This window comes from Vigna angularis, chromosome 5 (genome assembly GCF_016808095.1).
Source record: "Vigna angularis cultivar LongXiaoDou No.4 chromosome 5, ASM1680809v1, whole genome shotgun sequence".
Taxonomy (NCBI): domain Eukaryota; kingdom Viridiplantae; phylum Streptophyta; class Magnoliopsida; order Fabales; family Fabaceae; genus Vigna; species Vigna angularis.
Window position 1 is genome coordinate 2,843,277 of NC_068974.1, and position 72,089 is coordinate 2,915,365.

A 72,089-nucleotide genomic window follows, 5' to 3' on the forward strand; every position below is an offset into this window, starting at 1 on the left:
GGTATGATTAAACTGAAATATGAGATATATGATAAGATGAGTATTTGAAAGTATATGCTGAGAAATGTATAATGTAAATGAAACTGTGATTATGAATTTTTCTTATGATATTGAACGTTCGTCATCGAACGGTCTTTGACCGTTCGGTGTTGTTACCAAATTCAATTGAAAAGGAATTCTTTCATTTGGAAAGAATTCTATTTGAGGACGAACGCCCTCTTGTATTAGAGCGACGTCTGAGCGATCGGCAGAACGTCGATATCCTGAGTATTTTGTGAGAATTGAGAAACCTATAAAAGTAACTTTGAACTTAGTCATTATGCGACGCTCGTCCCAAAGCGTACGTTATAAGTAGCGCTCGGTCTTATACCGAATGCCAGTTCTCTCCGTAATTACCAAATGATTAGAAATAACGTTCGTCCTGAACGTTCATAGCGTTCATCAAAAAACTTAAATAGCGTTCGTCCTAAATTTCAGTGAATTCACGTACCGCGTTCGGGCATTTACTGGCAGTCGGTTTACTCTAACTAAATTGTCCTTGGTACATTTAATACTCATCTTTTGTATCTCCATCCAGTTGGATTTGACTCTGAATCTTGGTACTTAATTTATTCTAAGTATAAATCGCATCGTTCTGGAGTCAGTTCATATAACTGATTCAAATTGTAATGACGTTCTTCATGTAAAATGTGTCAGCTTTATCCTTTCGGAAAAGAAAACCTTTCGGTCTTGATGAGGCCCAACTTAACTTGTTAGCCGTTGCTAGGACTCGGGTTCAATCCCCAAATCCCCGGCAACGGCGCTAAAAACTTGTTAGCTCAAAAAGACTTGTTGGGCTCGATTTCGGCAAGTGCACCGAATCGTTCAAGTAATAAACCGGTAAGACCGGGTATCGTTTTCCCAAGAGACTCGTAATACTAGAGAATTGTGCGATTAACAACTCATATAGACTCAATAACATAACATCAATATACAGAACAAGTGCAGGAATGTAAATTCACACATAATTACAAGGTTGGACTTTGGTATTGAAGGCACTTGGAAATGGAAAAGACTAGAAATGGTATGAAATGACATTGTTAAGGCTAGTTTCCACCAATGCACTCTTGTGTATAACCAATTTTATCTCCTCTCTATCAATTTACTAAAGTCAATCCACTAAAGCACTCTAGCCCTAATTCCTTAGGTGAAAGAGCCTAGGTTTTTCCTAATCAAATCCCAATTCCTTGGCAATCTAACAAGCAAAACCCGCATTAAAGAGCTGGGATCTAAGACAACATGTGAATCATCTTCCATTCCTAGAATCAATGACCCACAAGGACTCCTATTTCAGTTCCGGGTTTCATCTTACGTTCCCATAATCCATAAAACCCCAAAATCAAGCCATGAACGTTCCCATTACATGCAAGCTTTAAGATTGGAAACAAGAATACTAGCAATTGATAGAAAAGGCATATATATAATCAAATCATTCAACAATTACACAAGAATTCGAAGGCTACAAATAATCCCAACAAGATGGGTTTGGTTCTCCATTTCCATGGAGAACCCTAAAGCTTACAACATGGAAGATGGAAGAAGAAGGAGAACCCAAGAGGAAGAAGGGAGTGTTCCCACGAACCCTAGCAGCCCTCCAAGCTCTCCTCTCAGTGAAATCGCGCCTCCAAATGACCAAAGACCGTTTCCCCTTCGCGTTTTAGGGTTAAATAAGCTGTCTGCCACATCAGTAAAAGTCGCGCCCGGGCGCCCTCTGTCAGTCGCGCCCGGGCGCGAGACTCTCTGGAAAAATTGAAAACTGGCGAAAAGTCGCGCCCGGGCGCCCCTTTTCTCACGCCCGGGCGTGAAACTCTCTGGACGCTGAAAGTGGACGAACGTCCACTTCTGCTGGACGAACGTCCTCCTGCATGGACGAGCGTCCCTCGTGTCTGGCTGGACGAGCGTCCTATCCTCTGGACGAGCGTTCTGGACGAACGTCCTCTGCCTGGCTGGACGAGCGTCCACTTCTGCCTGGCTGGACGAGCGTCTGCTTCTTCTGGACGAGCGTCCCCCTCTCTTGGACGAGCGCCCGCTTCTGGGACGAGCGTCCTCGGACGAGCGTCCTCCTGGACGAACGTCCGCTCTCTTGGACGAGCGCCCACCTGGCTGGACGAGCGTCCTCTGGCTGGGACGAGCGTCCTCTCTGCATGGAAGACGAGCGTCCGCTTGTTTCTGGACGAACGTCCACTTCTCTGGCGAGCGTTCTCTCTTCTGTTTTGGACGAGCGTCCTTTCTTGTCTTTTTCTGGACGAGCGTCCCCTCTAAACGTCCTGGACGGGCGTACTCTTGCTGGCGACGAGCTTTTCTGCATGTGCTTGCTTTGGTTTGCTCTATAATTTGTTGGAGACTCTTCCAAGCTCATTTTTAGCTACAAAATAAGGGATTATTGATGAAAGTACATCAAAGTAGCCAAAAACACAAATATATAGAAAACAAGACAAAGCAAGAGGATTAAGCAAGTTATAAGTTAGAAAGGAGTTGATTTTGCCATTAAAATGATGCTTAAAATATAGTATAATTTAGCATTATCAAAATATCCCCAAACTTACAACTTTGCTTGTCCTCAAGCAAAAGTACTTCTCCTAGCAAACAATTCAATCACAATGGTCTAACAACTCAAGCATAGTTTCAATCAAATAAACAATATCAATCATGCTTGCTCAACTTATAAATCACATTCAAGAGACAATATAGTCTTAGCAAGCTAAACTTCAATCATGGTGCTCACAAATTCAAAATCACATGACAGATGCAAATGATAGATCAACAAACATGGCAAGTTGTTTTCAATGAGTGCATGGAACCAATCCTCACCAAAGAAAGTGTTTCACTCAAGCACAATGGTGTATAAGGATGTGTGTCTAACTCTCAAATATCACAATGTTACACAAATCAACTTTGCCTTTCATTTCAACAATTTCAAACACATTTACAAGCAAGTTACATCACAAGGACTTTGATTGGCTTGTATTGTGGCTGGGCTAAGAAGACAAATTGGTTTTTCTGGACAACAAAGCACCTTGAGATAAGAGACCAAACAATTTAATTCATGATATAGCATAGTATCTCTTTTTCTCCAAAATTGAATAAACTACTCTCAACTTATTTCCCAACTCTTTTTCATTGAATTCATGTTTTTGTTTTTCTTCTTCTTCTTTCTTCTTTTTCTTTCTTTTTAACTCAACTTATTGTTTTCTCAATGCTCCCTTTTTTACAAGAAGAACTCCCCCAAACTTAAACCATTCTCCTCATTCAAACATATATGTTCATCTCTACTCAAGGTAAGGAGGTTAATGATTTTTCAATAGGCTTAAGGTTTCGGGAATGAGAAAGTTTTCTTTAAGGTTCAAAGGTTATACATTGGCTTTTAGGCTCAAAATGTAGAAGAGGTGGAAGAACAAGATGGCCTTGATCATTTGTAACATGCAAGTAACTAGTTCAAATAGAGAAACTTAGGCAAAATCAACTGTGATTCCAAAGTAATAACATTCAGCAATAAACTCTGAGGCACAACATCTCACAGGTTCACTCAAGGTTCCAAAATTTGATAAACATCATGCCAAGAATATTGATCACAATTAAAACCAAGCATCTATCTAAACAGATACAAGCAACCATAATCTCTGTTCAACAAGCTCAACCACATAATCTCAATCAGATTTTCAAAACAATTCTCATGGATAAAGAGCAAGCACAACAGATTTGTATTCAATTCAAGCATAACTAATGATTCACTCAAATCACCAGACCAATTGCACAAGAACTATCCACTAGGCAAGTCAAAAAGAAATCCAAAAAAACAAAAAAAAACTGAAAGCAAATAAGAACTGGAAATTAAAACTGAAAAACCGATTTAAAATGGACTCTTTGCAGCTCCAGCAGTGTAGGAGACTAGCTTCACTTTCATCTGCAACATCTTCCTCCAACAGTAGCTTATACTCCGCAACTGCTCCACCTCCCCCATCAGTAGGGGCCTGGCCCCCAGGCCATGCTACACGAGCAGCAAAATCTTCAAGTCACAGGTTGCTCTGCTCTAGCTTGGCTCATAGGTTGGCCAATGGTGGTTTCAAACTTGTTAAGTCCTTAGGAAGATCTTATCCTGTAACAAGAAAGCTCAAAGCAAAATTAGTATCCCATAGTCAACAACTGAAGAGAAGAATCCATAAAACAAACTAAAAGAAAGCAAAGAAACAAAACAATGAAAGCCAAAACAAACAAAGACAAAAGTACAAGAACAAAGAGGGAAGTCTTAAAATTAAGCTTCCCAAAGGTACACAAACACAAAAAGGTATAAAAACACATCAAAAGGAGTGTGTTAAAGAGTGCAAAAGAATGGGAAACTCATCATAAATCAAGAAAAACAAAAGTGCAGAACCAGAATTTTTGGTGCTGGACGCCCCTGGTGCAGCTCGCGCTCGGGCGCCCCTCAGCAGGGGGCGCTTGGGCGCCACTGGTGCATCGCGCGCTCGGGCGCCCCTCAGTAGGGGGCGCTTGGGCGCCACTCGGTCAAGTTGGTGCAGGATGGCCCTCGTGCAGCTCGCGCTCGGGCGCCCCTCAGCAGGGGGCGCTTGGGCGCCATATCAGTTTTCTGCATAATGCAGATTTCTGCGAAATTGGCCACTCACCATGTGATTTTTGGTTCTAGACCTTCATTCAATGCACTCACACACCAAACAAGCTAAAACTAACCTAATACACTTATACAAACCACAAAAACAACATCAAAACTCAAAAATCACAACAATGCAAAACTACACAAACATGCAAAACATAAGCTACTAATGCACACAACATAAAAACCACACAAACACAAGTAAAATAGGTAATAAAACTGGGTTGCCTCCCAAAAGCGCTTGTTTAACGTCATTAGCTTGACGGATTACTCAATGAAGTGCAAATGTTGATGTTGGTGTGCTCCTTCCACCAACTCTTCTTGAACCATTTTCTAGCCACCAAATCAACTCTCATAGCTTGAATTCTTCATTTTTGCCCTTCCACTACCTTGACATCTTCAAACACTCAATCCTCTTGATCAAATTTTGCTTGCTAGGTTTGAGTTCTTTGTCTCTCATCCAAGGGTGGTGGTGACTAGTCTTTCTCTTTTCCTTCTCCCTTTCTTCATCTTTCACTTAGCACTTGGAGCATCTTCAATGAAGGGAGAATTTGGGGCAGCTTGTGATGCTCAACCTAGTTGTCTCCTTGTGTCCTATAATTCCATCAATCTCAAGGTCTTCATGATGCATTTGAGGCTGCAGTCCTCCTTGTATGAACATCCCCTGCATACACTTAGACACAACTAGGCTAAAGCCACAAATTAGCCCAAGCAAAACAGAAAATCTATTTACAACAAAAGAGTTAGTTCTATATACAAAATCAAGTCTACATAAGTTAGAAACCTCACAAAAGTCTAGTATTGACACGAGTCCCCGGCAACGGCGCCAAAAACTTGATGGGCGCTGTCGGGACTCGTGTTTGAATCCCCGGCAACGGCGCCAAAAACTTGTTGAGGCCCAACTTAACTTGTTAGCCGTTGCTAGGACTCGGGTTCAATCCCCAAATCCCCGGCAACGGCGCTAAAAACTTGTTAGCTCAAAAAGACTTGTTGGGCTCGATTTCGGCAAGTGCACCGAATCGTTCAAGTAATAAACCGGTAAGACCGGGTATCGTTTTCCCAAGAGACTCGTAATACTAGAGAATTGTGCGATTAACAACTCATATAGACTCAATAACATAACATCAATATACAGAACAAGTGCAGGAATGTAAATTCACACATAATTACAAGGTTGGACTTTGGTATTGAAGGCACTTGGAAATGGAAAAGACTAGAAATGGTATGAAATGACATTGTTAAGGCTAGTTTCCACCAATGCACTCTTGTGTATAACCAATTTTATCTCCTCTCTATCAATTTACTAAAGTCAATCCACTAAAGCACTCTAGCCCTAATTCCTTAGGTGAAAGAGCCTAGGTTTTTCCTAATCAAATCCCAATTCCTTGGCAATCTAACAAGCAAAACCCGCATTAAAGAGCTGGGATCTAAGACAACATGTGAATCATCTTCCATTCCTAGAATCAATGACCCACAAGGACTCCTATTTCAGTTCCGGGTTTCATCTTACGTTCCCATAATCCATAAAACCCCAAAATCAAGCCATGAACGTTCCCATTACATGCAAGCTTTAAGATTGGAAACAAGAATACTAGCAATTGATAGAAAAGGCATATATATAATCAAATCATTCAACAATTACACAAGAATTCGAAGGCTACAAATAATCCCAACAAGATGGGTTTGGTTCTCCATTTCCATGGAGAACCCTAAAGCTTACAACATGGAAGATGGAAGAAGAAGGAGAACCCAAGAGGAAGAAGGGAGTGTTCCCACGAACCCTAGCAGCCCTCCAAGCTCTCCTCTCAGTGAAATCGCGCCTCCAAATGACCAAAGACCGTTTCCCCTTCGCGTTTTAGGGTTAAATAAGCTGTCTGCCACATCAGTAAAAGTCGCGCCCGGGCGCCCTCTGTCAGTCGCGCCCGGGCGCGAGACTCTCTGGAAAAATTGAAAACTGGCGAAAAGTCGCGCCCGGGCGCCCCTTTTCTCACGCCCGGGCGTGAAACTCTCTGGACGCTGAAAGTGGACGAACGTCCACTTCTGCTGGACGAACGTCCTCCTGCATGGACGAGCGTCCCTCGTGTCTGGCTGGACGAGCGTCCTATCCTCTGGACGAGCGTTCTGGACGAACGTCCTCTGCCTGGCTGGACGAGCGTCCACTTCTGCCTGGCTGGACGAGCGTCTGCTTCTTCTGGACGAGCGTCCCCCTCTCTTGGACGAGCGCCCGCTTCTGGGACGAGCGTCCTCGGACGAGCGTCCTCCTGGACGAACGTCCGCTCTCTTGGACGAGCGCCCGCCTGGCTGGACGAGCGTCCTCTGGCTGGGACGAGCGTCCTCTCTGCATGGAAGACGAGCGTCCGCTTGTTTCTGGACGAACGTCCACTTCTCTGGCGAGCGTTCTCTCTTCTGTTTTGGACGAGCGTCCTTTCTTGTCTTTTTCTGGACGAGCGTCCCCTCTAAACGTCCTGGACGGGCGTACTCTTGCTGGCGACGAGCTTTTCTGCATGTGCTTGCTTTGGTTTGCTCTATAATTTGTTGGAGACTCTTCCAAGCTCATTTTTAGCTACAAAATAAGGGATTATTGATGAAAGTACATCAAAGTAGCCAAAAACACAAATATATAGAAAACAAGACAAAGCAAGAGGATTAAGCAAGTTATAAGTTAGAAAGGAGTTGATTTTGCCATTAAAATGATGCTTAAAATATAGTATAATTTAGCATTATCAGGTCTCGCTTTTAACGTTCGTCCTCTTTATGAAGAGGATTGAACGCTCGTCTTTTTATGAAAGTTGAACTAAGAATGAAAATATTATTAAGAGGAAAAATTATAATGTGCGAACAGTATAAGAGCTGAAATTATGATTGTGGATTTTGAACGAGCGTTCGATGGAGGAACGACTCATATGTAATGAAAGTTGGAATTGTAAAGTATGAATGTGGTAAGCTTAGCTGGCGGTTCATCCTGATATTCCGTGAGTGATCGTTCTCAAGTAGAGAGGAGTATGTCATGTGTGGGAATGGCAGGAGGTCTTAGTCCATAACTGTAACTTGGACGGAACGGACTAACCTCGGGGAGTAGCTGATGTAACATTCCAGTTATTATACCACCGAGTGCACGAACGTCGTAGCTACACAGAATTCATACAGTCCGGACGGTCTGTCTAGTATCAGGAATTGGTTTGAGTGAATGAATTGATTTAAGTATATGTTGTGACTTATTTGATTTGTTGGATATGTTATGAAATGTATGTTTTACTTGAATTAAATTCAATAAGCTTACCCTTCGTTTTCCATTGTGTTGTCTGTATATGTATGTCCGTCTTGTCCTTGCAATGATCATCCGTGTGGATGTGAGCAGAGGGAGAGGCGTCTTTGGAAGAAACGCTTGAAGAAGGATTCATTGCTGAAGAAAATCTTGTAGAGGTTGAAGTGAAGGCCGAACAGTAAGACGTTCGGTTATTGGTTAGTTTAGTTAGGATAGCAGGCCGTTTCTGAGCGAGCGCCCCTTTTTGCTGTATGTTTAGTATTTGAACGTTCGGTATTTATTTTTGTAAACCGTTCGTTCGTGTTTTTAGCGAACACTCCTTTTATTGTGCATTTTTTGTAAGGCCGTTCGGCCAAGTGCGTACGTTATTGTTCTGCTGTAAAAACTGATTTGATTTATTAATATATGTGATTATTCTATTATATAGTTGATGACTGTATAATTTTGGGGTGTTACATTATTGGTATCAGAGCAGTTTTGTTCTTTTAAGGACACTGTAAGTTATGAGTGCACTGTGTTTTTGCTGTATGCTTAATGAGTGTTTAATGAGTTATTTTTCTCGTTGAACATGACTAACGTTCGTTTTTCTCTGTGTCCCAGAGAACAAATGGCGCCTCGACTCCCTCCTCCACCCCAGCCTAATGAACCTGATGCGTCCAACAACGCTAGGTTGTTAGAAACGATAATTGATAGATTGCAACAACAGAATACCACTCTGATGGAGCAGAATGCTAATCTGATGCAACAAAACCAGAACGCTTTACAGAGTTTGGAGGCCGCTCGCGCCAACTCTGAGACTACACAGCGGCAGTTAATGGAAATTCTTGCTGCTACCAGGGGCACACCAGGAGCGTCCTCTTCAAACGCTGCCCAACATACTGAGTGGAGCTTGGAAAGCTTCCTTCAACACCATCCTGCAAAATTCAGTGGGAAATGCCTTCCTGATGAGGCGGACCAGTGGCTAAGGGATATGGAACGGATTTACAACGCCAAGAGGTGTCCAGATGACAACCGGTTAGCCTTTACGGAATATCTGCTGACTGGCGAAGCTAGCCACTGGTGGACGAGCATGAAAGCCATTTTAACGGACGCTCAGAGTCCCATCACTTGGGCCGTTTTCAGAAATAAGTTCTATGAGGAGTACTTCCCAGACAGCGTTCGTTACGCTAAGGAAGTTGAGTTTCTTCAACTGGTGCAAGGAGCGAAGTCTGTATCGGAGTATACCAACACGTTCAAACACCTGTTGAGGTTCAATACCATGGCGACCAATGAGGAATGGTAGTGCAGAAAGTTTGAAAACGGGCTGAGGAGTGATCTGAAAGTGTTAATCTCCAGTTTGTGTATTTGGTCTTTCCCTGCAATGGTTGAGAGGGCCAAAGTATTGGAGAAAAATATGGCAAAGGCCGAACAACAGAAGAAGCAACAAGCAACCAGAGGACCAATTATATCAAGGACGAATCTGAATCAGAATAGGACACCGTACGCACGTCCGGTTCAGACGAGTGGTTCACAAGCTTTAGTGGTTGCTGGATAGTCTGGACAACAGGGAGCGATTAAATGTTTCCAGTGTGGAGGACCCCATTTCAGATCAGTCTGTCCTCAGTTGGTAGGAGGAAAGTATTACACTCGGTGTAGAAGAAATGGCCATCTGGAGAACGAGTGCAATATGGGTGGACGAGCGGTCATGAGGCTACCGAACGTTGGAAGGACCCAGCAAGGGAGAGGTGGTCGAGCCCAAGCTGTTGGGAGAGTATATGCACTAACGGGCGCTGAAGCTGCTAGTTCAGGTACACTAATTACCAGCACCTGTTTAGTATATGGAGAACCCTGTTGCGTGTTGTATGATTCGGGGGTGACACACTCCTTCATCTCGAAGGCGTGCATTGAAAAACTGGGGTTAGATGAGAGTGAGATGCAGTTTGACTTGGTGGTGTCAACCCCAGCAGCTGGCGAGGTTAGGACGTCTACAGTCTGTATTAGATGTCCTATTGAGGTAGATGTCAGAGCGGCTGCAGCGGAATGGTTAGCGTGGGAACAAACCAAGAGGGGGGGTGAATTGGTTATATTCAAATATTGTCCCTTTTTAATATTTTTCTCTTAATTTCTTACTAAGCAGATAATTAAACTTAAATAACAGAGTAAGGGAAAGAGAAAAATTACACAGGTATTTTATCCTGGTTTAGATCACTAGGATCCTACGTCCAGTCGCTTATCTCAAACAAGATAAACCTTTTTCACTATCACAAAACTATTACAAATATTAGTCACACAGAAAAACAATTTGTAACAGTTTAGAAATTACCACCTCTCTTGAAACCACAAGAGATGAACTTACACCTCCTTTGAATCTTCACAAAGGATGATCACCTCCTTCGAATGCTTCACGAAGGATGATTCTCTTCCAGACACTTCCTCAGACACACCAAGGATGATCAAGCTATTCCTCTGTCACCGCAGTACCACTTCAGGACTTTGCAGACAAGAGTTTCCTTAGCTTCAGCAATTTCACAGAGTTCTCAAAAGAGTTCAGAGTACTTGAGCACAAGGGAAGAGTTGGAGTTGAGAGAAAGTGAGAGTCTATTTATAGACTCATCCAAAGGCTCCTCCATTTTCGCTTTTAGACTTTCTGACTGTGTTAATCGATTAGCTACAGTGGTTAATCGATTAACAACCCAACGGATACTTCAACGGCTCTAAAAACGGCTAGTTTTTCAAACGTTCACCTTGTTAATCGATTAACAGCCCTTGTTAATCGATTAACGCTAATCGATTAACACCCTCTGTTAATCGATTAGCACTGCACTGCTGGGCTTCTTCATGGCGCACTGGAACAATCGATTAACAGCCCTTGTTAATCGATTAACGCTAATCGATTAGCACCTCTTGTTAATCGATTAGCACTGCACAAAATTTTGCTTATGGCTTATTTTTACATCACTTTTGAATGCATACATAAAACTACTAATTTTCCTATGTTCATACAATTATTACAAAAGATTACAAGTCTTCAAAGATCATTCTTCATGAGTCTTGTTTGTTCTTGACTTGAATTGGACATCATCAAAACTTCATCTTTATCAATTTGCTAACAATCTCCCCCTTTTTGATGATGATCAAAACTTTCTTGATTTAAAGCTTTTGGTAATAATCTGTATTTGAAACACAACTTAAGGAAGAAATAATGGTTAGGGTACTTAGAAATAAGTTTAAGGCTTTAAATATTTCTCCCCCTTTTTGATCATTATTAAAAAGTGATGAATAAGTGCTCCCCCTAATTTGATTAGAAATTATACTCCCCCTTAATAAAAGCATGTAGGCATAGAATAAGAAAAGACAACATACATTTTATTGAATATTAAGATGCAAGCATACAAGGAAATATAAAGGGCACACACTAATAAAAGCATAGAAACATAAATTTCCTAGGGCTCATCATCGCTATCGGGTACATAGAGTTTTGCCAGTTTTTCATCAATCTCCTTAAGATGATTATCAATTGCATCATATCTAAGAGCATGATAAGCCATCATATCATCCATCCGTGATTGCTGCATAGAAGCCATATCTGCAATTTGTCTAGATATACTCTCTAGACTATATTCTTGGGGAGGATGGGATGGTCCAGCAACATTGGTTGGATGAGGCATAGGTATATCTTCATCTTCTTCAGCTGATGCATCATCTTCTGGTGCAATATCATCTTCAGCACGGACAAACATATTTCCTTGGCGTATAAATCCCATTTGATGCAAAGCTGATTCCTCAATTTCATGACTTCTTAAGACGGATAGATGTTTCTCTCCGGTGACATCAACTCCTTTATACACACATATTAAGGAAATAAGGAGGGGATATGGAAGATGACCTCTATCATACCTCTTTGCCCGGACAATAGTGTCGGAGATAAGATCTACCCAATTGATTTTGATATTTTGAGTAATGGCAGACATGATTATGAGATCAATTTCAAAGCATTGGGCTAGGTTTGAGCCTCTTGGACACAACAACCATACAATAAGATAATGAAGAACCCTTTCCTCCATTCTAAGATTTCCTACAAGAAGATATCGCCTATTTGGTAGAGGTTGTTGAGGGTTGCGCATGAAAGAACGATATGCCAAAATTTTGTTAAAATCACCAAAGTCATTTGGCACATGCATGGTATTTTCTAAGATGGGAAGATGAGCAACATTGGTCCAAATGTCATTATCCAGAATGATATCTATCCCTTTTACACGAGTGTAAATAATACCGTTTTGGGATTTTAGATTGTAGTAGAATACTCTTACCAAATCTGGATAATATCTCCCTTGAAGTTGCAGTAGATGCTGGACACCTTGCTCAATCAATTGCTGAGAAAATTGAAATTGATGTGTGGTAAACCAATTGAGATCTACAAATTTTTGACGAAGAATCTTGCGTTCTTTCCACATTTGTAGATATTCTTCATGCTTTCCATCATCGGAAATCCACCCTTGAATATTCGGACCACGTGCAATAGGTGTGCTTTCCGATCCATAGCTTCTTCTTCTTCTTCTTCTTGATGGTTCAGCCATGAGAGCAAGAGATTTGAATTTTGAGAGAAGAAATGAAGTGATTTTGAGTTGTAGAGGGATGGGTAAAGTGAGTGGGTAAAAATGAGGGATGGTATGGGTTTAAATAGGCCAAAAAAATGACCCCCCAACGTTCAAATTCAAAAAGTTACCGTTTATAGCCGTTTATAACGGCTAGATTCTGCAGAATTTACTGCAGGTTACCGTTGTTAATCGATTAACAGGGTGTGTTAATCGATTAACGTTAATCGATTAACAGGACGTGTTAATCGATTAACAGACGCTGATTTCCGAAAATCAGCAAATTGTTCTGCTTTTTAATTTTTTAACATGTTTTTAATATCCCTAGGTCTCTTCTAAGCTCATAGAATCTATCTTTAGGCAATGCTTTGGTGAAAATATCAGCTAATTGGTGTTGGGTATCAATATACTCTATTTCACAATCTCCTTTTTGCACATGATCTCTAAGAAAGTGATGCCTAATCTCAATGTGCTTGGTTCTAGAGTGCATTATGGGATTCTTTGTAAGGTTTATTGCACTTGTATTATCACACTTAAGTGGTATATGATCTAAGTGAATGTCATAATCTTCTAATTGCTGTTTCATCCATAAGATTTGCGCACAGCAATTTCCCGCAGCAATATATTCAGCCTCAGTGGTAGATAAGGCTACACAGGCTTGTTTCTTAGAATGCCAAGAAACTAAGGAGCTACCTAGAAGATGACATGTTCCACCAGTGCTTTTTCTATCTATCTTACAACCTCCATAATCAGCATCTGAAAATCCTACAAGACTAGGTTCCGTTCCAGATGGATACCATAAACCAAATGATGCAGTTCCCTTAAGATATTTCAATATTCTTTTAACTGCAGTAAGGTGAGATTCTCTAGGACTAGATTGATACCTAGCGCACACACAAACACTTTGCATAATATCTGGTCGACTAGCAGTGAGATATAGCAAAGAACCTATCATACATCTATATTTAGTTTGATTTACCTCTTTACCTGACTCATCTTTGTCAAGATAGCAAGAGGTTCCCATAGGAGTAGATGCTTCCTTTGCTTTGTCCATTTCAAACTTTTTAAGAATTTCTCTACAATACTTAGTTTGAGAAATGAACGTACCTTCTTTCATTTGCTTAATTTGAAGGCCAAGGAAGAATGTTAATTCTCCCATCATAGACATTTCAAATTCACCCTGCATAGTCTTAGAAAATTCCTCACAAAGAGATTTATTAGTTGATCCAAAAATAATATCATCAACATATACTTGAATAATCAAAATATGTTTTCCAACTCTCTTAATAAACAAAGTGGAATCAACTTTTCCTCTATTGAAATCATTTTCTAAAAGAAAATTGCTAAGTCTTTCATACCAAGATCTAGGTGCTTGTTTTAAACCATAAAGTGCTTTCTTTAATTTATAGATGTGATTTGGAAATTTAAAATCTTCAAAACCGGGTGGTTGTTCAACATACACATCTTCTTTTATAAAACCATTTAGAAATGCACTTTTAACATCCATTTGAAATAATTTAAATTTCATTATAGATGCATAAGCAAGAAGTAGGCGTATTGCCTCTAACCTGGCAACTGGAGCATATGTCTCATCATAATCTATACCTTCTTCTTGACTATATCCTTGAGCCACAAGTCTAGCTTTATTCTTGGTGATGTTTCCATCTTCATCCAGTTTGTTTCTAAATACCCATTTTGTTCCAATTACTTGATGAGTATCTTCTCTAGGAATCAATTCCCAAACTTGATTTCTTTCAAACTGGTTGAGTTCTTCTTGCATTGCTATACACCATTGTTCATCTTGAAAAGCTTCCTTAATGTTCTTAGGTTCAATCTGCGACATAAAAGCTACATTCATACAAAAATTAACTAAATTTCTTCTAGTGTTTACCCCTTTTGATATGTCGCCAATGATGTTGTCCAATGATAATCCTCTAGGTTGTTGCCATATTTTGTTTAGATCTTCATCATCTTGAGGATTATTCATTTTCTCTTCATTGGTTGTCTTTTGCAAGTCTTCATTTTCACCTGCATCTGATTCATCTGACTCAAGAGGTTTTACCTCAAGGTCCACAATTTCATCAAAGACAACATGCACAGATTCTTCTATTTCAAGTGTTTTCCGATTAAAAACTCTATAAGCTTTGCTAGTTAGAGAATATCCTAGAAAAATAGCTTCATCGGATTTGGAATCAAATTTTCCTAAATTTTGTTTTCCATTATTTAAGACAAAACATTTGCATCCACAAATTCTTAAATGTGAAACATTTGGTTTTCTACCTTTAAAAAGTTCATAAGGAGTACATTTCAAAATTGGCCTAATAAGCATTCTATTCAATACATAACATGCAGTACTCACAGCATCAGCCCAAAATTGTTTAGGAACACTATATTCATTTAACATAGTTCTAGCAAGTTCCTCTAAGGATCTATTCTTTCTTTCTACAACTCCATTTTGTTGAGGAGTTCTAGGTGCAGAAAAATTATGAGAAATGCCATATTCTTCACAAAAAGTTTCAAAATATTCATTTTGAAATTCACCTCCATGGTCACTTCTAATAGCCTTTATTTTCAAATCCTTTTCATTTTGAACTAAATTTGCAAACTTTTTAAATTCTTTGAAAGCTTCACTTTTAAGAGTAAGAAAGAAAGTCCAAGTATATCTTGAATAATCATCCACAATAACTAAAGCATAATAATTTCCTCCAAAACTTTTTATCCTAGAGGGACCAAATAAATCCATGTGCAAAAGTTCTAAGGGTTTTAAACTAGAAACAATATTTTTCGAATGAAAAGATGATTTCACTTGTTTTCCCTTTTGACATGCATCACACAATTTATTTTTCACATATTTTAGTTTTGGTAAACCAATTACTAAGTCTTTAGAAATGAGTTTATTCAATTGTTGCATATGAATATGTGCAGCTCTTTTATGCCATAACCATGGATTTTCTTCTTTTACTACTAAACATGAAATATTCCTATTTGATGCATTTTCCAAATCAATCAAATAAATATTGTTATGCCTAATTCCTTTCAAAGCAATTTCAGAAGAATCATCTTTATAAATAGTGCAAGAATTTTGTTCGAAGGTTACCTTGAATCCTTTATCACATAATTGACTAATGCTAATTAAGTTATGCTTTAATCCTTCCACATATAGCACGTCTTTGATCATCAAGGTATCTTCACTTCCAATATCTCCAATTCCAAGGATTTTTCCTTTGTTGTTATCACCATAGGTGACAAAGCCTCGTTCCTTTTTCCGGAAGCTTGTAAATTTCTTTTTATCTCCGGTCATGTGTTTTGAACATCCACTGTCAAGACACCACATATACTTCCTTGGTTTTGATAATTCCTACAACATAAAAAGAACAAGTTATTTAGGTACCCAACTACTTTGTATGGGTCCTTTGGGTTAGATTTAAGAAGATTAAAATCATTTTACAACCCAAGCATATCTACCACTTGGAACACCATAATGCTTAATTTTACATTTGTTTGATGTATGACCCTTTTTCATACAATAAAAGCATGATGCAACATTTGTGTTCCTATAAGTTGTTCCTTTTTGTACCCAAGTTCTACGGGTTCTATGATTATGTTTAATTTTAGGAACATACTTATTTTTAACAACCTTATTTTCATTAGTTTTACTACATTCTCCAGTGGTTGTATTTTCAGAAAAATATTTGAATTTTATGCAAGATTCACATTCATTATTAGCAACATATTTTTCTTTTTCATAATATAAAACTTTACTTTTTAAATTTCTAATTTCTTCCGCTTGATATAAAAATTTATTTTTCAAGCTTCTGTTTTCTTCAGATAAATTTGTAAATTCAGTTTTCAAATTATCATTTATTTTAGAGAAATTTTCAGAAGTAATTTTCAAATTTTTTATTTTCTTCAAGAACATTTTCAAAATTTAATTTTATCTCTTTGAAATCCTTTTTCAATTTCTTATGAGCTATATCTAATTTTTCGGATTCTACTAATAAAGCAGCATAAGTATCATGCAATTCAGTTTCACTATCATATTGACTAGAATTATCTGAATCGTTAGATGTACTTACTTGGCTTCCAGAGTCATCGTCATCCGCCATTAGACATATGTTTGCTTCTTCATCAGAACTGCTCGAGTCAGAAATTGATTCGTTGTCATCGTCCCATGCGATGTATGCTTTCTTTTTCTTGAAGAACTTCTTTTCTTTCTTTTCTTCACCCTTCTTTTGATTTGGGCAGTCTGCTTTTAAGTGTCCTTTTTCTCCGCAACCATAGCATCTATAGTTTGAGGAAGATCCTTGATTTTCTCTCTTTTCATTTCTGAATCTTCCTTTACCTTTTGATTTCATGAACCTATTGAACCTCTTGATGAGTAAACTCAAATTTTCATCTTCTTCTGAGTCTTCATCTTCCATTTTGCTTTTGTTCTTTTCTACCTCAGATTTGAAGGCTAGAGTCTTTTTCTTAGTTTTTGCTTCTTCTTCATCTAGTCTTCCGAGGTCAAGTTCATGCTCTCTCAACTTTCCAAATAATGCAGCCATTGTCATTGTGTTGAGATTTTGTGACTCAGAAATTGCAGTCACTTTTGGTTGCCAAGACCTGTCTAAAGATTTCAAAATTTTAATATTAAGCTCATCAGTATCGAAAGACTTACCTAATCCAATAAGATGATTTACGATGTTGGTGAAGCGTTTCTGAACATCTACTATTGTTTCCCCTTGCTTCATTCTGAACATCTCGTATTCCTGGATTAAGGTATTCTTTCTAGCTCTCTTTACATCATCTGTACCTTCATGGGTTACTCTAAGTACTTCCCACATATCTTGTGCAGTTTTACAAATAGAAATCCTGTAAAACTCGTCAACAGTTAGAGCAGATGAAATAATATTACGAGCTTTTACATCATTACCAAATTTTCTCTTATCTTCAGCAGTCCATTGGTCACGGGGCTTTGGTTCCTGCATATTGTTAATTGGAACAAAAGGACCAGATACAACAGCATCCCAAATATCTATATCAATAGATTCCATAAAAATTTGCATTCTTACCTTCCAGAATGCGTAATTTTCACCTGTGAATAGTGGTGGTCTATTGATAGAAGCACCCTCTGCAAAGGTTTGGTGCGATCCCGCCATTTGAATGACTATCAAAGCAAGCTCTGATACCAATTGTCAGAGCGGCTGCAGCGGAATGGTTAGCGTGGGAACAAACCAAGAGGGGGGGTGAATTGGTTATATTCAAATATTGTCCCTTTTTAATATTTTTCTCTTAATTTCTTACTAAGCAGATAATTAAACTTAAATAACAGAGTAAGGGAAAGAGAAAAATTACACAGGTATTTTATCCTGGTTCAGATCACTAGGATCCTACGTCCAGTCGCTTATCTCAAACAAGATAAACCTTTTTCACTATCACAAAACTATTACAAATATTAGTCACACAGAAAAACAATTTGTAACAGTTTAGAAATTACCACCTCTCTTGAAACCACAAGAGATGAACTTACACCTCCTTTGAATCTTCACAAAGGATGATCACCTCCTTCGAATGCTTCACGAAGGATGATTCTCTTCCAGACACTTCCTCAGACACACCAAGGATGATCAAGCTATTCCTCTGTCACCGCAGTACCACTTCAGGACTTTGCAGACAAGAGTTTCCTTAGCTTCAGCAATTTCACAGAGTTCTCAAAAGAGTTCAGAGTACTTGAGCACAAGGGAAGAGTTAGAGTTGAGAGAAAGTGAGAGTCTATTTATAGACTCATCCAAAGGCTCCTCCATTTTCGCTTTTAGACTTTCTGACTGTGTTAATCGATTAGCTACAGTGGTTAATCGATTAACAACCCAACGGATACTTCAACGGCTCTAAAAACGGCTAGTTTTTCAAACGTTCACCTTGTTAATCGATTAACAGCCCTTGTTAATCGATTAACGCTAATCGATTAACACCCTCTGTTAATCGATTAGCACTGCACTGCTGGGCTTCTTCATGGCGCACTGGAACAATCGATTAACAGCCCTTGTTAATCGATTAACGCTAATCGATTAGCACCTCTTGTTAATCGATTAGCACTGCACAAAATTTTGCTTATGGCTTATTTTTACATCACTTTTGAATGCATACATAAAACTACTAATTTTCCTATGTTCATACAATTATTACAAAAGATTACAAGTCTTCAAAGATCATTCTTCATGAGTCTTGTTTGTTCTTGACTTGAATTGGACATCATCAAAACTTCATCTTTATCAATTTGCTAACAGTAGAAGGGCGTAGGTATAAGGTGAACCTCATATGTTTGCCTCTCAAAGAGTTAGAAGTAATTTTGGGAATGGATTGGCTGACTACCAATCACATTCTCATAGACTGTGGTGCTAAGGAATTAATTTTTCCTGAAGAAGATGAAGAAGACTTGAGTGTGACGCTCGGTCAGCTGAAAGAAGATATCATGGAGGGCACTAGCTGTTTTCTCATAATGACGCACGAAGACAGGGAGATTAGAAGTGGAAATTTTGAACGATCGTCCAACAAAGAGCACAGTGAAGAACAATCGGTTGTGGACGAATTCCCGGACGTCTTTCCGAATGAAGTGCCCGGATTGCCTCCCGTTCGTGAAGTGGAGTTCACGATTGATTTGGTGACGACAACAACACCCATCTCGGTTCAACCATACTGAATGGCGCCAGCTGAGTTGTCAGAACTGAAGCAACAAATTGAAGATCTAATGGACAAGAAATTTATTAGACCAAGCGTCTCACCATGGGGAGCGCCTGTGCTGTTAGTGAAGAAGAAAGATGGCAGCTCTCAGCTCTGCATTGACTATAGACAATTAAACAAGCTGACCATCAAGAACAAGTACCCCCTACCACGGATTGATGATTTACTGGATCAGTTGCATGGGGCGAGCGTGTTCTCTAAGATCGACTTGAGATCAGGCTATCATCAGATTCGGGTTAAAGAAGAAGATATTCAGAAGACAGCCTTTAGATCACGTTACGGACACTACGAGTATGTAGTGATGCCGTTTGGTGTGACGAACGCCCCAGCCATATTCATGGATTACATGAACCGTATTTTCAGGCCATATTTGGACAAGTTCGTTGTAGTGTTCATTGATGACATCCTCATCTACTCCAAGAGCTGTGAAGAACATGAAGAGCATTTAAGACTAGTACTTGGAGTTTTGAGAGAAAGGGAATTGTATGCTAAGTTATCCAAGTGCGAATTTTGGATGAAAGAGATACAATTCTTGGGACACGTAGTATCCGCTGGTGGAATTTCAGTAGATCCGGCCAAGGTACGAGCGGTATTGGATTGGAAGAATCCGCGTTCGGTCACTGAAGTTAGGAGTTTTTTGGGACTCGCGGGCTACTACAGGCGTTTCATAGAAGGATTTTCTAAGATAGTAGCACCGTTAACGCAGTTGACCAGGAAAGACCAACCGTTCGCTTGGACCGATCAGTGTGAATCCAGCTTCCAAGAACTGAAGCAGAAGTTGACGAGCGCTCCAGTGTTAATCATTCCAGACACGACCAAACCATTTGAAGTCTACTGTGACGCCTCTCATCACGGTTTGGGTTGTGTATTGATGCAAGAGAGACGAGCAAATGCGTACGCGTCCCGTCAGCTGAAGATTCATGAGAAGAACTATCCGACACACGACCTGGAGTTGGTAGCGGTCGTGTTTGCTTTGAAAATTTGGAGGCACCATCTGTATGGATCCACCTTCCAGGTTTTCAGCGATCATAAGAGTCTCAAGTACCTCTTTGATCAAAAGGAATTGAACATGAGACAAAGGAGGTGGCTTGAGTTTTTGAAAGACTACGATTTCGAATTACTGTATCATCCTGGCAAAGCGAACGTTGTGGCGGATGCGTTAAGCAGGAAGGTGGTACATGTCTCGTCCATGATGGTTAGGGAGTTAAGCTTGGTGGAGAGTTTCAGAGACCTAAGGTTGCAGTTCAAGTTAGAACCAAACAGCATCAAATGCTGTAACCTTAGGATATCAAGTAATGTGTTCGACCGGATCAGAGTGAAACAGCGAGAGGATGAAGAGTTGGTATCGATATTAAGCGCGCTCGGTACAGATAAAGCTAAGCATTTCAACACCGGGATGAACGGTCTTCTACGCTACATGGATAGGACGTGCGTTCCGAATGATGGTGAGCTGAAGAGAATTATCCTTGAAGAAGGACATCACAACCGTCTTAGCATGCACCCTGGCATGACTAAGATGCATCAAGACCTTAGGAAGTCTTTCTGGTGGCCTGGAATGAAGAGCGATGTCGCACGCTTTGTGGCGTCTTGTTTAACTTGCCAGCGTGCAAAAGCTGAACACCAAAGACCGGGCGGTCTACTGCAACCTCTGGAGATTCCCGAATGGAAGTGGGACAGCATTTCTATGGACTTCGTGACACACCTACCCCGCACAGTCAAGAATCATGATTCCATATGGGTGATAGTGGATCGACTGACGAAGAGTGCTCACTTCCTAGCGGTTAACTTGAAAATGTCAATGACTAACTTGGCCAAGCTCTATATCAAGGAGATCATTCGTCTGCATGGAGTCCCCTCGAGTATCATATCAGACCGAGACACAAGATTCACTTCAAGGTTTTGGCAATCACTTCAAAGCGAGCTCGGTAGTAAATTGCAAATGAGTTCAGCGTACCATCCTCAGACGGACGGTCAATCTAAGAGAACAATCCAGACGCTCGAGGACTTATTGAGGATGTGCGTGCTAGATCACATGGGCGTTTGGGATGAGGTATTGCCTTTAGTAGAGTTCACCTACAACAACAACTTCCAGTCCAACATTGGAATGGCTCCCTTTGAAGCTCTTTACGGACGTAAGTGTCGTACGCCACTTTGTTGGTTTCAAGAAGGAGAGAACGTTTTGACTGGACCTGAACTCATTCAGCAAACGACTGAAAAGGTGAAGTTAATCCAAGAGAGGCTGAAGACGTCAAGGAGCAGGCAGAAGTCCTATGCAGACAAGAGAAGGAGACCATTAGAGTTCCAAGCTGGTGATAATGTATTCCTTAGACTGAATCCAACCACGGGAGTCAGCAGAGCTAGGCGACCAAAGAAGTTATCTCCGAAGTTTGTTGGGTCGTATCAAATTCTAAGAAAGATTGGACCAGTAGCGTATGAACTAGCCTTGCCTCCTCAACTGTCCAACCTTCATTCGGTGTTTCATGTTTCCCAGCTCTGCAAATACATAGCAGATCCCTCGCACATACTGGAGCTAGAGGACGTTCGTCTTCGTCAAGACCGAACGTTGGAGTTGAAGCCGGTACGCATTGAAGATAGTGACATCAAGTACTACAAAAGGAAAGTTGTCCGAATGGTGAAGGTAGTGTGGAATGAAAAGACGGGCGACACTACCTGAGAAGTGGAGAACGCCATGAGAGACTTATACCCTCATCTATTTCCTGGTAAGACTTAATTTTCGAGGACGAAAATTTATGTAGTTAGGGCGATTGTCACGTCTCAATTAATACACTACTGAGTCACCTGTCAGCTTCCATAAATGCACCCACGCCACACGTTCAGTGCAATTAAAACGCACTCACATTCTCTGAAGCACGCCTGCCATGTGTCAAATTGGAATGTTCTGAAATCCATAGTGGAAGCTAGGTGTCAGCGTGTGAGAGAACGTCCGTTTGACTTTGGGAAGGGAATTGATTTTTCTGAAACACTCCTTCCCATTCTCTGCGCGCACCTTCTTCTTCCTCAGAAATCAAACTTCCATTTTCTCCTCCTTCCCTCTAGAACCCTTCTCCTTCTCTCTTCTGCAACTTACCATTCTCTTCTCCGATCACGTTTCAGAAACCGTAGAAACGTTCCCTGCACCGTGAGCTCGATCTTGGATCGAACAACTTCCAATTCTATAACCGGTAAGTTTCCCCAACCTAGACGCTCGTTTCTGGATTACCTGTGAACCCAGATTCAGCTGCATGCAAGGGTGTCAACTAAGTCCCTACATTTTCTTTTGGTTAGTTTTAGTTGAAGAGCTTAAGAGAAAAGTTGAGAATAGAAAGCCACTTTTGGACGAGTCAAGATCACTCTCTCTTAGAACGATCACTACTGATCCGGGTAAGGGAAGCTTATTAAATTTAATTCCTATGTCTGCACTGTATTGTATGCCTGTTCGGTGAATTGCATGAAGTCTGATGTTTGATATTTGACTTTTGGTATATGATTATGATCATGAGTTGATGTATGAAAATGATGAAATGTACTATGGTATGATTAAACTGAAATATGAGATATATGATAAGATGAGTATTTGAAAGTATATGCTGAGAAATGTATAATGTAAATGAAACTGTGATTATGAATTTTTCTTATGATATTGAACGTTCGTCATCGAACGGTCTTTGACCGTTCGGTGTTGTTACCAAATTCAATTGAAAAGGAATTCTTTCATTTGGAAAGAATTCTATTTGAGGACGAACGCCCTCTTGTATTAGAGCGACGTCTGAGCGATCGGCAGAACGTCGATATCCTGAGTATTTTGTGAGAATTGAGAAACCTATAAAAGTAACTTTGAACTTAGTCATTCTGCGACGCTCGTCCCAAAGCGTACGTTATAAGTAGCGCTCGGTCTTATACCGAACGCCAGTTCTCTCCGTAATTACCAAATGATTAGAAATAACGTTCGTCTTGAACGTTCATAGCGTTCATCAAAAAACTTAAATAGCGTTCGTCCTAAATTTCAGTGAATTCACGTACCGCGTTCGGGCATTTACTGGCAGTCGGTTTACTCTAACTAAATTGTCCTTGGTACATTTAATACTCATCTTTTGTATCTCCATCCAGTTGGATTTGACTCTGAATCTTGGTACTTAATTTATTCTAAGTATAAATCGCATCATTCTAGAGTCAGTTCATATAACTGATTCAAATTGTAATGACGTTCTTCATGTAAAATGTGTCAGCTTTATCCTTTCGGAAAAGAAAACCTTTCGGTCTCGCTTTTAACGTTCGTCCTCTTTATGAAGAGGATTGAACGCTCGTCTTTTTATGAAAGTTGAACTAAGAATGAAAATATTATTAAGAGGAAAAATTATAATGTGCGAACAGTATAAGAGCTGAAATTATGATTGTGGATTTTGAACGAGCGTTCGATGGAGGAACGACTCATATGTAATGAAAGTTGGAATTGTAAAGTATGAATGTGGTAAGCTTAGCTGGCGGTTCATCCTGATATTCCGTGAGTGATCGTTCTCAAGTAGAGAGGAGTATGTCATGTGTGGGAATGGCAGGAGGTCTTAGTCCATAACTGTAACTTGGACGGAACGGACTAACCTCGGGGAGTAGCTGATGTAACATTCCAGTTATTATACCACCGAGTGCACGAACGTCGTAGCTACACAGAATTCATACAGTCCGGACGGTCTGTCTAGTATCAGGAATTGGTTTGAGTGAATGAATTGATTTAAGTATATGTTGTGACTTATTAGATTTGTTGGATATGTTATGAAATGTATGTTTTACTTGAATTAAATTCAATAAGCTTACCCTTCGTTTTCCATTGTGTTGTCTGTATATGTATGTCCGTCTTGTCCTTGCAATGATCATCCGTGTGGATGTGAGCAGAGGGAGAGGCGTCTTTGGAAGAAACGCTTGAAGAAGGATTCATTGCTGAAGAAAATCTTGTAGAGGTTGAAGTGAAGGCCGAACAATAAGACGTTCGGTTATTGGTTAGTTTAGTTAGGATAGCAGGCCGTTTCTGAGCGAGCGCCCCTTTTTGCTGTATGTTTAGTATTTGAACGTTCGGTATTTATTTTTGTAAACCGTTCGTTCGTGTTTTTAGCGAACGCTCCTTTTATTGTGCATTTTTTGTAAGGTCGTTCGGCCAAGTGCGTACGTTATTGTTCTGCTGTAAAAACTGATTTGATTTATTAATATATGTGATTATTCTATTATATAGTTGATGACTGTATAATTTTGGGATGTTACAGTCTTTCTTTGAGCAAAATTTTATTCAATGAGAGATTACATTTAGCTAATCACTGCAAGTTTACTAGCATGATCTGTCGTTGCAATTTAATTTGTGTCGTTGATTGTCTGTAATTTGATTTTTACGATCGTTTATGTTATCTGCACGTTTCTGATTTTTCTGTCATACTGTCATACCGTTCGGTCTGTTAGAGACCGAACGACTCATTCATTTATGCTAATGTTCATAACGTTCGGTCACCTGTATGGACGTTCAGTCTTTACCTTGCTGCTTTAACCGTTCGGTTGATTCTTTATTTTCTGGTTTAGCTCTGGTCTTGGTACCTTTAGCTTGATGATTGAATATTCTTGTACCGTTCGGTCAAGAACGTTCGTTTTTGTATTTGGTTTAGTTTTCAATATTATTTTCCATTGCCTGTTATCTTCATCCCGTTCGTTCACCTAATTTCGTTCGTCCTTTTCCTTAAATGTTTAAGCTGCTTTTATCGTTCGGCTTTATTGTGCGCATTTCTGATTTACTGCCTTAACCGATCGGTCCCAACCTTGAACGTTCGGTTTTTAACGAACCGATCGGTCTTCGATACATTTGTTGTCAAAACCGATCGGTCCTGTTTAAAGAACCATGCTTGTTTTGCTTCTTGTTAGGACGCTCGCTGTTTAGCGTTCGCTCGTTTGTTGTTGTAAAGCTCGGTATTTCCGTTCGGCTTGTCAATGTGTATGAACGAACGTTTAGTTCCAATCTCATTCTCAATGTGTATGACCGTTCAGTCTGTTTGTTGTTGTAAACGATCGTTCGCCGCATGTCAGGACGTTCGGCTATTCTCTCTTTTGCTCTGTGATGTTCGGCTTGTTTTGTTCCTTGTTAGGACGCTCGGTCTTTAGCGACCGTTCGTTCAATTTCCTTTTCGGAGACCGTTCGGTCTCAATGTTATTACTGCTCGTTTTGTTTTACTTCTGTGCAATGTGCACCGTTCGGTCTTTGCTTTTGACCGATCGGTCTTTTATATTACCGTTCGGTTTTAACACTTGTTAGAACCGTTCAGTTTTCTGCTTTCCGCTTTTAATTTTGTTAATTGTTTTTAACTTTCAACTTTTAATTAATTTAATTTTCCTTGCAAAACAATCCACAAACCCCCCCTTTTTCGTGTGTGATCTGAGACTGAACCGCAATATTGGTCCTTGAGAGATGACCTAGGAGTCAAATCCTAGCTATACTGCATTCTTTTATGCAATCGAATTTGTACGTGGTGCGACCCGCGTACCAACATCCAACCGCTTGAGCTCTACCTCCACCTCTCTGTTGAATCCTTCCAGCGTTCGGTGGTCTCATCACCGCTCGTCCTCCCATGTTGCACTCGTTCTCCAGATGTCTGTTTCTTCTACATCGAGTGCAAAACTTTCCTCCCACCAGTTGAGGGCATGACGAACGATAGTGTGGTCCCCCACACTGAAAACAAGTGACGTTTCCTTGTTGCCCAGACTGTCCGACAGTAGTCACTGCCCGAGACCCACTTGGATTTGATGTCTGAGCTGGTCGAGTGTACGACATTCTTCTCAGATTCACATTGTTCCTAGACAAGATCGGTCCTCTAGCCACTTGTTGTTTCTTCTGTTGTGCTGCCTCAGCTACGTTCCTCTCCAACACCTTCGCTCTTTCAACCATGGCAGGAAACGATCGAATACATAGGCTGGATATCAACAATTTTAGATCACTCCTCAGCCCATTCTCAAACTTCCTGCACTGCCATTCTCCACTGGTAGCCATCGTATTGAAATGAACGAGATGCTTGAACTTATTTGTGTATTCAGAGACGGACATTCCACCTTGCACTAGTTGAAGAAATTCCACTTCCTTAGCGAAACACACACTATCTGGGAAATACTCCTCATAAAACTTGCTCCTGAATACTTCCCAAGTGATGGGATTTTGGACGTCCGTTAATATCATTTTCATACTCTCCCACCAGTGGCTAGCCTCTCCGGTCAGCAAGTATTCCGTGAATGCCAATCGGTTGTCATCCGGACACCTCTTAGCGTTATAGATTCGCTCCATATCCCTCAGCCATTGGTCTGCCTCATCAGGAAGGCATTTCCCACTAAATTTGGCTGGATAATGCTGTAGAAGGTTCTCCAAACTCCACTCTGTCGGATGATTAGTAGAAGAAGTGGACGCTCCTGATGTATTTCTGGTGGCGGCAATGATCTCCATCAATTGCCTCTGAGTCGCTTCAGAGTTTGTGCGAGCAGCCTCCAGACTATGTAAAGCAGCCGCGTTCTGCTCCATTAAAGTAGTGTTCTGATGCTGTAACCTCTCTATTACCGATTCCAATAACTTGGTGTTGTCAGGGGCATCACGCTCGGTGGGTTGAGGTGGAGGAGGAGGTCTTGGTGCCATTAGTTCTTTGAGAAGCAGAGAAAACGATCGTTAGTCAGGTTCAAAGAGTTTAAAATAACTCATCAAACACACATTAAGCACACAGCAAAAACATAGTGCACTCATAACCTATAGTGTCCTTAGGAGAACAAAACTGCTCTGATACCACTAATGTAACATCCCAAAAATACACTAATCACCATATAGAATTAATTACATTTCATAATAAATAGTGCAGTCTTACACTAATAACAACGCTCAAAAGCCGAACGGCGTTAAGTACAGAGTTAATTTACAATATTACAGAACACTACAAGAAAAGCGCGAATTACCGAGGGTATTTTTCCGAAGGCCTGTCTACCGTCGGTAAAAGTGATTTACCGAAGGGCAAAAAGTGAAGCACCGACGGCCTAGACGAAATGACATTTCCGACGGTCAAAAAGACCTTAGCGAGGGTTTGGAACCTTCGGTAAGAGCGTCGAGCAATTAAAATCAATGATTGGGGTTTGTCCCCAATTTTGTCAAACAAAGCCTTCCTTCCCCTCTGCCGATAAGAGCTGCGATTTCGGCCCTCCCTCCCCATCGACCTTCCCATTCACTCCGTCTGCATTCCCTTTCGCTTGCTTTCGTTCATTCTCTCCCTATCCCTCTCCCTGCCGGTGGCATTGTGTGCGTACGGTTCGTCGTGTCGCTGTGGGTCGTGTCGTTGTGGGTCTTGCGGGTGGGGTGGTGGTTCGTGGTCGTGGGCGTCAGGCTTGTGCGGCGAGTGGGGTGGTGATTCGTGGTGATTAGCGTCAGGAGGTCGTTGCGGTGAAGCCCAAGGTTGGATGTTGGGTTGAGAGCTCGCGGTGTGGCTTGGCTTCCATTGAATTGGGTGCTATGGAGTGCGAGGTAAGTTCTCTGTTTTAGAACGCTACTTGAATAAATTGATTGCCTTGTTCTTCCCTAGTTGTTTGCAATGTGTCCATGTAATTGGTTGTTGCCCTGTTCTTACCAATATGCATGAACTTGTTTGCATTGTTGATATTTCTGTAAGGACAAGGTACTCACATATATGGAACCCCAACTTTCCGAAAACGTAGACGTTTACTTCTCTGGCCATCCGAATCTGTTTTGTATCTAATGCAAGTCTGGCAAAATATTTTTGTCTTCATATATGGGCATCTTTTTCTGTTCTATGGGTGAATTGAAGAACTCAACAATAATTTTAGTCGCAAGATTCAGTGTGTTGCTTAATTTCCTAACATTAAGTCATAAAAGCGAGAGTTATAACTGGCTTTGTTGAGCAACTATAATTCCTTACCTTTTTGGTCTCAACATTAAACTAGGACAAGTGTGTAAATTGAGGTAAGCAAGTCTAACACAAGATGGCAAGTGGCAAGTGACTAAGGGAATATGCAAACTTTATCTGGAAATTTAACTTTATTGATTCTAGGCTTTTACTCAATCCAACCAAGTCTACTTGCAATGTAAAATTAAAATCAGACTTCACAACATCCACTTATACCAAAAATGAACTCAGAATGGATTTTTGAGATGTGAAAACGCACACAAGTTGCTCTAAGGCCAATTAATCAATTCCAGCAACTTTATATTATGAAATTAGATTTGTTTAAGCTGGGAATTGGTACAGAAACAACATAGATCATAATATGACCTCCTAACATCCCATTATGCAGGAAAATAAGCAACCTCACACCCCAAACTGAGTTTTAGTGAAACAAAGGACCAAACAACAATGCAAACAACTTTGAAATAAGTATTAACACTGAATCAAGCTGGAAAATATCAACTAGGTGAAATTAAACTCGAATTAGTGATTTAAAGCAAAGCTAGCATGGTGATAAGTTGAAAACTGTGCAATCATATGGTTTAAGCAGTAAAGCTGTGGAAATGCACTTCATAGCTTATTTGATGTGCTTTCCTTGATGCAAAAGTATCCACAACTGATTTGGAATAGCAAGGGTTGATTTTGGGTTTATGCTTTCTAAAACATCACTTTTTGAGTTAAAATAGAAGTGGAGTAGTGATTTTGAGTTGCAGGATGTTTATAACTCATTTTAGAGTTTAAAGACAATTAAAATCATCAAATAAAGTTACTTGAACATTCAGTTGTGTGTTTAAATCACTTGCATATGTTTTTTAGTATCAAACCACCAAACTAGGGACTTTTTCTAGTGCAAAATTTCTTTTCCAGCTAAGGTTTGATTCTTTTCTGTAGTTGCAGTGCATTTGTAGTCATTTATGAATCATATAAGGTAATGAGACAATGTCTAGCCTTGATTATATGTGCTACATCAGTTAAAACATGATTCTGTTTCAAAATTTCTGCACAAAATGGAATAAATCTAGTGCAATCTCATAAATCTGTTTCAGTGGAACTTTTTTGTTTCTTAAGCAAATGTGCAAGTTTGTTTAATGATATGAAACATGTTCCAAGTAATAGCCACCTGTATTAATCACTAAAGTGCAAAAAGCATAGTTGAGTTGCTAATAAATCCTGAATCAAGGTGCTGTTATTGCTTTTTTGATCAATCTTTTCACCGTGATTGATATCTTTGCTTGTGTCTTAGGTGTTTAAATTCTTCTAGCTGATTCTCTGCAGTTATATCAAGTGTTTTAGGATGTCTTAGAGTCATTGCAACTGTTGTCTTCATTTCATTTCACTGAATTCTAAATTCTGGTGTAGTTTTGGTAACATTTTCATGCATATTTGGCTATAGCAAGTATGATTTGTTGAATCTTGTTGTGTTTGTGCATATACAAAGTTTGAGCAAGTTTATTTTTCCATTTTAAAGTTGTGTGCACTGTTCAAATGGTCATTTTTATGCCTATTATGCATAATCATCTCTTAAACCATCAAAATTGGCTTTAAAATGGAAGTGAACCAGTGAATTCACATTGCAAGATGTTTTCAAACTGTTTGTGTTTAAACATCTTTAAAATGATGATACAAAGTTGTTTGATGCAACAATTGAGCTGCTGAATGACTTCCAATCAATATTGGGTTTAAAACCACCAAATTATAAGCATTTTCCTAGTGCAGTGTTCAAATCAAGTAGTCTTTGAACATTTGTTTGCTCCAATTTTCGATTTTGGGTTGGCATGTGCAGGTTTATGTTTCCAAATGTAAGGATATGACTAAAACATTGTAAAAAATCCATAAAAAGCAAAACAATAACCTAAAACTCAAAGTTTGAGTATTTAGTACCTAAAAAGTGTACTTATAAGGTGACAAATTGTCATTTCACCTAATGTAGACTCATTCTAAGGTATGTGAACATCCTAACATGTCTAAACTAGTGGAATGAAGCTAGGAAACTTGTCAAAAGCAAAGAATTACCTAGCCAGCAAAGGTCAAAGTTGACAACATGTTATCTCACCCAAGTTGCTCATCTCATAAACATTGTTTCTTTCCTCCATCATGGGGTGCCAAAACATCACTTTCCTCCACTAAAACACTAGGACCAGCCTAAGACAAGATCAAAAGTGCTTAAAACTCACTTCTTTTAACAATGGTGACCCCTGTTCACCTGACTGAGTACCTGTGTTGGACTTTCTGTACAAAATCCAATTTTCTCTCGGGTAATCGTTTACAGTGTCCTTGTAATCGATTACAGTGTCAAAGAAGGTGTAAATTTGATTTCTAAGGCATAATTTGAAAGGTCTTTGAGTATAGATTCCAACAAAACAAGAATCAACTCATTTGGAGTTCGGTGGAGAAAGTTATGAGCAAAAGAACAAGCAAAGGTCAGAGTTGGCAAAAATATATGAAACGCTAACTTGAAACAATAAACTGTACCAACTCAAATGTCCAAAAATTACAAAATAGTAGTCATTGGAAAGATTTTTGAGTCTAAAAAAGAATCACATCATTTGGAGGTCGGTGGGAAAAGTTATCAGTAAAATAGCCAGCAAAGGTCAAAGTTGACAGCATGTTATCTCACTCAAGTTGCTCATCTCATAAACATTGTTTCTTTCCTCCATCATGGGGTGCCAAAACATCACTTTCCTCCATCATTGGGACATAATCACATCACTAACCTCCCTCTCCCACCACTGAAACACAAGGAACAACCTAAGACAAGTGCAAAAGTGCCTAAAAGTCACTTTTTTTTCAATGGTGACCCCTGTTCACCTGACTGAGTACCTGTGTTGGACTTTCTGTACAAATTCCAATTTTCTCTCGGGTAATCGTTTACAGGGTTGGTGTAAACGATTACCAGACCCTTGACTGAGTACCCTCCATTATACTTTTTTTTTCAGCTATTTGGTAATTACCGAAGGCTTTTGGCCCTCGGTAATTACCGAAGGCTTTTGGCCCTCGGTAATTACCGAAGGTCAAAAGCCCTCGGTAAATGTTAGCGACAAGCGATTTACCGAGGGCTCTTTGGCCGTCGATAAGCCTTCGGTAATTACCTTTTACCGACGGTTTTGGGCTGTTTCCGAGGGCTTTTGGCCTTCGGTAATGCCCTTCTTTTTTGTAGTGGAAATAAGAAAGAGTCAGGATCGAACGGTTTTACAAAACCAATTACCGAACGATTGCTTACAAAAAAACCAACATCTACTACCACCGAACGACCTAAGGTTCGGCCTTAACTTCAACGTCCACCAGATTCTCCTCTTCAATCACGTCTTCCAACAATGCTTCTCCTTCTGCTCACATCCACACGGATGATCATTGAAAGACAAGACGGACGTACAAGTACGAGACAACAAAAGAAAACACAGGGTAAGCTTATGTAATTTAATTCACACATCAACATATAATATTAAACATTCCAATACCACAAGAACAATTCAACATATATATAACGATACAAAAACTAACACTAGACTGACCGTCCGGACTATATGAATCTGTGTAGCTACAGGTGTTCGTGCACCCGGGTGATGTAGTAACTGGGATACACTCAACAGCTGCCACCCGAGGTTAGCCCTATCCAAAGTACCCCTAAGGATTAGGACCTGTAACACCCCAAATAATTTAAAGGGTATTAGTGGTAGTAAAGACTAAATTAATTTGATATCTGATATAAACAATCAAACTTTATTGCAATTCTTCCAAAGTACAATTCCAAACTTACAAACTTTAAATAATATAGTCTTCACCACTTAACATAAATTCGAAATTTAACTTATAAGTCTTACACAACATATTTTTCCAATGCAATTTATTCTTTTTATAAAAAGCCCTGAAAGTTTTTCCCTGCATCTCTCTCATCATCTCTAAGCTTTTTCAACCGTATCTGCAACATTATCTGCTCACATATAACGTGAGTTATATGATCATAGCACAAAAAAATAAGGGTAAGCCAATCATATCATACAATCATTAAACTTACTTATAATATAAATGTTTCAATCATGTATTTGTGCAAGTTATAAATATCATTATCCCGATGTTATTAATTCATTTTATTTTTAACTTCTTCAAAATCATCTTTCTCATTTTTATAGACTTTACAAGTATACCATGCTTACTCACGAAGTCTTATGGTCAGACCGCCCTCTGCCTGCTTCCTTAAGCCTTACTTGTATACTATGTCTTACTTCTGAAGCCTTATGGTCAGACCTCTCTCTGCCTACTTCTATAAAACTTATGAATCATATGTTTATGTCAAAGCCTTATGGTCAGACCACCTTCTACCTGCTTTCATAAAACTTACGAATCATATGTTTATGTCAAAATCTTATGGTCAGACCACTTTCTGTCTGCTTTCATAAACCTTAGATGTTACATTGCTCATATCAAGCTTTCATGGTATAAACCGAACATACTACTCCCAGTAGTAAACGTCATTTCACAAGAAATGATTTCTTATATCCACTCCAACATTTCATAAAATCAACAATTCATACCCTCTTATCCACCTAACTCAATTATGTTCATTCTTTAATCATAAATTGATAATAACCCATTTTGGTATCAATAAATTAAACATAGTGCCAGATATCATACTTCCTATCATAAACTCATTTTTCCCATAATGAGTATAACTCAACAGATTTTCACCAATCAAAGGTCATAGATCAGCCAAAATACATCAACATATCTTAGGAACTACATATTAAAGTTTGGGCTTAATGTAACGGTAAATGAAATATATATGAAGCTTTTACCATGTTAACTCAAGAACAAAAATATAGTGTTCATCATACTTTTCAAAATTTCGAGATTTATATCTCAACTCATAGACTTCTAATTACAAATCCAAACGGTCAAATTATAGAAATATATCTTAGGAATCATATATAAAACTTTCAGGTTAATCTAACGGTCAAATAGAACAAAATCTATATTTTACCGAGAGGACTCAGTAACACAATAACAGGGGTAATTAATTTACTCAAACATGCAGAACTTATTTCTCCAAGTACAGACTCTCAATTAATGATCCGAACGGTCAAATTATAGAACTATATCTTAGAAATCATATATCAAATTTTCAGGTTAATCTAACGGTCAAATAGAACAAAATCTATATTTTACCGAAAGAACTCAGTAACACAATAACAGTGGTAATTAATTTACTCAAACATGCATAACTTATTTCTCCAAGTAAAGACTCTTTATTAACGATCCTAACGGTAAAACTATAGAAATATATCTTAGGAATCATATATTAAAGTTTTAGCTTAATCTAACGGTCAAATAGAATACAATCTATATTTTACCGAGAGGACTCAGTAACACAATAACAGGGGTAGTTAATTTACTCAAACATGAATAACTTGGTCAAATTATAGAAATATATCTTATGAATCATATATCAAATTTGCAGGTTAATCTAACGGTCAAATAGAACAGAATCTATATTTTACCGAGACAACTTAGTAACAGAACTACAGGGGTAACTAATTTACTCAAACATGTAGGATTTATTTCTCCAAGTACAAACTTCTATTTCTAAATCCGAACGGTCAAAGTGTAGTAATAGGTCTTAGGATTCACGTATTAAAATGTTAGCTAAATCCAACGGTGAAAACAGTTAACATAAAATTTTCACAACAGTGACTCAAAAATAAGAAATTATAATCATGAAAACCAAATTTACACAAGTCAATAGATAACTACCATTACCAAAATTTTAACATATTCATATTCATGATCATAACAAGAAAGGATTAGCTCCCCTACCATCAAAATAATCTTAATATAAAAATTCAGGGGAAATAAGAAGTTGAATCTGACAGAGCCGGTTAAACAACTTCCCATCCTTCCAAAAATACAATATAAATAAATAAGAAAACAATAAAAGGTATGGGGAATACAAGAAGTTGAATCTGGCAGAGCCGGTTAGATAACTTTTAATCCATCCAAAAATACAAAAAAATAAACAACTAATAACATACAAATGGCATAACATAATCAACATCACATTTTACAACTATCACACTTGGATCTAAACACAGAAGCGTGTTCTCATTCAAAATTCAAGATCATACAGAAACAAAATACTTCATATTCAAGATTTAAGATTAGACAAAAGCAAAATATTGCATATTCAAGACTCAAGATAATACAAAACGAAATACTCAAGGTTAGCTCCCCTTACCTCTATTACTGACTTAATCTCCTCGTTCCCCAAAAACTTCCAGAATCTCCCCTTTGCAACTAGAAATTCTTTCAACTCTCTTCTCTCAAAATTTTCTAAGTTTTTGGTGTCCATTTTACTATTCATTTTAATATTACAAAAATAATTTTTTATTTACAATTTGATGAATTCTGATCTCTTATGACTCAAGAATACGTGGAATACTTATCCCTTTTACAAATTAATTTTTTTACTATTCACTTTTTACTATTCACATTTTACTATTCATTTTTTTTATCTAGTATCTAAATTACAAATATTTTCAAGGGTCTTACAGGACCTCCTGCCGTTCCCACACATGACCTACCCTCCTCTACGTGAGGACGAGTACTCACAGAATATCAGGATGAACTGCCAACATTAGCATGCCCACAGTCATACTTTACAAAAATCCAATATTTAATACATGAGTCGTTCCTCCCTGGAACGCTCGTTCAAAAACCACAACCATTTATTCATCTCATATATTGTTCCTCCTTTATTTCCACTTCATTATCAATTTCATCATCAGTTACAAGGACACAAAATAACGAACGTTCAGTCCTCTTCAGAACGAGGACGAACGATAAGAAAGAGATCGATGATTCTCTTGTTCAGAATAGAATAAGGCGAAGAGAGTTACTTTTGGATTTACGAAATGAACCGAGTAAAATGGAGCAATATATATGATGAACGGTATCCACCACGTGAGTCAGTTGAATGAACTAACTCTCTTGAGTTCAAACCGATACTTAAGGAATAAGTCAAATGTGGAGGCCTTAGGCCGGACCAAATAAAGGAGACTGATCAAGAGGTTAAGAAATTATATTTAGAATAGTTCACATACAGAAATCCAATGCCAGTAAATGACCGAACATGGTAAAAGGAAATATTACTGAAGTTGGATGAACGCTATTTCAACAAGCTTGATAATTAAAGACAAGTATGAGCGTCCGGTATAAGACCGAACACTAATTAGTACGGACGCTAGGTGTAAGACCGAGCGCCACTTACGAGCGCTAAATATAAGACCGAGCACTACTAGTCTTAAAGTATGAGGGTGTATATATGTATTACTTTATTTCGGATATCCGGGTACAACTATGCTTGAACGAACGCTCAAACATAGTTTTCCACATGAGGACGCTCGTCCTCGATTAGAATTCTCTCCAAATCAAAGAATTCCAATTTTAAACAGTTTACTAGAACAAACCGAACGGTAGAGGACCGTTCGATAACGAACGTACTTTATCATAATGAGAATTTCATATTCAGAATTTCATCTATTTTCAACTCAAGTTTTCAACATATCAGTTCATACCTCATAAATTCATATCAAGTATCAATTTACATACTTTATAGAGTTTCACATTAATAATTCATACTCCAAAACGATTACTCATATTCACATTCATACATATTAACCATCATCATATATATCAGGCAGCATGCATCATATTCATTCCTCCAGCATGCATCATATTCATTCCTCCAAACAACGGACATTCATACAATAAGACAACATACAAATGTGAATTAAATTAAATAAGCTTCCCTTACCTGGATCAGTGAGTGAAATGTCCTAAACGTAAGGTTTTGGGTTCGCCCGTCTACAGCTTTATACCCTCAAAGGTCACTTAACTCTTGTAACTAAATCTATCCACATAAAAATATCAAGAATAACTTAGACTATATCCCTGCATGCAACCAGAACTTGGTCTTGCATGTAACCCAAGAACGAATAGCTAAGGTCGAGAAACTTACCAGTTTCAGAATCTGGAACTGTTCGGTCCAGATTGAAGCTTACGACACCGGGAATAAGTCTACGGTCTCTGAATGATGAACGGAGAAGAGAATAGTGAGTTACAGTAGAAAGAAGGGGAATTTCTAGAGAGAAGGAGGAGTGTCGCAACCGGAATCGCGACGGGACGACGATCCAATAAAAAGAAGAGAATAAATATTGAAAAGAGATTTTGGAGTCGCCACCATAGTTTATTCTGGAAAACTACGGAAAAACCATAAAATGATAAGGCATGGTCAAATACAACCAGATTCTTGGCTCGGGAGTCGGTTACGTGTAGGGAAGGTATTAGTACCCTACAACGCCTGCCCTAAGGCAGTACCTTTAACTAAATGCGCGAATGTAGATGTGGTTTTCAAAATGTTTAACTTTCCCTTAAAATAAAACTCAAAAGAAACCAACAATATTTTTTAGCTTTTTGGGGCCCGACAAGGACTGACCTTGCTCCTACGTATTCTCATGTGAGAAATCAGGGTTACGTAGTTCTTTTAGAAAACTGTTTGAGAAAATTGTTTGGAAAATTGTTTGAGAAATTGTTTGGAAAATGATTTGGATTTTTTTTTGGGAAAGTGAGCCTGACAAGGACTGGCCTTGCTCCTACGTATCTCCACTTTTGATGGAGAATCAAGGATCACGTAGTTCTGCAGGCGATATGGTTTGTAGTTTTGAAAAAGTGAATGTTTTTGGTTTTTGAGGATTTTTATATTTTATTTTTTTTTTGGTATTTTTGAAGAAAGAGAAAAGGTTTTTGGCACAAGGACGATGCGTGCGATCACACATGTGCCTAAACCTTTAAAACATATTTTTTGGTATTTTTGAAGAAAGAGAAAAGGTTTTTGGCACAAGGACGATGCGTGCGATCACACATGTGCCTAAACCTTTAAACATATTTTTTGGTATTTTTGAAGAAAGAGAAAAGGTTTTTGGCACAAGGACGATGCGTGCGATCACACATGTGCCTAAACCTTTAAAACATATTTTTTGGTATTTTTGAAGAAAGAGAAAAGGTTTTTGGCACAAGGACGATGCATGCGATCACACATGTGCCTAAACCTTTAAAACATATTTTTTGGTATTTTTGAAGAAAGAGAAAAGGTTTTTGGCACAAGGACGATGCGTGCGATCACACATGTGCCTAAACCTTTAAAACATATTTTTTATTATTTTTTATTTTCTTTTTATTTTTTATGAACAAATTTGACAAAACATAAAGATACAAATACATAACCACATATGAAAATAAAACAATCAAGTAAGCATAAAACAAAATAACCAATAGGCATAAAGGTGTAGAGATAAAAACCAGAGGTGTGCGGAGTAAAATTGAAGTTCCTTTGCTTGGGCCAATGCTGTCAGGGGTGTGAAGATGAAAAAAGAACAGGGGGTGCGTGAAAAAGTTCCTTCCTTTTTTTTGTTTTTGTATCCGCTAGGTAAAAAAAAAAGAAACTGGAGGTGCATTTAGTGTACGCTTGTCAGGTCCAAATCTTTTTCTTCTTCTTCTTCTCTTTTTTTAGTTTTGTTTGCAGAGAATGGGTTTAAGCCCACACGAAATGAGGTATGAATGGAAATTTACGTTTCTGGGAATATGATTTAGTCCACAGCTGGGCCCAAGGCCTATTTTCCTTTCCCCTTACTTCAGAACACTTCCAAGATTCTCACCCTCTTCATCAAAAAAAACAAAAGCTTAGGGTCTTCCTCCCAGAACAGCCAACGGAGGCACCTCCACGCGACGCCACTGCCTCAACCAACACCGGCTTCCGTCAGCCGCAGTCCAAGCCACCGCCGGTACGCTGACCACCGCCACTCACCGCTGGAGTCCCACACTCCCCTTTTTTTTCCTTCTCCTCGCGCGCGTGAGGCCACCTCTGCCAAGCCGGCTGCCGCGAAGAGATCCCCGCCCGATCTCTGATGTTGCCAGCAGTTCACAGGCGTTTCCAAGGCCGCCGCTAGCCGCAGCGTCAGATCTTGCCTCTTCTTCGCTGTTGATGGTTGTACCGACAGGCCCTCCCAGCATAAGGAACGTCCGCCCGAGTGCTGGACGGACGTTCGCCCATGGAGTGGACGCTCGCCCGGGGACGCTCGCCCAAGAGCTGGGGCACCCGCCCAATATGGAACGTCCGTCCGAGTGCTGGACGTTCGCCCAAGTAGGACGTCCGCCCATGAAGTGGACGCTCGCCCAAGTGCTGGACGACCGCCCAATGTGGAACGCCCGACAGTATGAAGCGTCCGCCCAGTATGGGGCATCCGCCCAATTGTGGAACGTCCGAGTGCTGGACGTTCGCCCAATAGCCGGACGTCCGCCCAAGAAGTAGCACGTCCGCCTCCCAAAGAGAGGACATCCGCCCAGAGTAGGACGTTCGCCCAAGAGCTGGACGTTCGCCTAAGGATTGGACGTCCGCCCATGGAATTGAGGTCCGCCCAAGAGCCGGACGCCCGCCCAGGGAACATCCCTGACCGACCCTCATTCCCAGCCTATGTACTTCGCTGATTACATGGTTAAGCACTAATGACACATCAAGTTCTTAATAAAGATTAAGGTGTTATTGGGCCGTTTGAAGGCCCCCAAAAGGTAAAAGCCCATTACGATCAGTATAAATAAAGGTCTCAGGTATGATTTCAGACCAGATTGCTTAGAACGCAACTCATGCATGCATTATTCAATACCCTGTCATATTACTGACTTGAGCGTCGGAGTGCCTTTAGCAGGTACCCGGCCCCTCCCCATTGGGAGGGTGAAGCAGCGCTAAGGAGAAGAGGGACGCCCGTCCAGTTTGGAACTGAATGCCAGGGATCATCCGCCAGGAGGGGAGGACGTCCGTCCCGCTTGAAGCAGGGAGCGAACGTCCGGCTCCAGTATTCACCATCAGTCGCCCGTTTTCTCAACCGCCCGGCAGTGCGTCTTCGTCGTTCACCCGGCTCGTCTTCGAGTGAAGGATCACCCGCCATCGGTCGTCCGTCCGCACTCACAATAGGTCGTCCGCCCGTCCGCCTTCAACAGTAAGCTCGTGTGTTTTTGCAGGGTCCGCCCGGATCCAGCCGAAACATTTGGCGCCCACCGTGGGGCCGTGTAACTTCGGTTACCCAAAGGTGACCACAAGAAATGAGCACAAACAACCCCATCACCGCCACGTCACAGTCGCTCGGCCTCCACACATTTAAGAACGTTCGGCCTCAGAATCATGTCGGCCGTTCGGCCTCTTCATATGTAAGGACGCTCGGTCTCAGCAGTGTCTCGACCGTTCAACCTATTCTCGGCCGTTTGGACATATTTTCGACCTTACAAAAGAGAGCGTTCGTCCAATCCGGACTTAAGCGATCGTCCGCCCTGATTCAGAGAGCGCTCGTCCAATCCGGACTCTAGCGCTCGTCCGTCCAACTTCAAAGAGCGCCCATCCACTTCGCTGAAGCGCTCGTCCATCACGCCTCATCAGGCGCTCGTCCATAAGGCCTTAACGGCCGGTCTCATCATAACCTAGGACGTTCGGCCTCAGCAGTCTTGGCCGTTCAGCCTCCTTCTATTTAAGGACGCTCATCCAGGGACGTCCGGTCATTTTCACTATTTCGCCATTCGGCCTCCACCTGATTAAGAGCGTTCGGCCTCATTACAGTCTCGGCCATTCGGCCTCAGCCTTTTCTCGGCCTTTTGGCCATAGCATATTTTCGGTTCGGTTACCCAAAGGTGACCACGAGAAATGACCACGGACACCCCATCACCAGTACTTCACAGCCGTTCGACATATGTCCTCGGCCGCTCGGCCTCAACGTATTAAAGGTCGTTCGGTCTCAGCATTGCCTTGGTCGTTCGGCCTCAACAGGATTTCGGCCTTTCGACCTCCACGTTATTGTACCATTCGGCCTCAGCATAGTCTCGGCCGTTCGGCCTCGACCTATTCTCGGCCATTTGGACTCATATTTTTGACCTTACAAGGTACGAACACACCCTTTAAGCTAGAAATACGATCATGTTTACCTTATGCTGCAGGTGACCAACCAAGCCGGACTGAAGCGTTCGTCCAATCCGGACCTAAGCGCTCGTCCGCCCGGATTCAAAAAGCGCTCGTCCAAATCTGGACTCAAGCGCTCGTCCAGTCTCAAAGAGCGCCCGTCCACTTGGCTGTAGCCAGCGATCGGCCGAAAAGCTTATAGTAGCACTCATCCATCACGCCTCATCAGGCGCTCGGCCATTGGGCCTCAACTCGCGCCACGTCCGTCCTCAACATGTTATCGGCCGTCCGGCCTCAACATATTATCGGCCCGCTCAGCCTCATTGTATTATCGACCGTCCGGCCTCCATATTTAAAGACGATCGACCTCAGCCTATCTTCGGCCGTTCGGCCTCATCCTGATTAAGGCCATTCGGCCTCCACATGATTAAGAGCGTTCGGCCTCAGCACAGTCTCGGCCGATCGGCCTCAACCTCTTCTCTGCCACTCGGCCATAGCATATTTTCGGCCTTACAAGGTACGGACACAACTTTCTTTAAACTTAAAATTCGCTATGTTCCCTTCATGGTACAGGTAACCGGCAACAATGGCGATAAAGAGAAAGACCGTCCGCCCTACCAAACTCCAAGCTGGTGAAAAAGAGTGTTCCAACGAGAACAACTCTCAGCTTGGTTGGGCGACGGAGCGAAAGACCGTCCGCCCTACCAAACTCCAAGCTGGTGAAAAAGAGTGTTCCAACGAGAACAACTCTCAGCTTGGTTGGGCGACGGAGCGAAAGACCGTCCGCCCTACTAAACTCCAAGCTGGTGAAAAAGAGTGTTCCAACGAGAACAACTCTCAGCTTGGTTGGACGACGGAGCAAAAGACCGGCCTTCCATAACTTAGCCAAATCTGGCATTCAGCAAGTGACCGGCCTTCCATAACTTAGCCAAATCTGGCATTCAGCAAGAGCCGGCCGTCCATAACTTAGCCAAATCTGGCATTCAGCAAGTGACCGGCCTTCCATAACTTAGCCAAATCTGGCATTCAGCAAGTGACCGGCCTTCCATAACTTAGCCAAATCTGGCATTCAGCAAGAGCCGGCCGTCCATAACTTAGCCAAATCTGGCATTCAGCAAGTGACCGGCCTTCCATAACTTAGCCAAATCTGGCATTCAGCAAGTGACCGGCCTTCCATAACTTAGCCAAATCTGGCATTCAGCAAGAGCCGGCCGTCCATAACTTAGCCAAATCTGGCATTCAGCAAGTGACCGGCCTTCCATAACTTAGCCAAATCTGGCATTCAGCAAATGACCGGCCATCCGTAACAGCCAAATCTGGCATTCAGCAAGAGCCGGCCATCCGTAACTTAGCCAAATATGGCATTCAGCAAGTGATCGGCCGTCCATAACTTAGCCAAATCTGGCATTCATCAAGTGACCGGCCGTCCATAACTTAGCCAAGACTAGCATCCAGGTATGCCAAGACAACCACCACATGGACCCAACAGTTCGGGGACCATCTAGAAAATCCCTTCGCACAATAAAATTATGCTCGGGCTTGGGGGGCTTATGTTCTGATAGGTCCTCCCGGCAGTTGGTAATCCGGACGTCCGCCAAGTAGTCTAGGACCGTCCGTCCTTGGAAACAGGACGTCCGCCCAGCAGTCAGGACCGAACGAACGGCCAACCAACTGAAAGGTGGACGTTCGCCCAAAGAAGTAGGACGTCCGACAAAGGAGTGAACGACCGCCCAAGGAATTGATGGCCGCCCAAAGTGAAGCGTCCGCCCAAGGTCAAGCGTCCGCCCAAGGTCGAGCGTCCGCTCAGTATGGAACGTCCGCCCGAGTGCTGGACGTTCGCCCAAGTAGGACGTCCGCCCATGAAGTGGACGCTCGCCCAAGTGCTGGACGTCCGCCCAATGTGGAACGCCCGACAATATGAAGCGTCCGCCCGCTCAGTATGGAACGTCCGCCCGAGTGCTGGACGTTCGCCCAAGTAGGACGTCCGCCCATGAAGTGGACGCTCGCCCAAGTGCTGGACGTCCGCCCAATGTGGAACGCCCGACAATATGAAGCGTCCACCCGTGTCAAGCAACCAAGACCAAACGACCAAATAAACATTAGTCCGAGTTTGCGTGGATCCAGCGGTTTACCAAAAAACGACGCCCATCCAGGCACGGACAAACCCTTCGCACAATAAAATTATGCTCGGGCTTCGGGGGCTTATGTACCGACAGGCCCTCCCAGCATAAGGAACGTCCGCCCGAGTGCTGGACGGACGTTCGCCCATGGAGTGGACGCTCGCCCGGGGACGCTCGCCCAAGAGCTGGGGCACCCGCCCAATATGGAACGTCCGTCCGAGTGCTGGACGTTCGCCCAAGTAGGACGTCCGCCCATGAAGTGGACGCTCGCCCAAGTGCTGGACGACCGCCCAATGTGGAACGCCCGACAGTATGAAGCGTCCGCCCAGTATGGGGCATCCGCCCAATTGTGGAACGTCCGAGTGCTGGACGTTCGCCCAATAGCCGGACGTCCGCCCAAGAAGTAGCACGTCCGCCTCCCAAAGAGAGGACATCCGCCCAGAGTAGGACGTTCGCCCAAGAGCTGGACGTTCGCCTAAGGATTGGACGTCCGCCCATGGAATTGAGGTCCGCCCAAGAGCCGGACGCCCGCCCAGGGAACATCCCTGACCGACCCTCATTCCCAGCCTATGTACTTCGCTGATTACATGGTTAAGCGCTAATGACACATCAAGTTCTTAATAAAGATTAAGGTGTTATTGGGCCGTTTGAAGGCCCCCAAAAGGTAAAAGCCCATTACGATCAGTATAAATAAAGGTCTCAGGTATGATTTCAGACCAGATTGCTTAGAACGCAACTCATGCATGCATTATTCAATACCCTGTCATATTACTGACTTGAGCGTCGGAGTGCCTTTAGCAGGTACCCGGCCCCTCCCCATTGGGAGGGTGAAGCAGCGCTAAGGAGAAGAGGGACGCCCGTCCAGTTTGGAACTGAATGCCAGGGATCATCCGCCAGGAGGGGAGGACGTCCGTCCCGCTTGAAGCAGGGAGCGAACGTCCGGCTCCAGTATTCACCATCAGTCGCCCGTTTTCTCAACCGCCCGGCAGTGCGTCTTCGTCGTTCACCCGGCTCGTCTTCGAGTGAAGGATCACCCGCCATCGGTCGTCCGTCCGCACTCACAATAGGTCGTCCGCCCGTCCGCCTTCAACAGTAAGCTCGTGTGTTTTTGCAGGGTCCGCCCGGATCCAGCCGAAACAATGGTGATTTGGAAATGGGTTGGGTTACTTGGTTGTGGTCCTCAGGTTCGTGAAAATTGGAGGTGGAAGGAAAAGGTGGCAGGATGGAAGAGTGTTAGTGGTAGCCGTGAGTGTCAAGATACGACCATGGGCGTATCTGGATTATGGTTGATGATTGCTGGAGGTGTTATTGGAGTGATGATGATCCAGGGGCTGTTTTGGGTGGTTGACCCTAAGGGAAACGAGATGGATATTGGCCGTGGTATTCATTGTTGGAGATGAATGATGAAAGAAGAGTAAGATCAAGATGAAGAGTTGGAGGTGTAGTTCACGTTGACCGAATGGGATGGGTTAAAAGAACAGAGAGAGTTTGAGATCAGTGATGGCTGGGGAAAACGAAAAGGAAATGGATGAAGAGGATGGCTGTGGCAGTGAGTGAGTATGGATAATGGGTTGGGGCAATAAGGTTCAGTGATATGCGTGACGGAGGAAATGACGAGTGGGTGTTGGGAATAGGGGAGTGTTGGCGATGCTGGAGATGGTGTTTGAGATGGAAAGAGATGAATGTGGAGAAGATGAAGGGGTTCCCCCCTGAGTTGTTGGCCGTGGGTGTCAAAAAATGGTTTGTGGTAGTGAGCGAATATGGAGGATGGGTAGGTGAGGATAGGTGATGGCCGTGAGGACCAAGAGGGAAGGAATCATGATCAAAACCTTGGAGGTGAATAGATGTTCCCAGAAAAAATGATGACAGAGTCAGATGATGATGATAATGGTGGAGATGGTGGAGTGGTGATGGTGGGGAATCATAGTGGAAGTGGAGGTGGAAGTTGTTACGGTGGGGAGTAGTGGGAAACAGTAGTGGAAGTTTGTTAAGGTGGGGAATAGTGGGAAACATTAGTGGGAATCAGTGGGATGGTGGAAGCTGTTGGTGGGGAATCATAGTGGAAGTGGAGGTGGAAGTTGTTACGGTGGGGAGTAGTGGGAAACAGTAGTGAAAGTTTGTTAAGGTGGGGGTGAGTGGAGCACTGGAGGTAGGTGATGGTGAGTATCGTTACTGGGCCCTGGAGCGATGGGTGATCGGGACGAGCGGTAGGGGAAGTTGGACGATCGGTAGAAAGGGCGGGTGATTAGGACGAGCGCCAGGATAGCGAGGACGAGCGGTAGAATAACGTTCAAAACCGAAGGCAAGAAATACGAACGCTGGAGACCGAACGTTTAAAAGAGAAATCGAGCGTTCAAGTGATGACCGAACGCTCATTAAACAACATAAACCGAACGCTCGAAAAACAATAAAACTGAACGCTCACTAACACAAAACACATCAAAACCGAACGTTAACAAACATGACCGAACGCTTGATGATGAGGACGAACGTCCTAACGCACCGAAAAGCCGAACGGTGGAATAGTGTAAAAGGACGAACGGTCGCATAAGGGAGAGGACGAACATTCGCATGAGCGCTCAAAACCGAACGCTCGCTGAACACAATCTGGAGACCGAACGTTCATCAAAATAGTATGACCGAACGGTTGAACAGTGCAAAAGGATGAAACCGAACGTTCGCAGTCGAGCAGGACGAACGCTTTAAACAACAGTGGGGAAGGACGAACGATTACTGTTTGGACGAGCGGCCACAGCAACAGTGGGGAAGGACGAACGTCACAACAGTGAGGAAGGACGAACGGTTGAACAACAGTTGTGAAGGACGAACGGTCACTATGGTAACTGTTTGGACGAACGGCCACAGCAACAATGGGGAAGGACGAACGTCACAACAGTGGTGAAGGACGAACGTCACAACAGTGGGGAAGGACGAACGGTCACTGTGGTCATTGTTTGGACGAGCGGCCACAGCAACAGTGGGGAAAAAGGCCTAGGACGAACGGTTGGAAACATAGGACGAATGTTCGCATAAAGGCGAGGACGAGCGGTTGGAAACAGAGGACGAACGTTCGCATAAAGGCGAGGACGAGCGGTTCGAAACAGAACACGCGGCCATGAACGAACGGTCGAGCGAAAGAGGACGAACGGTTCAGTGGAGGACGAACGTTTTCTTTCGTTTTTTTTTTTATTATTATTATTTTTTTTATTTTTTTTTTGTCATTATATACACAATTTTTTTCAATTTTTCTTTTTATGAGGAGAATACAATAAAACAAAATTATTTAGTCAATCCGGACGAAATTGAGTGTTGACAGCTGCCCCTCTTTACTTAGATTTTACTAGATCATATGATAAACAATGTTTTCATATTATCAGAGTAAAAGATAAGTAAAGATAGAAATATTAATTTCGTTCGGATTTCAAAATACACAAGGAAAAATAGAGATTTTACATGAAAAGGAATCAGGAACAAACAGGAATTTTTTTTCAATTTTTTTTTTTCCTTTTTTTTTGTTTTTTTTTTTTTGTTTTTTTTTTTTTTTTACTAAAATCAACAAGATTAAATGAATGAGAAATTTGAAATTGATTGGGTTCGACCATTGCCATGCAGAGGGTTATTTTGAAACAATTAAAATTTGGACCTGACCATTGCCATGGAGAGGGTCGTTTGAAAAAAATAAAAAACTGTACCTGACCATTGCCATGCAGAGGGTCGTTTGAAAAAAAGTAAAAATTTGTACCTGACCATTGCCATGCAGAGGGTCATTTGAAAAAAAATTAAAAATGGGCTCGACCATTGTCTTACAGAGGGCCGAGATACCAATGGCAGAAAGTAAAATTGGGCACGACCATTGTCTTACAGAGGGCCGAGATACCAATGACAGAAAGCAAAATTGGACTCGACCATTGTCTTACAGAGGGCCGAGATACCAATGACAGAAAGCAAAATTGGGCTCGACCATTGTCTTACAGAGGGCCGAGATACCAATAACAGAAATTAAAATTGGGCTCGACCATTGTCTTACAGAGGGCCGAGATACCAATGACAAAAAAATTGGTTGATTGTTTTGAAAATTGAAATTTTTGAATTTGTTGAAATTTTGAGAACCTTTTTTATTTTGATTTTGATTTTGAAATTAAGAAACAAGGTGTTGCATTTTTGTACAAGTATATGGAATCTTGGTATGCAAGAGAAACTTGGTTGATGAAAAAATTTGAAATTTGGAGAAGAAAACTTTGATGAATGTTGATTTTTTTTGTCTTTTTTGAAAGAAGAAAAATTGATGTAATTTTTGAAATTAGAGAGGAAAACTTTGATGCATTTTTTTGTCTTTTTGAAGGAAGAAAAAAAAATGATGATTTTATATGAAGGCAAATTCAAAGTTGATGAAAATATGTACATGATGTATTGGAAGATTATGAACCTATGACATTTTTTTTTTAGTCAATCTGTTTCCTTTGAAATCATCAAATTTATGACGATCTAGACTTCCAATTTCCTTTCAATGGATGTCCAATTCTAAAATCAATTGTGAAAAATGAAGTTTGTGTGCTACGCATTTCTTGACGAGATACTAGTGTGTACATGCTTGGTATCAAGGGTTGGAAAAATATGTGGAGGATGATTGGAAGGATTTGGAGAGTACCGGGATGGCTAATTGGGCCCCTTACTCCTTAAAATGGCTACAAAGGCCAATGTGAGGTAGTAGATACACAGAAGCTGCTCCAGTTTGGAGCATGGTAAAAGTATTTCCATGGATAAATGTATCTGTGAATTGTGAGGGAACAAGTCATGAATCAGGGAGTGAGAATATCATGTGGGATTTGCAAATTGCCCCAAATTTGGTTGTGATGGATTTTTGAAGTTCGGGGCGAACCAAGATCATGCAAGGCCCAACAAGGGATGCCCCAATCTTTGTATGAACTTTGAATGTTCAGATGAAAAAATTTGAGATTTAACAAAATTGCTCAATACTCTGAATGGGCTGAGGCATATGAAAGTCACGCCTTGGTTTTGGGCATGAGTCAATTAAGCGAGGTTCCACAAGAAGTTGCCCCCCACTTTGGGTTTACGAATGATAAGATGGACTCAAATCATACAAAGCCCCAAAATGTCTGCCCCTGTTTTGAGGGTGGATCCATGAATTTCAGTACGGACAAATCTGAGAGGCCCAACGAGGGATGCCCCGGTCTTGGTACGAACTGAATATACAGATGTAACAAATCTGAAACAAACAAAGTTGCCCCAAGTTTGGGATCCGAGGGAAGAGTTTGAATGGGATTTGAATGTGTTCAGGAATTTGTGATGGATATGGAAAGGGTTGGCTTGAAAAGATTGCCCCAATTGGCTTGATTTTCCTTTGTATAATTTTGATCAAAAAGGAGTTCCCTTCATCCTTGGACAATTATTTTTCATCATCATTTTTTTTTTTGACTGCATTGTTAGTCATTTTTGTCTTGTCTCAAAAATTAAGCTTTATGAAAATTTAAGCAACCATTATTCAATCTGTGTGGACTTTTATTGGGCTAGCAATGTGGCTTGGGCTAAAGGGTGTTGAAAGAAAGGATATAAAGGCTCAAATAAATTTTTGTGGGTATTTTTTTTTGAAAAACAAGGGTTACCATCTGCGCTTGCATGAGTTATTTGTCAAATCTGTTTTGACTACTTTGCCCTTTCTCAAATTTCATTCTTTGCTTGCCATCACTTTGTGATTCTTTGTATTTTTGCTTTACTTTTGAGGAATTCTCTTTATTTGATCACTAAGTGTGTTCTTTTGCAATCTGAGTCGACTTCTACTGTGATGGTAACCCTTGTTTGGGTAAAATTTGAAAAGAAATTTCTTATTGGCTCAAATTTGGTATCAAAGGATATATTTTTTTTGGATGAAGAAAGATGGCCACACATCATTTCAAATTTTGGTTGTTTTATTTTCAAAAGATTAATTAAGAGACAAAGACTAAATGATCTCAACAGAGTCATTTTTCATTTTTTTTCATTTTTTTTTAAACGGATTCCAGGATCTCCCAAATGAAAGCAGTGGAGATAACGGAAAATCTGCCCCAGTGTAAAACTTGGTGTTTATCAATTGGGCTCGAGAACATGATTGGGCCAATCCATTGGTATAGCGAAGGCTGAAGGATGATGTTTTCAAGCAATGCACACACAGATATCTCTTAAGAATATGTGATTTGATCATTTGACTCCAGGAGATTATGACATCCATTATATTTTTTGAAATCTCATAAAATGGATGATTTGCATCGAAAACAAATGACTCAACTTTTGCGTATTTTTTGGTTTTATGCATGAAGAAAAGTAAAATGAAATGAAAATGATGATACTAGTTGAAAAGCATATTTTTTTTGTTTTAAAAGAAAATTACGTATGGTGGCCAGTATGAAAACTGGGCTTGGGGGCCAGTGTGAGAACTGGGCTTACGGGCCAGTGTGAGCTGGGCTTAGAGGGCCAGTGTGAGCTGGGCTTAGGGGGCCAGTGTGAGCTGGGCTTAGGGGGCCAGTGTGAGCTGGGCTTAGGGGGGCCAGTGTAGGCTGGGCTTAGGGGGCCAGTGTGAGCTGGGCTTAGGGGGCCAGTGTGAGCTGGGCTTAGGGGGGCCAGTGTAGGAACTGGGCTTTTGGGCCAGTGTAGGAACTGGCTTTTATGGGCCAGTGTGAGCTGGGCTTAGGGGGCCAGTGTGAGCTGGGCTTTTGAATTTTGAGAATTTTTGAAACTTGTGATTTGAAAAATATTCGCCAGTGTGAAAACTGGGCTTAATGGGCCAGTATGGAAACTGGGCTTGGGGGCCAGTGTGAAAACTGGGCTTTTGGGGCCAGTGAGAGCTGGGCTTAAGGGGCCAGTGTGAAAACTGGGCTTGGGGGCCAGTGTGAGCTGGGCTTTTGAATTTTGAGAATTTTTGAAACTTGTGATTTGAAAAAATATTCGCCAGTGTGAAAACTGGGCTTAATGGGCCAGTATGGAAACTGGGCTTGGGGGCCAGTGTGAAAACTGGGCTTTTGGGGCCAGTGAGAGCTGGGCTTAAGGGGCCAGTGAGAGAACTGGGCTTTTGGGGCCAGTGTAGGAACTGGGCTTTTATGGGCCAGTGTAGGAACTGGGCTTTTGGGGCCAGTGTAGGAACTGGGCTTAGTGAGCAATGCCAAAATTGATATAAGAAAACTTGATTTAGAGAAAAAAAAACGTTTGAATAAAATAAAAGTGTTTTTTTTTACTTTCTGAAACGGGAAAATCCAGATCAGATCGGACCCAAGGAGAAGTAAAATAGAAAGAAGTTGGACTTACCAGGCACAATGACCCAAATGGATCAGATGACCTGAGCCGTGTGAACTTGTCACAAGAAGATGACAAAGAAAACATTTTTTTTTGTATTTTTCAAAGTTTATGGAACAAGCTAAAAGAAAATCATCATTTTTTGTTATGAGAAGATTTCACAAGATTGAACTAAAGAAAATTTTGCAACACCACCAGACTCAATGAGTCCAACACTATTCTTGTTACAACCATGACAAAATCTTCAGACAAGGATCTGAATTCCTTAACTTTATTTTTATTGCACAAATACTTATCCTCACAAATGAAAAGGGAAAAATTTGAATTGAAAACACAAAATCTACATAAACATGCATTTTTTATTTTTCAGAAATTCAGATGCACTGGTTCAAGAGAAACCACATATGCCGAAAGGGCCTAATGGGCTCAAAAACTGTTCATCTTTCATTCTCAGATTTTTTCCTTTTTTTCTTTTACTACAAATTCAACGAAAATCACACAAGACAATTTGAACAAATGTACAAAACATCATTCAACAGCAAAAATGTGAAAACAAAATATTTTTGACATATTTTCAAAAGAAGTATACTCGAGAGAAAACCATGAAGGCCATTGGGCCTAATGGGCTCGAGCACTGTTCTTTTTTTTTTTAATATTTTTGATTTATTCAAAATGTAGAAGAAGAAGGAATAAAAAAATCAAATAAAATGGTGTGATGTAAAATTACAAACATGCCAAAATAATTCTTCACTCAAATTTATATTTCAGAAAGAAATGGGTTCAAAGAAGGCTAACATGGTAATGAGGCCCAATGCACCTGAAAAATGTCCTTTGTCATGGAACTGAAAAAACAATTTTGAACACTTCAAATTTTACATCACTCCAATTATATATTTTTTTTGGAAAAATTTCCATTTATCATATTTTTGATTTTTTTGTTTTAATATTTTTTTGGTGTGAAATCGGGTCATCCAAGAAGTCTTGAATTGGGCCGGATCGACCCAACAAAACCCTACCCGTTTTCAGATTTTCAAAATTTTTTTTTTTTTTTTAACTCAGAAAGATCAGACCGACACCAGACGGTTGCAGCGACCGGAACTGTAGCCACAATGGATTTGCTCAGCTATAAAGCGGGTATCCCTTCGGGGTCGAGCGATATTTTCCCGATCTCGCTCTCTCTCTATCCTTCTCTTTCTCCCTCTTCTCTCTTCTCTGAGCGTCTGGATTTCTGCGAGGAGCCTCTGCCCCCGCGTGCCTTCGAAGGCGTCTGAGTCTTCCGAGGAGCTTCTGTGTGTGTTCCACTTCCAGGTAAGTCTTCTGAGCTCTAAATCCTCTTTCCTTTCCTGCTCTTCCGATCTTTCCTTCTTTCCTCTCTCTGCTTTTCTTTCTCTTTACGCTTTCTGGTTTATTTTTTTTTTACTCTCTAGCTTTCTGCATCTGCCTTCCTTTCTTGCTTTCGCTTTCCATTTTTGCTTTACTTCCCCTCTCCCCTTTATGTTTTTCTTTTCTGCTTTCCTTTCCCGCAAGCTCTTCTTTTTCTTCTGCTTTCCGCTTTGTCTGCTTTTATTTCTGTCTCGCCTTTCTCTGCCTTTCTTTCTGAGTCCTCTTTTCTCTTTTCTCTTTTTTTTTTAATTAAAAAAAAACTTAAAACACTTAAAAACACAACTGTCTTAACTTAAGGGGTATATAGGCTGGAAACCAGACGTTAATCTCCCTTCGATTGAAGGTATGGCAAAGACAATCGGGTAGAACAACGCCACGTACCCCATAAAATCAGAAAACTTAAAAAGAGAATTTTATTTGTATGAATCGAACATGGACAAATGGACAAGGACAAAAGGACATAGATCCGTTTAGGACCCTCTTGCAAGGACCGTGAAACAGATCCGAGACCGGACATTGAAATAACAAAGACTAACTGGACAAAATAAACTTAAAAGGAAACAAAAACACACAAAGAAAACACTGAAAAAACTTTTTGTTTTATGCTTTTGTTATATTTTTGTTCTTTTTATTTTTATATTTTTTTTTTGTTTTAGAAAACTTAGAGAAAAAGATGAGCGAGATGGAGATGGAGAGATATACCGGTCAGCGGTGGAGACCTACTGACGATCAGGTCAAAATGATGACCCATATCTACAATTACGGGGTCACACATCCCAGCAGAGCCCAAGTTGTCGAGATTGCGTCTCGACTAAGGGTTTTCGCAGATGCCACTGAATACAATGTGCATTGCTGGTTTAACAACCACGGCAATCGGGTCAGGCGCTGGCAAGCGGAGATAGACCCCACTGGCACTCAGTTTTCACAACTGCCGCTATACATGTATGGTAAGTATCCTGATCACCTCCATCTTTTTTTTTTTTTTATTATTGACACGAATTTTCTTGTTTTTTTTTGGAAAGAATACGACTGGGTGATCATGAGGGCGCCGAGGCTGCTGAACTTGTTCCCCGTTCCGATCATCATTGACGACGATAGGGACACACGACAAATCCCTCCACCCACGCTTCTCACATTCCGCACCAGAGCTCCCTCGACGGAGCTCTCCCTTAGACCACCGCAACCAGCCCGGGAATACTTTCGCTAAATTTCATTTTGATTTTATTTTTTTCATGGTCTGTAACTTAACGATCACCAGTGATCGAACCCTGAACACGATTTATTTGCTTTTGTTATCTTCTTTATTTTTTTGTTTTTTATTTGAATTTGTGACCTTGCACTTCTTTTTTTTTTGTTATTTCTGCTTCTTTCTTTTTCATGCATTTTTATTTTAATGTTAAGATCGTATGAGTGTATTCAAAATGATACCTTGTTCAAAATCATCTTTCCGACCTTACTGTAAATCTTGCCTGAATGATGAAATAAAATGGATTTTTATGGTTTTTCTTTGATTTCAGTCTAAACAAAATTTCTAATTTAAACAAAATGATGGAAAACTGGGTTCAAAAGAAAATAAAATTATTTACAAAGAAAATACGAAAAAAAAGAAAAAAAAAAGACTTCGAATGAAATGAACGCCATGAGCATGAAGAACACAATTTTGAAACCATTATGCATATGAGACAAAGAAATGGGAAGAGAAGAACAAAGAACTCGTAAACAAATTTGCACAATTCGAATTTCGACAAACCCCCTGTTTTTTTTTTTTTATTTTATTTATTTATCATTATTTTTTTTTATTGGTGACACCCTATTAGGACATGATTTCCAGTAAACCTTGGAGATACCAAGTAATGAAAGTTCACATTAAAAATTCATGGATGAAAGCGTGATATCAATGAGCGTAAACCTCATAGTGAGACAAATTAAAGCTCGAGCAAAACAACATCAGTTCCAACTTTTACAATAACTTATGCTTTCCAAATAATCCGAGAGTCCTCTTCACCCGTCCATGGCATTTGTAGAGGTGAACTCACGCCTTGCCGCAGTGCTAGATTACATTTCTTCAAACTTTAAACATCCTGAATCGATCAAAAATTGCACTTTATGCTTTAGAGCCTTGCATGCCTCAGTTGAATGTCCACACGCTCCTTCATGATAATCACACCTGGCATTTACGTCATAGTTCTTTGGGTACGGAGGTCGTATAGGCCTAGTTGGACAAATCTTCATGAGGTTTCTACGGAGAAGATCTGGTAGTAACTCCGTATAGGTCATGGGGATAGGAGTGAAATTGGCGACCCTCTCATCACGATTGTAATTTCTTCGTTCAGTGGCTCGACTAGACCCATAGGAATGTGACATTTGAGGATAGGCAGTAAAATGGGAATTAGCTCTTCGCTTCTTACCTTTCTCATGTCTAAGACCATACCCGTTTAGACTGGCTACTAGCTCTGGGCCTAGTGCAATTTTTCCACTTCTTATGCCACTCTCAACCCTCTCTCCAATTACTACTATGTCAGTAAAACTTAAGGAAATGCTGCCTATCATGTGTTCATAAAATGGGGTTTGCAGAGTATTCAAAAATATGATAGTCATCTCCTTGTCGCTCAGAGGCGGTTCTACTTGAGCAGCAATTTCTCTCCACCTTTGGGCATATTCTCTGAATGATTCAGACTCTTTCTTCACTACGTTTTGCAGTTGTAATCTGTCAGGTGTTAGATATTTATTATATTCATACTGCTTTAGAAATGCGTTAACCAGATCTTTCCATGAGTAGATGTGAGTCGATTCCAAACGCATGTACCAAGTTAGAGCCATGCCAGTTAAACTTTCTTGGAAGAAATGAATCAAGAGTTTTTCATCGTGGACATAAGCTGCCATTTTCCTGCAGTACATAGTTATATGGCCCCTCGGGCAAGTATTTCCCCGATATTTCTCAAATTCTGGCATCCTGAACCTTGGAGGTATCACCACATCATGAACTAAACACAGTTTTTTAGCATCTTCAAATTCAAAACTTCCTTCACCCTCTATGGCTCTCAACCTCTTCTCAAGGACTTCTAATCTGCTCTTATCATCTTTAAAATCTCCTGGTGTAATGACACAAGATGGAGACTTCGTCTTAGGTTGTTTTTTCATCATCATGCTTTCAATATCTGGTCGGATAATCTGCCCAGGAATTGTGAAAGTGGTGGCCCCAGGCTCGTCTTCTACTTCAACTGCATTATCTTCGGCCTTTTGAGTGCCAAGATGGCCCAAGTCTACTCCTAAAGGTGGAGTATAATTCGGGGGAAGACGATGGGAAGGGAAAGTTTGTGCTTCCGGAACTTCTTGTTGTAGTCTTTGTGCGGATGGATCTCCGGGGATTTGTAAGGCATTCAGGGCTTCTAAGATTCGACTGATTTGTCCTTTCAGCTGTTGGATATCGGCTTCTATTCCCTCTTGAACTTCTACTTGGTTCTCCATGATTTTGCCACTGGTTCGTGTCCTTTAGGGTGTCTTAGACGTTTAGCTGTATATTTTTTGTGAAACAAATTAAGAAAAAGAAAAAAAAAAAAGGAAAAGAAAAGAAAACAAAGTTCAAATTCTCTAGTCAGAAACTATAAAGCTGTGAAAATATTTGCCCCGGTATAATTTTGGAAATTAACACGAAACAGAGTCAATAAGGTGGTTCATCATTCTGAAATCCCCAAAATGCTAGACATAGAAATTCTTGGTCAACCATCGCAGGCTTTAGTCATCACATTCTTCATTTGTCTGATCAGTTTCTCGCAGCAATTAAGGAATGTTTCAATCCCCTTAGGCGGGTTGATGATTGACATTACAGACCCAGCATCAGCTAATAGCTTAGGAACATTTTCAATGATTTCATTGATGAAGAAAGCTAATTGTGAGTGACTTGTCCTTCTTCAACGACATATTCCTTCATCTGACTCATCAATCTTTATATCCCCTTTTAGCTGAATGGCAACATTCCTTCTAGTTTTGTCACTGCTGCTTCTATCCACTGCTCATTATTTTGAAATTTCTTTTTGCAATTTGGGTAAGGGAAGTTAATTACAACTTGATTGTCTTAACCCTTTCTGTGATTCATTGGCTAAGGGAAACTTCCACTAACAGTCCATGATCTTGGACCTTTCTTTGAAGCGAACAACATTTCCCCGAGTGTCTTTAACTTGATGAAACATTTCAGCAAAAGATTCATGCCTCATATGATCTGCAATGTGGCGAGAGATGCAGGTGTTAGCGATCCTCTCAGGATACTCAAATTATTTTTTTTTTTTGCGCTAACATAGGATTGCAATTAATACACCACCTAATACCCATGAGGGGTACATTAGGATACCTCCTGCAATGATATGTAATCTGATCTATGCTGCCAAGGGACACACCATTTATCTTGTTCTTCGTTTAAACTTGCACAAAGTTGCGCCCATTCATTTGCTCTTTTCACATGTGGTTCACAAGGAACAACCTAATACAAGTGCAAAAGTTCCTAAAAATCACTTCTTTTTCCAATGGTGACCCCTATTCACCTGACTGAGTACCTGTGATGGACTTTCTGTACAAAATCCAATTTTATCTCGGGTAATCGTTTACAGTGTCCTTGTAATCGATTATATACTGCAATAACTCGTCCATGGGGTATAGGGAATTTTAGGCGTCTCCAGTCTCACGGGAAATGAACCACATATACAACACTGGTAGACAACATAACATCTTTCCCCTTTTAAGTTCATAACAACGATTAAGGGTCCCATAAACTTCAGCCAGGATGGCACTGACTAGATTCTCACAGCGCTCTTTGTCTCCCACAAATGCATTCATAGCGGCATAATCGGCGAGGTTCTTGATATTTAGGAGAAAGCATGTCACCATAGAGGAGAAGAGCTAATACATCCGTAAACATTTCCCAATTTTCCTCTTAAGCCAAATGATGTAGGTATTCCTATAAGTATCTTTGAGGAAGGCCCCTCACTTTGCCCTTGATTGTGAACTCACTTTCCAATTTCATTGGGAGTACTTTCCTGATCCTCGCTAACTGCAAGACAGGGATATACTGCTCAAGGCAGTTGTATGTAGCTTTTTCCACATTTAAGGCTTGCTCGAATTCTTCCATTGGTGGCGCTAGTTGGAAATCTTGGAAAGTGAAGCACCTTAGTGGTGGATCATAGTACTGGGCTAAAGTAGTAATTGCTGATGTTTGGACCTCCACCTCTAACAGACTCAACAAATTCTTATGCCCCACCAATATTATCCTCCTTTATTCGACGTGCATCTTTTCGTCAGAATGTATGAACTCGAATACCTCTTGACTCAAAATTCCATGTTAATTCCCTTTTTTAGCTTAAGGCCTTAATCACAACTTTATAATTTTTTACTAGAATCCACAAAATGTGACAAGACTATAAAAAAAAACATGAGCTAAGAAAGAAGGAAAAAAAAAAAAAAAAAAGATAAAGAGGTATGTACAAGGTGCGTGATTTTTATTAAGCGAACATGAGGGTTATAAGAATACACATTTCTCCCTTTTGTGCCTTATCAAAGGTTGGATGACTTAAGTTCTAAGGCCAAATATATGCACTCACAAGGATAGCTCCCTAATGCTTAAATCAGGCCACCAGAGCTATGGCTCTTTTCACTGTTTCTCCACAACAGTCAGAGTAATCAACTAGATGTGGAGACACAAATGAAGAGAACAGACTCTGGCTGGGGTTCTCACGATAGCCAAACAGGAAGTATGTCCCAAATGACACCGCTACACAACCCCTCTATTTCTAAGTTGCGCTCAGACCCGGGTATAGGGCCCCACTCATGATATGCATATTGTGTGTGTATGAAGGGAGAATGCAATCGTACACCCCAAACCCTCACCTGCAAAACAACCAGAAAAATCCCAGGCAGATATAACATGTTTTCTACCCTAGGGTTCAATATAATCAAAACAAACACACATACAATTATGACAAAAATCAAACAAAGATAAAGAAAAAAGAAAAGGAAGAAAAACACAAAGAAAAACCACATTGAATTCGCACATCTAATTAAATGGCCTGACTCTCTGACGCTTCCCCAGTGGAGTCGCCATCTGTCGCAACCGGAATCGCGACGGGACGACGATCCAATAAAAAGAAGAGAATAAATATTGAAAAGAGATTTTGGAGTCGCCACCATAGTTTATTCTGGAAAACTACGGAAAAACCATAAAATGATAAGGCATGGTCAAATAGAACCAGATTCTTGGCTCGGGAGTCGGTTACGTGTAGGGAAGGTATTAGCACCCTACAACGCCTGCCCTAAGGCAGTACCTTTAACTAAATGCGCGAATGTAGATGTGGTTTTCAAAATGTTTAACTTTCCCTTAAAATAAAACTCAAAAGAAACCAACAATATTTTTTAGCTTTTTGGGGCCCGACAAGGACTGACCTTGCTCCTACGTATTCTCATGTGAGAAATCAGGGTTACGTAGTTCTTTTAGAAAACTGTTTGAGAAAATTGTTTGGAAAATTGTTTGAGAAATTGTTTGGAAAATGATTTGGATTTTTTTTTGGGAAAGTGAGCCTGACAAGGACTGGCCTTGCTCCTACGTATCTCCACTTTTGATGGAGAATCAAGGATCACGTAGTTCTGCAGGCGATATGGTTTGTAGTTTTGAAAAAGTGAATGTTTTTGGTTTTTGAGGATTTTTATATTTTATTTTTTTTTTGGTATTTTTGAAGAAAGAGAAAAGGTTTTTGGCACAAGGACGATGCGTGCGATCACACATGTGCCTAAACCTTTAAAACATATTTTTTGGTATTTTTGAAGAAAGAGAAAAGGTTTTTGGCACAAGGACGATGCGTGCGATCACACATGTGCCTAAACCTTTAAACATATTTTTTGGTATTTTTGAAGAAAGAGAAAAGGTTTTTGGCACAAGGACGATGCGTGCGATCACACATGTGCCTAAACCTTTAAAACATATTTTTTGGTATTTTTGAAGAAAGAGAAAAGGTTTTTGGCACAAGGACGATGCATGCGATCACACATGTGCCTAAACCTTTAAAACATATTTTTTGGTATTTTTGAAGAAAGAGAAAAGGTTTTTGGCACAAGGACGATGCGTGCGATCACACATGTGCCTAAACCTTTAAAACATATTTTTTGGTATTTTTGAAGAAAGAGAAAAGGTTTTTGGCACAAGGACGATGCATGCGATCACACATGTGCCTAAACCTTTAAAACATATTTTTTGGTATTTTTGAAGAAAGAGAAAAGGTTTTTGGCACAAGGACGATGCGTGCGATCACACATGTGCCTAAACCTTTAAAACATATTTTTTATTATTTTTTATTTTCTTTTTATTTTTTATGAACAAATTTGACAAAACATAAAGATTCAAATACATAACCACATATGAAAATAAAACAATCAAGTAAGCATAAAACAAAATAACCAATAGGCATAAAGGTGTAGAGATAAAAACCAGAGGTGTGCGGAGTAAAATTGAAGTTCCTTTGCTTGGGCCAATGCTGTCAGGGGTGTGAAGATGAAAAAAGAACAGGGGGTGCGTGAAAAAGTTCCTTCCTTTTTTTTGTTTTTGTATCCGCTAGGTAAAAAAAAAAGAAACTGGAGGTGCATTTAGTGTACGCTTGTCAGGTCCAAATCTTTTTCTTCTTCTTCTTCTCTTTTTTTAGTTTTGTTTGCAGAGAATGGGTTTAAGCCCACACGAAATGAGGTATGAATGGAAATTTACGTTTCTGGGAATATGATTTAGTCCACAGCTGGGCCCAAGGCCTATTTTCCTTTCCCCTTACTTCAGAACACTTCCAAGATTCTCACCCTCTTCATCAAAAAAAACAAAAGCTTAGGGTCTTCCTCCCAGAACAGCCAACGGAGGCACCTCCACGCGACGCCACTGCCTCAACCAACACCGGCTTCCGTCAGCCGCAGTCCAAGCCACCGCCGGTACGCTGACCACCGCCACTCACCGCTGGAGTCCCACACTCCCCTTTTTTTTCCTTCTCCTCGCGCGCGTGAGGCCACCTCTGCCAAGTCGGCTGTCGCGAAGAGATCCCCGCCCGATCTCTGATGTTGCCAGCAGTTCACAGGCGTTTCCAAGGCCGCCGCTAGCCGCAGCGTCAGATCTTTCCTCTTCTTCGCTGTTGATGGTGATTTGGAAATGGGTTGGGTTACTTGGTTGTGGTCCTCAGGTTCGTGAAAATTGGAGGTGGAAGGAAAAGGTGGCAGGATGGAAGAGTGTTAGTGGTAGCCGTGAGTGTCAAGATACGACCATGGGCGTATCTGGATTATGGTTGATGATTGCTGGAGGTGTTATTGGAGTGATGATGATCCAGGGGCTGTTTTGGGTGGTTGACCCTAAGGGAAACGAGATGGATATTGGCCGTGGTATTCATTGTTGGAGATGAATGATGAAAGAAGAGTAAGATCAAGATGAAGAGTTGGAGGTGTAGTTCACGTTGACCGAATGGGATGGGTTAAAAGAACAGAGAGAGTTTGAGATCAGTGATGGCTGGGGAAAACGAAAAGGAAATGGATGAAGAGGATGGCTGTGGCAGTGAGTGAGTATGGATAATGGGTTGGGGCAATAAGGTTCAGTGATATGCGTGACGGAGGAAATGACGAGTGGGTGTTGGGAATAGGGGAGTGTTGGCGATGCTGGAGATGGTGTTTGAGATGGAAAGAGATGAATGTGGAGAAGATGAAGGGGTTCCCCCCTGAGTTGTTGGCCGTGGGTGTCAAAAAATGGTTTGTGGTAGTGAGCGAATATGGAGGATGGGTAGGTGAGGATAGGTGATGGCCGTGAGGACCAAGAGGGAAGGAATCATGATCAAAACCTTGGAGGTGAATAGATGTTCCCAGAAAAAATGATGACAGAGTCAGATGATGATGATAATGGTGGAGATGGTGGAGTGGTGATGGTGGGGAATCATAGTGGAAGTGGAGGTGGAAGTTGTTACGGTGGGGAGTAGTGGGAAACAGTAGTGGAAGTTTGTTAAGGTGGGGAATAGTGGGAAACATTAGTGGGAATCAGTGGGATGGTGGAAGCTGTTGGTGGGGAATCATAGTGGAAGTGGAGGTGGAAGTTGTTACGGTGGGGAGTAGTGGGAAACAGTAGTGAAAGTTTGTTAAGGTGGGGGTGAGTGGAGCACTGGAGGTAGGTGATGGTGAGTATCGTTACTGGGCCCTGGAGCGATGGGTGATCGGGACGAGCGGTAGGGGAAGTTGGACGATCGGTAGAAAGGGCGGGTGATTAGGACGAGCGCCAGGATAGCGAGGACGAGCGGTAGAATAACGTTCAAAACCGAAGGCAAGAAATACGAACGCTGGAGACCGAACGTTCCAAAGAGAATTCGAGCGTTCAAGTGATGACCGAACGCTCATTAAACAACATAAACCGAACGCTCGAAAAACAATAAAACTGAACGCCCACTAACACAAAACACATCAAAACCAAACGTTAACAAACATGACCGAACGCTTGATGATGAGGACGAACGTCCTAACGCACCGAAAAGCCGAACGGTGGAATAGTGTAAAAGGACGAACGGTCGCATAAGGGAGAGGACGAACGTTCGCATGAGCGCTCAAAACCGAACGCTCGCTGAACACAATCTGGAGACCGAACGTTCATCAAAATAGTATGACCGAACGGTTGAACAGTGCAAAAGGATGAAACCGAACGTTCGCAGTCGAGCAGGACGAACGCTTTAAACAACAGTGGGGAAGGACGAACGATTACTGTTTGGACGAGCGGCCACAGCAACAGTGGGGAAGGACGAACGTCACAACAGTGAGGAAGGACGAACGGTTGAACAACAGATGTGAAGGACGAACGGTCACTATGGTAACTGTTTGGACGAACGGCCACAGCAACAATGGGGAAGGACGAACGTCACAACAGTGGTGAAGGACGAACGTCACAACAGTGGGGAAGGACGAACGGTCACTGTGGTCATTGTTTGGACGAGCGGCCACAGCAACAGTGGGGAAAAAGGCATAGGACGAACGGTTGGAAACATAGGACGAACGTTCGCATAAAGGCGAGGACGAGGGGTTGGAAACAGAGGACGAACGTTCGCATAAAGGCGAGGACGAGCGGTTCGAAACAGAACACGCGGCCATGAACGAACGGTCGAGCGAAAGAGGACGAACGGTTCAGTGGAGGACGAACGTTTTCTTTCGTTTTTTTTTTATTATTATTATTTTTTTTTTTTTTTTGTCATTATATACACAATTTTTTTCAATTTTTCTTTTTATGAGGAGAATACAATAAAACAAAATTATTTAGTCAATCCGGACGAAATTGAGTGTTGACAAGGAGGAAATGGAAGGTCAGAGTTTGGAAGGAAGAAGGTGCATGCAGAAGAAAGTGGGCAGGTTTTTCAGAAATCATTTTCATTCGCCCTACTACCAAACGGTCATGCGCTCTTTTGTTGACACTTGTACTCCACTTACTGACTTCCGAATCTTCCATTTTGACACTTGGCGTTAGTGTAGAGAGTTTGTGAGTGCATTTTAATGGTTCTGAGCAGGGTTTTGGGTGTAATTAAATGAGATTAGACAGGTGGGGTTTAGGTGTATTTAACGAGGCCTGACACAATCTCTGTAATAAACACAAACCTATGAAATCTAAGATTTACAATTGTAGGATTATCTGACTTCTCAACTATTTCACCCTCACCTTTTGATTGTAGCAACAGTAAAGAATGTCTCCCTAAACTCACACCATTAAGATAATCATCACAAAAGAGAAAACAACACATAGACAAACAACACAAAAACACGGGTAAGCTAGAATACCAAATATATATATATATATATATATATATATATATATATATATATATATATATATATATATATATATATATATATATATATATATATATATATATATATATATATATATATATATATATATATATATATATACACACACATATACACACACACATTGTCAATAGGTTTCACCTACCACACTCACACGGTTAGTCTGTTCTACGCCTTGGATCATACTAGAAGCACCCAAGACTAAAACCTCCTGCTACTTTCACCACATGTTTCAATCTTCTCTATATGAGAATGAATGACCATTAGAGTGTCAGGATAACCTTCAAGACTAAGTTCCTTGCATTCAGACTAAAGATACTTGTAACTACACCAAGAATTCCACCTTAGAACTCACTTTCACAACTTTGAACGCCTTTCAAACCATGTACATATGTCACTTTACTTTCACATTGAATACCAACATATATCATCTTTAATCATACCATAAAAGATATTAAACAACCAAACAAAAAATCATTAGAAAACACTTGAAACCATTCCATATACGTTAATACACAAGAACAGTCAAAGAAGAACCACTAAACAATACAAAACCCCTTCGAACTGATACTTAGAAAAGGAAAACAGTTTGAAACCATCACCAAAAGCTGCGGAAGGGTCCAAAACTCCCTAAAACCAACCTAAAGAACGTCGAAAATGGACATTAAGAACCCTGAAAACCCCTCAAAAATAGGTGAAGTAATCGGTCAAGCGCCCAAGGCTTGACACCTCTAGAAACGGGCTCTCAGAGCCCAAATGCTATCAATAAGATCAAGACTCAATTTTCTAACTTTGAACTTTTTATCCCCAACTTCTAAAGACCTCTAGGACCCTCCAAACCCTAAGAAAACTTTGTAAACTCTGCTGTAACTCAATTTGGCACTTTTAAACCCCAAATTCATTCCTACAAGTTACTTAATTTCAATTCTGCACTTTTAAACCTTCATACCAGTTTACAACCTCCATAAACAAGTCTAAATACACTTGTTAGCACCCTCCAATAGCTCAGTTTCATCCCAACTATCCTACTTTCCATTTTCAACCCTTAAAACCCCTAAAATGGACTAAAACTCAACTTATGAAGCCCTTAAAACTTCCATAACATACTTTACTGGTTTTAGCACCTAAACAAGTCCTAATAGGTATAACAATAGACCTTCAACTTTCCAAAATAGTTTATACTCACTACTCCAAAATCTCATTACTCAAAACCTCATTTTTACTCCCAAAACACTTGAAAACTTCAACTAGAAACTCTCCTTTTGCTACAAAAATAATTTTCAATCATCTAGCCTTCCTAACAATTCCCAATTCATCTCATGACGACACCTAGACAATAATTTCCTCACATCAACCCCAAATTCTCAAACTCACACCTTTAAACCCCATTCTAGGCATAAAACCAAAGAATTGCACCATTTTTCATCACAATCATTTTGAATTCAGTTTCAAATAGCAGCACAACTTCATCACACATATTCATAACAACATAAAACATCAATTTCACATTATTACAATCACAAACACTTCAGAATACCAACTATCAATATTTATACCTATCAAATTCTATACTACCATTACAATTTCATCCAATACATCGTATTATTTTTATAGATTCTGTTTTGGATGTGTAGGGTTGTGCTGTTCCAAACCTTGAAGTTCTCCTACGATTTTGTCCCAGTGGCGGATCTTCTTCTCAAGCTTTGACTTTCCTCTCGATCCGGAAGGGTGGAGACCTACAAAAGATTCTCCGATGCCAAAGTCAGTTTCAGAGCAGTGGCTTTTCTCAGGGAATAGCAATAAATGTACATTCAATGTAACCTATCTACCACTTACCGTGAACCTGTATTTATAGTTTTTGCTATGGGCTTGGGATTAGTGAAAAGTTAATCACGGCCCAACAGCCCAATAGCTTCTAATTTCTACTTACCTCTAAACCAGGTTAATTTACTTGAGCCACAACGATTAACGATTTGGCCGGTCAGTGTGATACGGGCATCCGTCCGAGTGATACGGGCGTCCGCCTTACCTATGGATGATTCGGGCACTAGATTGGGCAGACGATCCTCCACGCTATCGTCCGGCACTTCCTGGGCATCCGCCCAAGTGATACGGGTGTCCGCCTTACCTGTGGATCACTCGGGCACTAAATTGGGCGGACGATCCTCCACGCGGTCGTCCGACACTTCCTGGTACCAGACGTTTCGTCTCTCAGCGTTTTCCTGTAGAACACTTTTTGTGAGTGTAGAGAGTGCGGGGCTATCCCGTGATGATGCAATTCCAAGTGAGTTCTTCAAAGTTTCTCTTACAAACAAAGGTTCTGCCCATTCGGGCGTGGCATAGGCACCGAGACGGGCGGACGGCCTTATTCGTGGGCGTCCTTACGTACGACGCTCGACACTTGCTGGTGTAGGAGAGTTTATACAGAGTCTAGGTTCAATCCGTACCTACTCGGGCGGTCGAGCATTTATCCCTCCGGATGTGGCATGGGCGCCGAACCGGGCGGACGGCCTTTCTCATGGGCGTCCTTTGTACGGCGCCCGGCACTCCCTGGTACACAAGCCCCCCAAGTCCTAGGGCACATAGTGAACATAGGATTTTGGATACGGCGCGCGTTGGGTCAGGAACTCGCAATTGGGCTTTATCTAGTGGGCTTTTTGAGTTTGGATTTTAGGCGGGAAAACACGTGGCGCGTTCCCATTGACGGGAGGTGAAGCGTCGCCAAATCTGGAGCGTTGGTCGTGCTAAATCTAGACGGCCAGGATACACCCAACGGTTACTAACTTTTTCCTATAAATAGCGGATTAGATGAGGTCATTTTCACTTATCTGCATTACTCAAGAGTTCAAAATTCTTTTTCCCTCAGGTAATAAATGGCATCTGTATCCATTGAGTCAGGTTCTGGGTCGTCGGGCGGAGTCCGGGAGGGGTCGGCGCGGGGCGACAGCAGCGATTCTCTTAGCTCAGTTTCTTCTCATTTTTTGGAGGAGGCAGTTGGATCTTCCGGGGCGGACCCTTGTCAGAAGCGGCTGCAGCGGAATGGTTAGCGTGGAATAACAAACCAAGAGGGTTTTTAATACTAACTTGTGCCTTTTAATTTCTACTCAGTTAAACTTACTTAGCAATTAATATTGACAAACAAAGAGAGTAAGGTTGAGAGAAATTTGCACAGATGATTTTATCCTGGTTCGGATCTTACCAATCCTACGTCCAGTCGCTTATCTCAAAACAAGATAAACAGTTTCACTAACACAAAACAATTACAAACTACAATCACAAAGATACAATTTGTAAAAGTTTAGAAACCACCTCTCTTGATGCCACAAGAGATGAGACAACACCTCCTTTGAATCTTCACAAAGGATGAAACACTTCCTCCGAATACTTCACGAAGGATGAACACCTCCTCCGAATACTTCACGAAGGATGAACTTCCTCTTCCAGACACCTCCTTAGACACACCAAGGATGAACCAGCTATTCCTCTATCACCGTAGCAGTATATCACCAACTCTACAGACAGAGTTTCCTTAGCTGAGCAAGAGCACACAATTCTCAAGAGTTTCTGAGTATTTGAGCACAAGGGAAGAGTTTCTCAAGTTGTTGTTGAGAGGAAATGAGAGTCTATTTATAGACTCATCCATTTTTCGTTTTCAGCCTTTCTTACTGTGTTAATCGATTAGCTACAGTGGTTAATTGATTAACACTCCAACGGATAGTCCAACGGCTCTAAAAACGGCTAGTTTTTCAAACGGTTACTGTGTTAATCGATTAACACCCTCTGTTAATCGATTAGCGTTAATCGATTAACACCCTCTGTTAATCGATTAGCTACAGTGTTTGCTACAGTACATTGCTACAGTACATTGCTACAGTACATTGCTACAGTACATTGCTACAGTATGTGCTACAGTATTGTGCTACAGTAATTTTACAAAACACTTTCTTTTTCTAATCTAAGTCCTATACATATTTCTAAGAGTATTACAAAAGCTTTCCATAGCAATACAAGTCTTCATAACATCTTGAATCTTGATTTCTTCTTGACTTGATTTGGACATCATCAAAACTTCATTTTCATCATTTTGCTAACAACCCTGAGTCACCGATCTCGACGAACGACCGGATTTTCCACGGCGTGCCTCTATTCTTGCTCAAAGGCGGTGTTCGTGTAGTCGGGTCCCCCTTCGAGCCGGAAGGTCAAGGGGCGGTGGTGTCTGAGTTGGCTCCCCCCGTTCCTAGCCGATATGCCTCCTGCTATGCTTTCCGCAAGGAGTTGGAATGGCGGGTCTGCCATACCCATATTGTCCGGGATGTGGAAGACTCGAAGTTAATTCGTGCCGGGGTGACTTTGTTAAATGAAAGGATCTTTCATGATGGGCGGTCTAGTCCGTATGATTTCTTCTTCATGTACGTGACCTTCTTCACCCATCTTTTTCTCCGGGTGCCTTTTACTAAGTTTCAAACGGCCGTTCTTCGGGAAGTTAATGTGGCTCCCACGCAGCTGCACCCCAACTCATGGGCGGCCGTGCAGGCGTTTCTGGCGATGTGTTTAGCAGTAGGTGTCACTCCCACCATCCCGATCTTCTTTTATTATTTCGAAGTCCGCCCTTCTCGTTCCGGCGGTTGGGTATCTTTTACGTCGGTGCGGGGCAGGACCCTCTTCCGCCCCTTCTCTGATTCCTTCAAAAATTTTAAACAACATTATTTTAAAATAATCGTTGACAAAGCCGGCCTCCACGAATTTTCTGATGGTGAAGGGAGGCCGCTGTTCCCATTCTATTGGACGAGAGATCCCCGACAAATAAAGGCGACTTCTATGGGGGCCTTAACAGCACCCGACCTAGAGGCCGTGCGCACCATTGACACCCTCCCCCGCCGGATCTCTGCCCGTCACTTGGTCGAATGCCTTAGTCTCGAGGATTGTGGACCAAAGGCGTTCGGTATGGTCTTGTCACATTGGGTGTGTTTGTTTTTCGCATACTGACGTTAATTTTTCTGAATTTTTTTGTTTGTTGCAGAATTAATGACGACCCTAGGCCCTTGCAAATCCAATTTTTTCGCCATCAGGAAAAAGACCGGGTCCTCCTCTTTTGGGCGGTCACCAGACGACTGTTCGTATAACTCCTAAGGTAGGAGTCCCCCCTGCTGACAAGACTGGGGGTTCCAACATCAAGGCGCCACCTCCCAATCCTCAACCAGAGTTGGCGGCCGTCCAAGTGGACCCATTGTCTGAGGCGGCCAATGTTTCTGCTGATCCCTTAAAGCGAAAAAGGAAAGATTCCGCTTCGGAGGGGCGTAGAGACAAGGAGGGCTCGTCGTCTCATTCGGCTTCGAAGAAGGCCCGGAAGGGCAAAGACAAAGAGAAAGACCGGAGGAAGGCCCCGGCCGTCCCTCTACTGGGCGGCATTTTTAGCCCCGCATTTAGCATGAGCGACCGGGCTAAGTTTCACATGAGCTCCTCCCAACGGGCGCTTATCGAGCCTCTTTCTGAGTTGGAGCTGACTAATGCTATGCTGGAGATGTCTACCCGGACGTCTGCCTTGGCCTGGTATCTTAGGGAGTTCGCTAACCGTCCCGGAGTGGCGGAGGTTCATGCCGAACTCGATATAGAGAAGAAAAACTCGGCCTTCCTTCAGCAAACCTTGGAAGAGATGGTCCTTAAACAAGATGAATATGACAAGAAGATCGAGTAGCTGGAAGCCGATCTAGAGAAGACCAGGAGGGAGGCCGCCGAAGGTTTGGCAGCCGCCCGGGCCGAACAGGAGCGCTTGGCGGAGGAAGGTCGCCAACTGAAGGCGGAGGTAGCCCGCCTAAAGGAGGCCGAATCGGATCGTGCCAAGGCTAACGAGGAGCTCACTCTTGAAGTTGCTAAGACCAAGGAGCAAATTGCTGAGTTGGAGTCGACCATCTTGTTTGAACATGAGGAAGGCTTCAACAAAGCCCTTCGTCAAGTAACTCTTCTGGCGGGCGTCCAGGATCCGTTTTCTCTTGGCGTGGATATAGAGAAGGACGTTTTCGACGGCGTCCTCGTGGATCTGAATGCCGCCGAGGAAAACGAGCCGACTGTGGAGGCCGCTGCCGGGGCAAACAATTAGGATTTCTTTTCCTTTTGGTTTTTTTTTTTTGATGTGTATCATTTGGCCGTCCGTCCAACGTCTCGAATTGCCTAGATGTTGGCCGGGCGGTCTTTTTGTAAATCTGGGCGCCTTTTAGCGCGAATGATTAATACACAGTTATCTTTTCTGATTTTGCATGTCTCCTTTTATGCGACTTTATTCTCTTCAAGTTTTAATAATGGTCCGGCCGGGTGGGGATTGCCTTTACTGTTCCCAGGCGGACGTTAATGCTTTGGCTTTTGGATTTTTAGCTTTCCCTTAATAACTCAAACGAATTGAGAGTGGTCCCCGAAGGAACCCTTCCTCACCGGTCTGGTCTTAATGGGACGGTCGATCCTTGCCCGGCCAAGCTGAGAGTTGTTCTCGTTGGAACACTCTTTTACCAGCTTGGAAGTTGGTAGGGCGGACGGTCTTTCGCTTCGTCGCCCAACCAAGTTGAGAGTTGTTCTCGTTGGAACACTCTTTTTTACCAGCTTGGAGTTTGGTAGGGCGGACGGTCTTTCGCTTCGTCGCCCAACCAAGGTGAGAGTTGTTCTTGTTGGAACACTCTTTTTTACCAGCTTGGAGTTTGGTAGGGCGGACGGTCTTTCGCTTCGTCGCCCAACCAAGCTGAGAGTTGTTCTCGTTGGAACACTCTTTTTTACCAGCTTGGAGTTTGGTAGGGCGGACGGTCTTTCGCTTCGTCGCCCAACCAAGCTGAGAGTTGTTCTCGTTGGAACACTCTTTTTTACCAGCTTGGAGTTTGGTAGGGCGGACGGTCTGTCGGCGGCGGAGCTGTCTTTCCAACTGGGTTTCTACAAAATAAAGTTACATTTGTAGGGGGAGAGAAATATTCTGTCATTATTTGGAAAAAGCAGTACATGTGATTCAGTCATGGGACTTAACTAAAGTAAAACTTCAGGTGCGTGGCGTTCCAAGTGTTGGGGATGGACTATCCGTCCATGCGTTCCAGTCTATACGCCCCATTTCCTAGGGCTTCCATGATTCGGAAAGGCCCTTCCCACTTGGCAGCAAGCTTTCCATGTGCTGGGTTTCGGCGGGCGTCGCCAGCTTTTCTCCACACTAAATCCCCCTCTTGGAAGCTTCTTGGTCGGACCTTGGAGTTGTATTTTCTTTCAACCATGCGCTTACATGCTTCGGCTCTTAATGCCGCCCAGTCCCGCCGTTCATTTAGGGAGTCCAACTCGATTCTCAGCTCTTGGTCGTTGAGGTTCAGGTCTTCGACTTGCCGCCTTAGGGACGGTTCCCCCAGTTCAACCGGTAACATGGCATCAGTACCATAAGTTAAGTTGAAAGGGGTTTCGCCTATGGTTCCATGAGGCGTGCATCTGTACGCCCATAGGACCTCGGGTAGCTCGTCCACCCAGGCTCCCTTCTTTTCTCCCAAGCGCCGCTTAAGCTCCGAGACTATGGTCTTATTCATTGCTTCCGCTTGTCCGTTCGTCTGGGGGTGTTCCACTGAGCTGGTGACGTGCTTAATCCCCAACCCTTTGAAAAATTCGGCCAGTTTCTTGTCAATAAACTGTCGGCCGTTGTCTGTGATGATCGATCGAGGGAGACCAAAGCGACATATCAATCTCCAGCAGAACTTCTGAACTTGGGCGGCCGAGATGGTTGCCAGTGGTTCGGCCTCTACCCATTTGGTAAAGTAATCCACTACTACCAAGAGGAATTTCTTCTGTGCCTGTCCTACCGGGAACGGTCCTACGATGTCCATACCCCATTGGGCGAACGGCCACGGGGATAACATTGAGTGGAGGGCGTTCGACGGTAGGTGGGAGTCGTTGGAGTGCTCTTGGCAGCGAACGCATCTTTGGACGAACGCCTTAGTGTCCGCTTCCAGGGTAGGCCAATAATATCCGGCTCTCAATAGCCGGCCTTTTAGCGTTCGCCAACCTGCGTGACGGCCGCAAATACCATTATGGAGCTCGTCCATAACGTAATGGGCTTCTGCCTCTCCCAAGCATTTAAGGAGAGGGGAGGAGAATCCTCTGCGATATAGGTCGTCCCCCACCACAAGATACCGGGCGACCTTCTTGGCTTTGCTCGGTCCTACCGTCCGCCCTTCATCTTAGCGAGTCATGATTTCTCTTATTTCTTTTCGCCAATCATTTTCCCCATCGGATACCGCCGAACACTCTATTGAAGGCTGAAGTAGAACCTGCCGAACGACAGTAGTTAACTGTCCCTTTTCTTTTCCCGAGCTAAGCTTAGACAGTACGTCCGCCCTCGTGTTTTGTTCTCTGGGAATGTGCTGTATGTCCACTTTATCGAACGCTTTTGCGAGGTCCGTTGCTCGTTGGAAATATCACAATAAACGCTCCTCTCGAACTTGGAAGTTGCCATTCATTTGACCCACCACCAACTCTGAGTCCGTCCGGCAGGTGATTCTTCTTGCTCCCATGTCTTTCGCCAGCTCGAGGCCGGCCACCAGGGCCTCATACTCGGCCTGATTGTTGGATACCTTGAACTTGAAGATCAAGGAATGTTCCAGCAAGAATCCGTTGGGGCCCTCGAGCACGATGCCGACCCCGCTGATCGATCGACCGGACGCTCCATCCACATACAAGCTCCATTCGTCCTGGCCGGACTGTGGTAACTCGGCCGCGAAATCTGCTAAGTGTTGGCCTTTGATCGATCCTCTCGGCTCATACCGTAAACCGAACTCTGAGAGCTCAACGGCCCAGGCCACCATCCGTCCGGCTAAGTCCGGCTTCCTGAGGATCTTGGAGATAGGGAAATCGGTTCTGACTATCACTTGATGGCTTTGGAAGTAAGGGCGAAGCCTTCGGGAGGCGTGCAACAAAGCTAAGGCCACCTTCTCTACCCGTTGGTATCGAGTTTCGGCGTCTAGGAGCTTGCGACTCACGAAATAAATTAACCTCGGCTGAGGTCGTTCTTGCATTAGCACGACACTGATGGCCGTCTCTGACACTCCCAGGAAAATATGCAGATCTCCTCCTGGGACCGTGTGGTTCATGACCGGTGGGTTAACAAGGATGATTTTTACGTCCTGAAACGGTCGTTCGCACTCGTCGTCCCAGGGCGGGCCGGCCCCTTTTTTCAATTTTCGTAGGACCAGCCTCATCCTATCCGCCAGGTTGGGGATAAAGCGGGATAAAGCGGTGAGGCGTCCGACCAGTCTTTGGATTTCCTTAAGGGTGGTCAGACTTTGCATTTGTAGTATCGCTTCACACTTGTCCGGGTTGGCCTCGATCCCCCTGGATGTCAACATGAAGCCCAAGAACTTTCCGGCCGCTACCCCAAATGTACATTTAGCGGGGTTTAGGCGCATGCCAAACTTCCTAACTTGTCGAAACACCTCCTCGAGGTCTCTAAAGTGTCCATTCCCATCCGCAGACCGGACTACCATGTCGTCCACATATACGTCCATGCACCGGCATATTTGTTCCCGGAAAATCCTGTCCATTAAGCGCTGGTACGTCGCCCCGGCATTCTTCAGGCCGAATGGCATGACCTCATAACAGAAGTTGGATTTCTTCGTTATGAATGCCGTCTTCTCGACGTCTGGCCCATACATGGGTATCTGATTGTATCCGGAGTATGCATCCAAAAAACTTAATACTCGATGCCCAGAAGCGCCGTCCACCAAGGCGTCTATACTGGGTAGGGGGTGCGAATCTTTCGGGCAGGCTTTGTTCAGGTCCGTGTAGTCAGTGCACATGCGCCATTTTCCACTGGCCTTTTTCACCATCACCACTGTCGCAACCGGAATCGCGACGGGACGACGATCCGAAAAAATAACGAAACAAAGGGTTTTGAAAAAGAGATTGGAGTCGCCACCATAGTTTATTCTGGAAAACTACGGAAAAACCATAAAATGATAAGGCATGGTCTATTAGAACCAGATTCTTGGTTCGGGAGTCGGTTACGTGTAGGGAAGGTATTAGCACCCTACAACGCCTGCCCTAAGGCAGTACCTTTAACTAAATACGCAAATATGATGTGGTTTTCAAAATGTTTAACTTTCCCTTAAAATAAAACTCTAAAGAAACAAACAATATTTTTTTAGCTTTTTGAGCCCGACAAGGATTGACCTTGTCCTACGTATTCCCATTCAGAATGAGAAATCAGGGTTCCGTAGTTCGTTTAGAAAACTGCTTGAGAAGTTTGTTTGGAAATTTGTTTGAAAATTTGTTTTGAAATGATTTGGAATAAATTTGGAATTTTG

General features: G+C 41.8%; 2 protein-coding genes across 2 annotated transcripts; both read right to left on the minus strand.

Moving 5' to 3' along the window:
* Positions 1 to 22,053: 22,053 nt before the first annotated feature.
* LOC108339062 (uncharacterized) lies at positions 22,054 to 26,855 on the minus strand. Its single transcript, XM_017576213.1, has 2 exons — positions 25,723 to 26,855; positions 22,054 to 22,084 (listed from the first exon to the last, which is right to left on the minus strand). The coding sequence occupies exons 1-2, from the start codon at positions 26,853 to 26,855 to the stop codon at positions 22,054 to 22,056; spliced, it is 1,164 nt and encodes a 387-aa protein (XP_017431702.1).
* Positions 26,856 to 52,998: 26,143 nt separating this feature from the next.
* Positions 52,999 to 54,411, minus strand: LOC128196504 (uncharacterized). Its single transcript, XM_052877593.1, has one exon. It carries the CDS (start codon positions 54,409 to 54,411, stop codon positions 52,999 to 53,001), a length of 1,413 nt encoding a protein of 470 aa, XP_052733553.1.
* Positions 54,412 to 72,089: the final 17,678 nt, after the last annotated feature.

Coding starts and splice junctions, on each gene's coding strand:
- LOC128196504 (XM_052877593.1), bottom strand. CDS start 54,411: ATGGAGAACCAAGTAGAAGTTCAAGAGGGAATAGAAGCCGATATCCAA.
- LOC108339062 (XM_017576213.1), bottom strand. CDS start 26,855: ATGGCACCAAGACCTCCTCCTCCACCTCAACCCACCGAGCGTGATGCC. Junction 22,085..25,722: donor GCTCAAGCGGTTGGATGTTG/GTACGCGGGTCG, acceptor GACACATGGCAG/GCGTGCTTCAGAGAATGTGA.